Here is a 72,089-nt window from a genome sequence, read left to right as displayed (position 1 = left end):
AAGCACATGAAAATCTGCTTAACATCACTAATTATTAGAGAAATGCAAATCAAAACTACAATGAGGTATCACCTCACACCAGTTAAAATGGGCATCATCAGAAAATCTACAAAGAACAAATGCTGGAGAGGGTGTGGAGAAAAGGGAACCCTCTTGCACTGTTGGTGGGAATGTAAATTGATACAGCCACTATGGAGAACAGTATGGAGGTTCCTTAAAAAACTAAACATAGAACTACCATATGACCCAGCAATCTCACTACTGGGCATGTACCCAGAGAAAACCGTAATTCAAAAAGACACATGCACCACAATGTTCATTGCAGCACTATTTACAATAGCCAGGTCATGGAAGCAACCTAAGTGTCCACCGAGAGATGAATGGATAAAGAATATGTGGCACATATATACAATGGAATATTACTCAGCCATAAAAATGAATGAAATTGGGTCCTTTGTAGAGACGTGGATGGACATAGAGACTATCATACAGAGTGAAGTAAGTCAGGAAGAGAAGAACAAATACCATATATTAATGCATATATGTGGAAGCTAGAAAAATGGTACAGATGAACCGGTTTGCAGGGCAGAAAGTGAGACACAGATGTAGAGAACAAACATATGGGCACCAAGGGGGGAAAGTGGTGGGGGGTGGTGGTGGTGGGATGAACTGGGAGGTTGGGATTGACCTGTGTACACTAATATGTATAAAATGGATAACTAATAAGAACCTGCTGTATAAAAAAATTAAATTAAATTAAAAAAAAAAAACAACAACACAAAAACAACCTTAGGGGAAAGGCATTGTTTGGGAGCCTCAGAAATTTGTATTGTTGAGGGCTTCCTAATTCTCTGTACTTAGTGTCTGTCCCTTGTCCAGAGTCCCTGCCTTCTTCCAAATTACTGGTCCCCAGAATCACTCAATCTCTTCATTATTCCACCAGGTATAATACTCATTAACGTCAGTAGAATTTATTTAAATGTGAGACTGTTGCTAGACTGGAGAAGGAAGTAGGAGGTACACCAAATTAATAAGGTCATCCAGATCAACTTTTTTCTAGGTAAATTAATATCATGAAGTGAAAAGGCAGTGTAACTCTTTACAACTGGTCTTTGCTCGTTGGACCCCTCTGATCTTTAGGCTTCTTTCTCCAGTTTAGCTACTTTGAAATTATTCATTTATAAATCCCTACACTTTCCTCCATGGGATCTCATCCTTTTTTAACTTTCAACTTCTTTTTTGCCTTTACTTATATCACTTACTTACTTTATAAAGATTTTTATTATTATAAAATTAATAGAATTTATTAACTATAATTTATGGTCTTGTCATTGAACTAGGGTCTAGGGATATGCAAATATGAATAAAACTTAATCTCCACTCTAAGGGAATTTGTACACTAATGGATAAGATACCGAAAGTGTTCAGAATGAGCTCCCCTAAATGTGCCACATTTGCACATTGATTATTTTGAGGTTAAGGCAATTGAGATCCTGCAATCTCAAGATAAACTTCTGCCCCTCCCTTAACTACCTAGAAGGATTTAAACTGGGGGTCTTTCCCAGAATGAGAATTATTACCAGAGAAAAATTTTATCTGAATAAGCCAGTTGCATGGCGGAGCAAACTAATTACCCAATATTTGATTTCCCTCTTATTGTCCATGTGAATTATCCTCTTGTACTTGGAAGCCACTAAGCCATTCCTTAGCTCAGGATGGCATATATACCTCATTTTACCTTTCTGTTTTTGAACTTCTTATGTATGTGGTGTTTCTGTATGTATGAAATTAAATTCGATTTTCTCCTGTTTAAAAAAAAAAAAAAGGAATGTATTGAGGACTTTCGTTTTTACCATCTTCATTCACCCTGCTCCAACTCCATTCCACCTCTTATAGGGAACTGGATTAATTTGCTTTTGCTTTATCTTCCCAGTGCCTCCAGGAGCCCATACAAATGAATGTGTTTATAGTCCTCCTTTCTTAGACAAAAGGCGGTATGTTGTTTGTTCTAGCCCTTGCTTTTTTCACTTAACAATATATCCAGGAGACTTTCCCCGTAGCTCTACACATGGCTTGTTTTTTTACTTTAACAGCTTCATAGTATTTCATTATATGGATGTAACATGATTTATTTAACAAAGCCCCTAAAGAGGGACCCTTGGGTCGTTTCCAATGCCTGTTCTCTTGAGAGGAGAGCCTTGAAAACCTTAACCAATTAAGGTTTCCTAATACCTGAGAAATGTAAGGGCCTGGAGGGAAGGCAGGAGGGTAGGCAGAAAGGATCCACAGGTAGCAGGAAATGTGGTCTCTGGCCTTGGGGATGTTTCAAACTAGTGGGGGAGCTGTAGCCATTCTTCTCTGTGGAGTCTTCTTCATGAAAAAGACCCTACAGAAGCTCACACTGGATGCATTTCTTTGATACTTTGCTGATTCAAGATCTCTTAGATTAGTGATGTCCCTGAGAAAGGGGCTAAGATTAGAAGTAAACCTTATAGGTCAAATTTTTTTTTCCTCTCTGTATTAGTTATCTATTGCTGTGTAACCAAATACCATAAATTTAGCAGTTTTAAACAACACACATTTATTTGCTCACAGTTCTGTAGGTCAGAAGTCTGGGCAGAAAGAAAGGCATGAAGCTGGAATAGGGTAATGGGGTAGGGGGTGGAATTACTAGCCCAGTGGGTCTAAAGCCCAGGATATAGGGAGAGCATCCTGGAAGTCTGTAGAGCTGTGGTATGGAGACTGTGAAGGGGTTCTCTGCTCTGTTCCTTGTAGTTGTGGGACTGAGGCCCTCATCTCCTAGAAGCCAACCCTCTCTATAGGTGCTCACACTATGAATGTTTGCTTTTTTAAGGCCAGCAGAAGACTGTTTCTGTTGCTTTGAGTCTCTTCCTTCAGTGAGGGCCCAGCTCCTCTATTAAGGGTTTTCATCTGATTAAGCAGGCTCACTCAGGATAATCTCCCTTTTAATTAACTCAAAATCAACTGATTGGGGACCTTAATTACATCTGCAAAATCCCTGCACCAAGTTTGTGCCTGACCTGCCCTCATCACTGCCAAATAGACTCCTACCTGGTACCAGCCAAGTTTCTTCTCCAGGCACCCTTCCGGCACACAGGGCAGGCGCCCAGGTCCCATCTCTTCCCTCCTTGGAATAAATGTCTCAGAATACCATCACCTTGTCAGACCTACATTTTTTGGTTGTGTTGGGTCTTTGTTGCTGTGCAAGGGCTTTCTCTAGTTGCAGTGAGCGGGGTCTACTCTTCGTTGCGGTGCACGTGCTTCTCACTGCGGTGGCTTCTCTTCTTGCGGTGCGCTCGGGCTCTAGGGCATGCAGGCTTAAGTAGTTGTGGCTCACGGGCTCTAGAGCACAGTCTCAGTAGTTGTGGCACAGGGGCTTAGTTGCTCCGCGGCATGTGGGATCTTCCCGGACCAGGGATCAAACCCGTGTCCCCTGCATTGGCAGGCGGATTCTTAACCACTGTGCCACCAAGGAAGTCCCCAGACACATACTATACTATTTCCTATGGGGTCAGGTCCAGCATTTACAGCCTCCGTGACCAGCACTACTGAGCCTCCCAGTCCTATTTCCTAGTCATCCCTTCCAGCAGAGGCTCTGGACTCACTTGCCTGCTTATTACTCTTCCACCCCACCACCATCAACTTATTCCAGCTTCCATGCCTTCATTTGTCCTGACTACACTGCCTGGAATGCCTTTTTCATTTCTCTCCACTGATTCTGCTCTCTTCCATTGCTTATATTTTCATTTAGCAATTATTCTTTGAGAGACCTCTGGGTGTTCTGGGGATGCAGAGGTGCAAGGCACTTTCCAGGTCCTCAAGATCTTTGCAGACTGGAGGAACAGATGAGCAAGCAATAACAAAGCACTGTGTTAAGTGCTGAGCTAGAGGTAGACGTTGGCAAAGGGCACAGTGGGATAACAGAGGGGAGTACAAAACCCAACGTGGGGGTCAGGGAAGGCTTCCTGGAGGAGGTGGCTCTTGAGCCATGTCTTGAAGATTGACTAGATGTGAGATGGGTGAATAGAGGAGTTGGGTGGGCTTTATCTGGAGAGAAGAGCATGTTCAGACCTAGGTCTATGAGCAAGAGGAATCTTGAGAAAGGCAGAATGCAAGGTGTGAGGACGGCCTTGGCAGGAGCTGAGATTGGAGAAGATTTCCCAGCACCACAGAAGTCATTTGAGGTGTTTGGATTTTATCTTGAAGGCAAAGGGGAGTTAAAAGCTAGAATCAGGGGACTGATCTGTGTTGTAGTAAGGATATTAAACAGCAGACTTGTGGCTAGAGAGCTCACTGGCTGCAGCGGGCAGAGGTCAGGCTGTAGATAGGAATGGTTAGGATGAGATGGCAACAGCCCAGGCTCCAAGTTCTACCTCCCCCAGGAAGCCTTCCTGGGGAACTCACACTGGCCTCTCCCTTCCCAGAATAATGATTGTGTCTAGTAGCAGCAGCAGTTGTACTAGAAGCAATAGCAATTTAAATAATGACAAGCTCATTCTTGTAAATGATAGCCCTGTGAAGTAGGCAGGAGAGTTACTAGTATTTCTATTTTACAGATGAGGAAAACAAGGAAACTTACCCATAGCACAGAAGCAGCAGTGATGGCCCATGAACCCAGATTATCAGAATCCCAATGACATGTTATTGCCACTATAGCAAACTGCCTCTTGGCTTGCTTTGCATTTAAAGCCTTTTCTTAGTATTCAGTCTGTTTAATAAATATATACATTATGTCTGCTGACTTGCACACAGTGCCTGGCTCAGTGGCTGCCCTCAATCAAATGTGAGTTAATGAAGAATATGGTGGTTCTTGAGGGATCCTATGATATAGTTTCTCCAATTCTAATGAATGAAATGATGGCACATTCATTCTGTCTTCATACCCTCTCCCAGCACCTAGTTCAGTGCAGGGTGAAAAACAGACATTAGTAAATTTGTGTGGAATTTAAATGGCTGATGAGGAACATCAACCATTTAAAAGAGAAGTCAGGACTGTATGTAGCAATTCTAGAAGGGAGGAGGGGTTGGGACGCAGGCTGGGCCTATGGGGATTGGCTAGTGGGACAGAGAGCCACCCACCAAAGGTCCCCCAGCCTGAGCAGCCTTGGCAGCCAAGTTGAGTCTAAGTAGCACTTTTCTGTTAAGTGCTCTGTGAGGAGGTGCATTGTGTCTCTATTTAAAATTAATTTTTCAGAATTGGAAGCTCTCTTCTGAAAGGCAGTGCTCCCTGGGTAGCTTCTGGCAGGATTGGAAAGCCATAACTTTGTAGAGAAACACAATAAACCAGAAATTTCCTCCCAGGTGAGCAAGAAGCTGCCTCTTTCCTTTGGAAGAGAGCATTTTCCAGAACTTTACTCGTCAAGTAGCTAGTTTGCAAGTCATTGCTTCTATTTGTAAGTGAACTACATTCCAGTCTGTCTGTTCTCCTCTCTGATAGATGGAATAGAGGCATAGGCAATCCACACAAATAGGAGAACAAAAAAGTCATTTCTCTTTGGCTTGGGGCTATGTTTCTGTATTTACATGTGAATGGAGTGACATCTGATGCTTTGAAAATGTGCAGTGCTTGCTGCCAATGGAGAAACACCACTGTCACTGTATAGTGGATTTTGGAGGACTTGTTCAGGTCCTCAAATGCTTGTCTAGAGGCTAGGGTTACAAAGGTTCATTCATTCATTCATCCAATATTTATTGAGTGCCTACTATGTGCTAAGTATTGCACTAGGCATTGGAGAAACAGCAGAAATTAAAGCAAACCAACCAACCAAATAAAAACTTCTGCCTTTATGGAGGGGAAATAGACAATATTATAAATAAGTTTATAATTATAAACTTATAAGTTTATATAATATAAGACAATACTATAAATAAGATAGATAGATAATTAGATATAACTAAGGAGATAAATAAAGCAAAAAGAGGGAATAGAAAATGTTAGGAGAGGGTTGCCAGGGAAAGGTTCATCGAAAAGGTGACATATAATGAAGAACTGTAGGAGGTGAGGGAGTTAGACACGCAGAAATCTGGGGAGAGAATTCCAGAGAGGGCACAGCAAATGCAAAGGTCATAAGGTGGGAGCACATCTAATGTGTCTGAGAAACAGCAAAGAGAGGAGAGTGTAACTTGAGCACAGAGGGTGAGGAGAACAATAAAGGGACAGAAAGGGAGAGGTCAGAAAGGCCTTAGAGATCATTGCAAAGACTCTGACTTCTAATATCGGTATGATGTGCTGTGCTGCCAGTGGAAGGTTTAGAGCAGAGGAATGATAATGATACAGCCTGACATGTTTTCACAGGAACGTTTTGGCAGCCACGGGAAACAGGCAGAAGCAGACAGGCTGGGTTGGGGGTGAGGGGGTGGGGAGGCCTGGCTCAACAATCACATAAGAGTGACTTGGACCAGGGTGAGAGCTGCGAGAGGGGTGAGAAGGGGATGGAGTCTGGTTTTGCTTTGAAGGTGGAATGGATGTGATTCATTGACAGATTAGACGTGAGGTGTGAGAGAAACGGCAGAGTCAGGAATGATTCTCAGGATCTGAGCGGCTGCAAGGAGGAGCCACGGTCATTTCCTGAGACAGGGAAGAACGCAGAAGGTGTAGGTCTTGGTGGGAGAGGGTGGAGGGCACAAGGGAAGATCAGGAGCTTGGTGTTAAATATGCTAAGTTTGAGGTGTGCATCAGACACCCAAGTGGAGCTAGCCAGTGAATAGTTAGGTAATGGAATCTAGAATTCAGAAGAGAATATTCTGAGCAGGAGATATAAATTTGGGAGTTGTTAGCATATAGATGGTATTTAAAGCCACGAGACAGGATGAGATCACCTAAGATGTGAGTGTAGATAAGAAAAGAGAAGAGATCCAAGGATAGAACTTGGGGACACTCCAACGTTTAGAGGTCAGGGAGATGAGAGGGAACCAGCAAAGGAGACTTGGAAGGAAAGTGAAGAGAAACACAGGGAAGTGTGTGTGGTGTCCTGGAAGCAAGGGAAGAGGGAATTTCTAGCAGGAACGAGTGGTCAGCTGTGTCAAAGGCTGCTGGTAGGTCAAGATAACAATGAAAATAAGGAAGTCCTGGGTGACCTTGACATAAACCTTCTTGGTGGAGTGATGAGGGCTGAGGCCTGGCTGAAGTGGGTTCCAGAAAGAATGTGAGGAGAGACGTTGGAAACAGTGAGTACAGACAACTGTTTGAGAAGTTATGTTGTAAAGAGAAGTGAAAATACGGTGGTATCTGGAGGGGGGAGTAGGGTCGAGCTTTTTCCTTCAGTTTGGAGAAATAAAGGTGAATATGGTAGAGTCTGTCCTCAAGTTCCTTTCATTCTAAAAGGAAAGAGACACATCAGCAGAAGTCATCACATAGAGATACTCACCTGGTTCCAAAGCAATACACTCTAGAAAAATCTAAAAACTCTAGCCTAATTTAGGGGAGAAAAGATACTTTGAAAAGAAGTCCCACACCAGGACGTAAAAGATAAGTGATCTTTATCCAGGGGAAGAAAGAAGGAAATGATATTTTAGATAAAAGGAAGAATGTAAGTCAAATCATGGAAGCCTGAAGCAGCTTGTTGGGTGTGGGGATCGCAAAGAGGTCAGCATTTCTGTTCTAGAAGTCGACTGCGTGGGTGTGACTCCCAGACTCCACAAGATATGTGACCTTGGGCAAATTACTAACCCACTCTGTGAATCTGTTTCCTTACCCGTAAAGTGGGGATACAGTAGTATCTGCCTCATAGGGTTGTCATGAGGATGAAATAAACAATACATGTGAAATGCTTATAACAGTGTCTGGTGCATAGTAGATGCTCCATAAATACTAGCTCTTCCAATTACTGGGTGCAGACAATGATACAGGGATTGATAGGATGTAAGATTGAAGACATCGCTAGCCATAGCAACTCCCATAGAGGGACTTGTATGTCATACTAAGGGTTTTGACTTCATTCGGGGGATGGGAGCCGTTGAAGGGTTTTAGGCTGAGGAACAACACAATCTGATGAGTGTTTTAAGAGGTTCACTGTGGTCACCTATGGAGGATGGTTGTAAGGGGAATCGCAAAATCCTGGAGGCAGGATTCCAAAGACCTGATTGTGTGTCCTGGCTCATCACACTCATCAGTGTGTGAGCCAGTTCTTTCCTTGAGCCTCGTTTTGTTGGGAAGCAGGGTTTACAAAACGCAAGCAAAGGACTGCTGTGAGGAGTAAATTAAATCATAGAATGAAAGTGTCTAACCCAGTTCATGAAACGTAGTAGATATGCAACAAATATTTGTTTTTTTAATCAGTTAATTAACTAATTAATTTTTGGTTGCGTTGGGTCTTTGCTGCTGCACGTGGGCTTCTCCCTAGTTGCGGCGAGCGGAGGCTACTCTTCGTTGCGGTGCACGGGCTTCTCATTGTGGAGGCTTCTCTTGTTGCGGAGCACGGGCTCTAGGTGCGCAGGCTTCAGTAGTTGTGGTGTGCGGGCTCAGTAGTTGTGGCTCGCGGGCTCTAGAGCACAGGCTCAGTAGTTGTGGTGCCTGGGTTTAGTTGCTCCGCGGCATGTGGGATCTTCCCGGACTAGGGCTCGAACCCGTGTCCCCTGCATTGGCAGGCGGATTCTTAACCACTGTGCCACCAGGGAAGTCCTAAATATTTGTTTTGATTTTATTATGAGAAGCATTACATGTGAGGAGCAAAAATTTGTCAGTTTCCGCATCTTTTTTGGCCGCACCACGCAGCATGTGGGATCTTAATTCCCTGACCAGGGATCGAACCCTCGTCCCCTCCATTGGAAGCGCGGAGTCTTATCTTAACCACCGGACTGCCAGAGAAGTCCCAGTTTCCCCATCTTTATGCCCCATCCCACCAGGCCCAGATCTCCCTGGCTTCTGGAAACGAGAGGGGGCCCCCGACCTACGCAGCATCATTCTCGCTCTCTCCTGTCCCGCTTTTCTCACCTCTGTAGCTGTCTGGTTCCCTCCGCTCAGTGGTCAGACCCTGATAGTCCTAATGTGCCTGCCTTCTCCAAGGCCAGGACCATGTCCACAGGGCTGGAAAGTGAGCAAGGAAAGCTTCTGAGGTCACAGCCTTTCCTTTACCAGCTGCTTGTTATCAGAGGGCTCTTGTTCTTCCACTGACCCTTGACACCTGTAACACCTTTTGCTTTAAGTCATTTCCCAACCCCCACGTGTCATTCTCCCCAGTAGCCGGCACATGTCCAGGAGGTCCAGACAGCACCGTAGAGATGTCTGAGGCCCCACCTCTCCCAGCACAGCACCTCGCTTAGGGTAGGGACTTGGTGTGGAATGAACTGAATAAAGAGTTGACTGATGTTCCAGCAGCATCGATAGCCTGCCAGGCTGTGAGTAAGTGTGAATTGGTTGGATTATGAAAGATGGGAAATCACGTCTTCAGTTTTAGAGTGGAAATAAAACCTCGCGGCCGCCCCAGGCTTACTTAGACAGAGTGGGCAGGGCTATGACCTGTGGGCCCAGAATGGTATCTTTGATAAGCTAAACAACAGGCAGCTCATTAAGCCTTGTGGTCCCCATGAAAGCTGAAGAAGGCATGGAGCCTTGATGGTCAACGACAGTTCAGGGCCCTCCTCCCAGCAGTGGGTTTGGGTCTCTACCAGTCAGCTTGAAACACTCAGAGCTAAACAAGCTGATTTACAAGATCTTTTCCTCCTGTTCCGTGGCACACATTTTAGGCTGCTGTGAGAGCCATGGGAACAGATGTGTCTCTGGCCTCTGGGAAGGCAGAGGAAGCCCATGCCACATCTGATGCTCCTCGTCTTCTTCCCAGGCCACTGGGAACTTAGGCCTGAGTCATGCAGGACCAGTGCAGGGAGGTGGGCCAGCGAGTGGCAAGGCTTGAGGGTGATGACAGTTAGAAGGGAGAATCAAAGGCCTGGGAATGGAAGGGGAATTCAAGAGATCATCTGGTCCAGCTCTCAGGTCTTTAGATGATATTGTTGCTCTGGATTTGCAGTGAAGTAGGTACCTGAGGCCTGGCGTACGAGGCAAATGCTTAGCGTGTGTGCAAAGAGGATGGAAGATGGTGGCTCAGCTGCTCAGGCCTGCTGCCCTGCCGTCACTGCCATCTGCTTCTGATTGGAGATGGTGTTGGTGGTGATGGAGAGCAGATGCTGGGAGGATGGTTCCCCCAAGAATAAGTTCACCAATGAAAGTCAGTGTGCATATATGTGTTTGTGCATGTGTGTTTGTGGGTGTGACCCATTCACTCTTCAATATTCAGCTTCTGCTAGGACACTACTACTACTACTACTACTACTACTACTACTGATAATGGGAACTGTAATAACAATAGCCAACCAAGCTACTGAGCACTTACCATGTGCCAGGCACAGTGCTAAGTGTATAACATGGGTGATCTCACTTAATGCTCTAAAAAATAGTACTTATTATTATTACCCCTATTTCACAGCTGAAGAAATGAAAAGATAGAGAAGTTCAGGAACTTGCTGACAGCTGTATAGCTAATACATTCATAGAGTCAGAATTTGCACTTGGGGTAAGCCTTAGGGCTGTTCACAACTATTTCTCCCTCTCAATCTGTCTCTGTCCCTGTCCCTGTCTCTTTCTCTCTCTCTTTCTCCAGGTTGTCTCCATTGAACTGGAGCCCAACTATATGACTTCTCTGGCCAGTGAAATGGGAGTAGAAGTGACCCTTCTGGACAGCAGCTCTAGGATCTGGGGTGTGCTTTGCCACATCCTCTTTTTCCTCGGCTACAACGACTGGCAGTGTCCCAGGTGGTGCGGTACCATCAGCCTGGGTCCTGGCGGGAGGATGGTGGCGGGGTGGAGTAGAGCCCTCAGCTGAGCTGCAGTAAGTCTTTGTGGTTGTACAACACTGAGGTTGTAGGGCTGTTTGTTATCACAGCGACACAGTGCAGACCATCTCGATTGAGTTGGAACCAGACCTCTCTAGACAGTGAACACTCTTAAATCCCACACACAGATGTCTTCCCCGATTTCTCCAGCTGAGTTAGCTATTTCTCCAATGGGCTCGAGTAGCACTCTAGCATGGCTTTGATCACATTGTATGTCCATTCTTGTCTCCATCATTAGACTGAACTTGCAGGGCACACTTCTGTGTTTTTGTTCACTGGCACTGAGCCTGGAACACGGGAGGTGTTAAAAGCATGTTCACTGGGTGAATGTCTGTAGGAAAAGAACCCTGGGCACTGCAGTTACCCTGCAGGATGAACCTCCAGGTGGCCAAGAAGGCCAGTCTACCTCTGACCCCACATTCTTGTGAGGTGACACAGGAAGATGTCCTCATCCCTGGGGACTCTGCCAGGTGGCCTGACACCTGGGAATCTACCCAGCTGGCTAGCAGAATTTGTCCCGTCTTGTCCAGACTGCAGCGGTAAATCAGCAGGTGTGAGGAATTTACCCCAGAGAGTGATCCAGCAATGGCACGAATGAGTAATTTACAAAGCCCATTAAGGCAGCACAGAATTACTTATTTATGAGAACTTTTTGACAGATCTGTGGCTTAATCATTTATCCCTCCGAACATTTAGCCAGGGTCACTAGTAAATAATTCACTTATACACACTCTGGAGTGGTTTATGGTACTGTGACTTATGATCTCACACAAGTACACAGCCAGGGGAACTGGAATGGGAAGGCCAGGGAAGGGAAGGGGAGCTGAGGGTCCACCCCCCAGATCTATGCTGGGCCTTCTGGATCCAGAGGGAAGGCGTGCAGTCCCCAACAATTTGCTCTAAGTCAAATTGATGTTACGGGAAGAAGGATGTGAGTCCCTAGTCTAATCTTTGGGGAGACAGTGAAGGGAGAAAATAAATGTGTAGAGACTGGTCTAAAAATGTTAGGTCTTACCTCTAGGTGGAGGCAAGAGAAACCCCAGCTTCAGGAGCTCTCCAGGGCCTCATGTGGAAATCTAAATGCCCACCTGACATTCAAGACCCTCCAAGAACTGTCCCCAGTTTGTTCCCAGTCTTATCGTTCCTCCTCTTATCCCTGCACTAGCCATTGGAGTCCCCAAACAAGGTGTGTCTTGTCCTTTCTCTATGCATTTGCTTGCAGCATCACTCCTGCTTTCATTGCCCTTCTATTCTCTTGTCTAACTGCTACCTTTTTGTTCAGTTTTCAGCTCAAAGCCACCTCCTGCATGAAGTCTTCCCAGGCTACCTGAACTAGGCTTACTGCCTCCATGAAGTTCTTGAAAACCTACAAAGTGCCAGGCATACATTAAATACATTACACATGCCATTGATTGGCTTGTCTCCCCGGCTATACTAGGTGTCTCCTTAAACTAGGTGACTCAGCATTAGCTGAACATGACCCCTGCTCTAGCTAGCCCAGAGCCTGCCCCCCAGGGAGTTAAAAAATGTAGGTTGTTGTTGATGATGATAATAAAAACAATTGTGATGTTGACTTCCTCAGCCTCCCATCTCTGCTTCCCTTCTCTCTCTCATATCTTCCCCAGTCCCCAAAGACAGTGGAAGAACATGGCCAGTCTTTAAGGTTCTTTGAGTTTCTAACTGGCACCATAAGTGGAGAGAGGAACCCTTGTTGGGATGGAGAGGTGTGCTTGGGTGGAGTCACTGGAAAGGAAGCAAGTGGACGGAGACCCAAGCACAAGTGTCATGCTCTACACTTTTATCAAAGATCCTTTCCAAGCCACACCTATCCCACCCATAACCTTCCAGCAAGACCCTACAGATTCCAAATGTGTTTCCCAGTGTCCTGACCTTGAGGGGGGTTTAGCTGTTTCCCGAGGTTGAGGCCACTTGAATGAGGTCTCTTCCCTTTGTATCAATACCATCTTGCCTGGATAGACAACAAAAACTTCAGCAAGACAGTTTTCCCTATTTATAGATCTCCAGTGGGAAGAGAAAGGAGATAATTTGCCCTCTCCCACCTTCTGCCTAATGCCTCTTGCCCACCAGCAAGTCCTTTCTGAAGTCTAGTCCTAGGCAGTCAAGAAGAAAGTGTAGGATATTAAACATCTCATCTTTCAGGGAGGGAAAGCCTGGACCTGCCTGAGATGAGGTAGGAGAAAAGAAAGGACACCATCCTTCTCCTTCCTTCCTTAGGGAATTTTAAACAGGTCTCTAGTCACTGCCTAGAGTGGACAGAATCATACGGTTTGTTATCTATTTATTTTGATGGATTCCCATAACATCCATGTCAAATAGGTATTCTTGTTAGCTTCTGTTACGGACCGAACTGTGTTCTCCCCAGATCTGTATGTTGGAACCCTAACTGCCCAACGTGACTGTATTTGGAGATAGGGCCTATAAGGAGGTAAGTAAGGTTAAATGAGTTCGTAAGGATGAGGTCCTAATCTGATAAGACTGGTGTCCTTGTAAGTGCAAGAGACATGAGAGAGATTTTCCTCTTTTTCTCCAGCGAGTCCCCCCACACCCCATCCCAGAGGACACGTGAGGACAAAGCAAAAAGCCAGGAAAAGAGGTCTCATCAGAAACTAACTCTGAGGGCACCTCAGTCTTGGATTTCCAGCCTTCGGGACAGTGAGAGAATAAATGTCTGCTGTTTCAGCCACCCGGTTTGTGGTATATGGTTATGGCTGTCTGAGGGGACTATGACAGCTTCCTTTTACAGGTTGAGAGAAGTGAAACGGCTTGCCTAAAGTCATCCAAAGGGTAGATGACAGAGTGAGGTCTTGAAATTAGGACTGGGTCCCATTGGATGTACCAGATCCTGCTGACTCCATCCTGGGAGTGAAACTCCGGAGCTGAGGCTCAGCATCTAGCAGTCTCCCTACTGACCCTCCTGCTGTGGGTTCTGGTCACAGCTTCTGCCTCTTCTCTCTGCTCCCTACTCCAAACCCATCCCACACTTCCTGTTGTTCCTGCCGTCTTCTTGTTCGGGACACTTTTGGTGTCCCTTTAGCAGGGTCACATCAGATTCTGTGGTGCAGTGCTGCCATCTGCTGGCCGGAGCCACCAGCCAATCCAGCTGCCAGGGCAGTAGTTTTTCTGTTCATTTTTCTTGTGGCAAGAACACTTAACATGAGGTCTACCGTCTTTCAAAAATTTCAAGTGCGCAATACAGTATTGTTAGCTGTAGGTACTATGTTGTACAGCAGAGCTCTAGAACTTGTCTTGTGTAACTGACACTTTCTTTACCACTCTCTGTTTCTCTTACCCCAAGATCCCACCCACCTCTCCCTCTTAATTCCAATCCGTCTAATCTTCTCCTGCAGGCAGGTAACTAACATGACAGGTCCCTGTTCAAAAAAGAGAAAAAGAAAAGAAGGCAGACACAGAAAACCGTCCTCTTGGGTCTGAGGGGAAAACTGACTGCAAAAGGGAAAACGCAGTTAATTCCCAAGGGTGAGGTCCCCACACTGTCAAGCAAGCCCCTCCAAGTCCAGGCCAAGGAGCTGGCGGAGGCCCGAGGCTGTGGCTGTGGTGCCCCTTGACAGGAGCACTGAAGGCCTCCCTGTGTGTCCTGAGGAGGTAAAGGGGGCAGGTGCTTCTGGAAAGGCTGTAGGAAGAGGCTATCAGGAATCCAACACCACCCCTTTCTTCCAGGAAAGGAGTTGTGTCTTGTTGACTGGTTTCTCTTCGGCACCTTTCCATAGTGATCTGTATGGTGAGTAATCCCATACTCATTTAACAGACGAGGAAACTGAGGCTCAGAGAGTTTATAACCCAGAGATTAGTGCAGATGAACGATATCAAACTGTATATCATAGTGTGAGTGTTGGGCCTGGGTTGTAGTTCAGGGTATCTGAAAGCTCTGACCCCTCCGTCCATGCATGTGAAATGTTGACATCCGTGCTTACGGGGATCCCATGGTCTCTGCTCCACAAAAACCCTAGCCTGAGCATCTCTCTGTGAGGTCACCCAGCATCTATACGGATAAGAGGGGCATGCTACAGCTGGTTGCTTCTCTCCTGTGTCCCTGAGGCTCAAGAGGGGCAAGTGTGAGCCTGGAGAAGAGTGCAGAGAGGAGGAATGGCCAGGGAGAGCCACAGAAGAGAGGGGAGGGAGGCAGGAGGGGGCACAGAAGGAAAACAACACTGAGGCAAGATAGAAAGATCAGTGGACTTTTGAGTCTTCAGTTACCAAGCTGGGTCTTCAGGGAAATGTTTTCATCTATGAAGTGGAGATAATACAATTGTACCTATTTCACAGTACTATTCTGAAAGTTAAGTGAAATAACAGGGTGAAAACCAGTAGCCCCTGTGTTCAACTCATAGTGAGCCCCCAGTAAGTGTTTGTCGAATGTGAAACCATGAAGAGTAGAGGACTGATTCAGTGCCGCTTATGTCCTGTGACTATTAACTTACATTAATATTGAGCCACTCATTCACCAAAAGCGCAACATCTGATGACTAGAGGCTTTGCGCCTGCCCCAGCCCATTCCAGGAGCCAGGAGGCGGTCTTGCTCCCTCCAACTTTGCTCTAGTGATCTCTGAAGATGCAGGCTTTGCCTCATTCCCCTAAATTCATCAGCATTCACAGAAGCTATGTCTTATACACTAGACTGAAGCAGGTCCTAATCAGGACCCCCAGGGAATCACATGCTTTCCACTGGGAGGAGGTGATTTTGGTCATTTTGATTCTTGGGAAGGACAGCACATCTCTGTGGATTTGCAACGTGACTGAAGAGCTCTCAGTGTAGTCAGGAATCTGGATTATGGTCCAGGCTTGGCCACGTCCTGGGTTATCCTGGACATACCTCTTTCTTCCTTGGGGCTTAGTATTTTCTTCTGTGAACTGAGAGGGTACGTCTACTAGGATATTCAGCCATTCTTGTTTACCTGACATCGAAGGAGTTCCAGGGTGCGGAAGTTCCAGTGCCCAAACCAGGAAAGTCCTGGGCAAACCAGGGCAAGTTGGTCACCCTATCTCTAAGCCCCGTCTTCTCTAATAGTCATGTTTCAATTGCTGGTTTACTTGATTTTTACCTGTTGGAGGTGCTTTTGTTCATGAGAAATAGAATACTCAGCTCACACTGGCTTTTGATATGAGAGCATTTATGGTTTACAAACAAGCGTTCTGGGCATAGGCAGTCTCTGTGCTGATGTGTCCCCTCAGTAGTATCATTGAGGACCTAGGCACCGTCTTTAGCATCTTGGCTTTTCATTCTCATGACTGTCACCCTGAGGTCACAGGACAGCTACTGCAACTCTAGGTATCACACAGCTACTCAAGGCAGGAAGGAAGGAGGAAAGCCAGTGGCATCAACTGCTCCTGTCACTTTTATGAGGAAGCAAAAGATTTTTCTGGAAAACTCCTAGTGGATGTCTCCTTAGATTTCACCTGCCACCTCTAGCTGTAGGAGAAGCTCTCTAACCTCCATAAGTGGGAGGCGGAAAGGAAGGAGCCACAGAGTATGCCGCCCTGATGAACATACGCTCCCCAGTGTTGCTTTTCTGAGAGCGGGGATGAGGTACCAGCGAATAACTTGATACAGAGGGAGAAAGAGCTCTGAAAAGCCGTAGGTCTTCCCCTTGGTGTTAGACAGGGGTGACTGTAATATGAATATTGTGAAGTTCAGGGCTCTGGGGTCAAGGGTGCAGAACAGAGGTGTGGGAAGGCCCTGAAAACAGCAATATGTTTTGCCTGGATTTGCTATAATCAAAGCTTGGAGGTATATCTAGGGGAGATTCCCCAGCTGTCCATATCTGGACCATCAGGGGCTTTTAATGTGTGTCTATCTCTGTGGAGCTCAAGGAAACTAGGCAAGGGTATCCTCTTCTTTCCTCATCCTCCCCAGAGGCTCTGGAACCTCCAGGCGCCCAAACCTATGTAGCACATAGATGTCGCTGAGTCCTGATACGTGACCACTGTGTCTCCTCTCAGGAGCTCAACTACTTCCTGACTCCATCGAAATAGCCATGTGAGTTCTGCCCATTCCTGAACAACTGTGCCTGTGGGATCCCAATAAAGTAGGCTGTTTCTTCACCAAAAACACAGCTAACATTTATTGAGGGTCCACTCATGCCTGAGACTGCACTGAGCTCTCTACATAGGCTATCTCAATTTTATCCTGGGAAGGGAATTTGGCACTATCCCTGACTTAAAGACCAGGAAACAGAGGTTTGGAGATGGGTTGCCCAGGGCCACACGATTCCACAGGTCAGTCTGACTCCAGCGGCCCTCCGTTTCTTGTTGTAACAATCTGACTTCTGAGTGGGTTCCCCAGATCTTGTGAAATATCAGGCACTCTGTAGGCACTCAGTACATCTATGTGTGGAATTGCTAATTTCCTCGACCAATTCGTCTCCCTTTTCTGATTTCTGAAGACCTCAGCTTTTTGTTAGAAAGGAGTGTATCCTCAATGTCTTTCAGAACCATGCCTGATGCATACTGATACGTATTTGTGGAACGACTGTTACATAAAGTAGACACTCATTTCCCCAGGCTTCCTGGTATTTGCACTGATAGAGAAATGGGTGTGTCAACAAGGGTCTGTCATTCTTAGAGATTATTTGATTCAATTCTCTACTTTTATAAGTGACAGACGGAGACTAGGAGAGATGAAATGACTTGCCCAAAGCTCACATAGCAACGTTAGAAAGCGCCTGGACTCTATCCCCAAGCAGCAGCTGTGCCCAGATCCAGCACTCCTGTCCTGAGGGAGACAGGGAGGTGGCAGTTAGATCTGGACATTTCCAGGTCAGATTTCCACATCTGCTACTGGATCCTGGTTTACTGTGGGGGACACTGCTTCACTCTGACATGAGGCTTTATGTACCTGTGCAGAAATCCAGCTTTGCTTTGGAATAAAACGTTGGTTTGAATCTCAGTTTTACCAGTAACGAACTTGAGGGTCTTGGACAAGTTGCTTAACCTAAGTCTCAGTTTCCTGTCCTGTAAGGTGGAAATGATAACAGCTCTTATCTTGTATGATTGCTGTGAGGAGTAAATGAGGGGCTCCATATACTGCATTTTAGCACATAGTAAACACATAACACAGAGTGAGCTTTCAATAAATTGTCGTTGTTCTAAGTGCCATCAACAGAAGAATGGATAAAGATGTGGTATATATATATATATATATATATATATATACATATATATATATATATATATATACACACAATGGAATATTACTCAGCCATAAAAAGAATGAAGTAATGCCATTTACAGCAATGTGGCTGGACGTTGAGATTATCATACTAGGACCTTGAAGTTATCATACTAGGTGAGATTATCATACTAGAAGCAGACTCACAGTCATAGAAACAAATTTATGGTTACCAAAGGGGATAAGGCAGGGAGAGGGATAAATTAGGAGTATGGGATTAACAGATACACACTACTATGTATAAAATAGATAACCAACAAGGACCTACTGTATAGCACAGGGAATTATATTCAATATCTTGCAAGACCCTGTAATGGAAAAGAATCTGTAAAAGACTCTCTCTCTCTCTCTCTCTCTCTCTCTCTATATATATATATATATATATAATATAAATTGCTGTTGTTATGGTCACATTACTATCATTATTAGACAGTGGCAGGTTGAAGTAGAATATTCAGCTTTGTGACTTCCCAACATTCTTCTCACCCTTGCTCCGGAGGAGCTCTATGGCTGCAAAGGGTCACTTATGACTGAGATTTTGCACCACTCCTCTGTCTCTTCTGACACACCATTCTCCCTGTTAATGCCCTCCCAGCTCTCCTAGAATCTTCCAAGTGGCTCAAATGAGCAGCTTGTTGGAGTCTAGCCGGCCTGCTGGAATGCCCTGACATTCTCTGGTGACCCTTCATCACTCTTGGTCAGAGGCTGGCCTGTCAGTCAGCTGGTAGTTAACAGAGCCTGGAGACGAACTGCCAGGGTCCAGGAAAAGGACACCAGCCGCTGCCTCCTACGCGGTGCTCTTCTGCTACTCTGCAGCTGGATTAAGCCAACTGTTAAATAGCCAGGGATTTGGGGAGCTAGTGGTTAAACTGTTGGTAATTTGAAATCAACTGTGGTTGCAGTGTTTACACCATGGAACTCGGTAAATAATACAAACCCAGGAATGGTTTTCTCCTCCAGCCACTGGTGTATCATTGCATCACCGAACAAACCCTTCTCCTCCTAAAACTCACTAGCTGAGCAGGAGACTACAAGATTCTGGACTAGGCACTTTGGTTAGCATACCCACAGTTTTCGAAAATTAATTATTTAAATTATAGCGGTAATACAAGGTTGTTATGGAGCATCCAAATAACACAGGACAAGTACAAACTGAAAAGTCAAGGTCTCACTCCATTTATCCCCTCTGGTTGCAGAGATATCCACTTTCATTTCCTTTTGTGTTTCTCCAGAATTCTTTTGTGGATACAGAAGAATAGCTATATATATAGTTTTATTGAATGGGTTGAACTTGAAACAAGAAACAGCTTCATTTTTCTCTTAGCTCTGCTATTGCTATCTATCACATTATATAGAAGCTCTCTGACTTGCCCCTGAAGACTGGCTTGAGCAGACACAATAGCTTTCTGACCACTTGCAGGCATTGAAAAAATAGTCTAGCTTAGTTCAATTTAAAACTTAAGTGTCACATCCAGTTCAAAGCTTCTCTTTTCCCCTAATCATCAGCCTGACCTGTGGCTCAGAAACCTGCAGTGGGAAAGGGGCCATTCATTCTCCTTCTGTCTGCTTCTCCTAGGACCAGAGGAAGAGAGATAAAGTTCTTTTTATTTCGTGGCCGCTCTTTGTAGTTCTTTCTTGGCTGATGTAGTTACTACACATCTTCTAGTATGGCAGCAAGTTCTTGGGAGGTCTGTCATAGGGGACCTCCTCGCCGTCCAGTTTCCTGCTGGCTGACCTATTGTGAGCCCTACTCGGGGCCGGCCCCTACAGGTACAATCAATAGCTTCTTACTGGTGGACTCCCTTTGCCCCAGAGAGCAGCCTTATTGGGTGGGATCTCATCAAAGCAGTTCTAGTATGGCTACTTTTATTTTTTTAGTTGGGATATAGTTGCTTTACAAAGTTGTGTTAGTTTCTGCTGTACAACGAAGTGACTCAGCTATATGTATACATATATCCCCATATCCCCTCCTTCTTGGACCTCCCTCCCACCACCCCCCCCATCCCACTCGTCTAGGTCACCACAGAGCATCGAGCTGAGCTCCCTGTGCTATACAGCAGGTTAATTCAAAAAGACACATTCACCCCAATGTTCACTGCAGTACTATTTACGATAACCAGGACATGGAAGCATCCTGGATGTCCATCGACAGATGAATGGATAAAGAAGATGTGGTACATATTTACAATGGAAGGTTAGCCATAAAAAGGAATGGTATGGTTACTCTTCATAACATCCACTAGGGCTCATAGGAAACTCATGGGAAATTCATTGGAAACAGTCTCGACCCACTGAATGGTGGAAGTGCAGCTTGCCCAACCACTGACCTTTCTCCTCTTGTCCTCCGTCACGTCTAGCTCCAGCCAGTGGTAAGTAGGCAGCAGTCATTTGCTCAGAACTCTCACCTTGTTACACCGAGGTACACCCAGGTAAGCCTATGAGATGCTATAGCTCAGCAAGTGTTAAGCTAGGCAGTAAGAAGCCAGTCTCCCTTTCCTGTAGGTACCTCATGTCTTGTGAATTATTCCCTTGGGATTTTCATCTATTGGCTAGTTTTGAGGGGAAAAAGAAAAGCATTACAAGACTCTACTCATATGAGTAACCTAAGCTTCCCTTTGACTTTCTAGTCTTCTCTCTAGGGTGGGAGTCAGCAACTGAGTGAGGGCCTCAGGACAAGTTTTGCCATCTTTTCACAAGTTCAGCAAGTTGTGTTTGGCACTTCCCTTTAGAATGTAGGGGTCTTTAACACCTACTGTTTTCAGCTTGGGGGCTTGAAATGAAACTTAAAGACAGTCCATATAATTTAATTCAGCAGATGGGATTATTCTACACATATTATTCTACCATCTGCTTTTCTTGCTAAGCAAAATACTATATCTTGGGCATATTTTCTGTCATTATATGTAGATCTACTTCTTTTTTCTTTTAGTTGCATTTTATTTTTCCTCACACATTTCTCTTCTATTCTTCTCTCATGTGCGTGACCATTTCATAAACCAGTATTTTTAGAACTGCCTAGTATAGCAAGCAGTATTTTTTTCTTCTTTTTTAAGATTTTGCATTTTTTTTTAAATTTTTTTTATTTTTGGCTGTGTTGGGTCTTCGTTTCTGTGTGAGGGCTTTCTCCAGTTGCAGCGAGCGGGGGCCACTCTTCATTGCGGTGCGCGGGCCTCTCACTGTCGCGGCCTCTCCCGTTGTGGAGCACAGGCTCCAGACGCGCAGGCTCAGTAGTTGTGGCTCACGGGCTTAGTTGCTCCGCGGCATGTGGGATCTTCCCAGACCAGGGCTCGAACCCGTGTCCCCTGCATTGGCAGGCGGATTCTTAACCACTGCGCCACCAGGGAAGCCCAAGATTGTGCATTTTTTAATTGTTGTGGAGTGTCTTAAGAAAGGTTGGGGAATTTGAATATGCCTGTGTTCACCAGGGATGCACCGCTTTACCCTAAGTAGCATAGATCTTTAGAAACAGTTTAATATGTCATTGTATTGATATATGGTGATATATTTAATCAGTTCCCTGTTGGTGGACATTTAACTGTTTCCAGTTTTTCCCTATTATAGACCATGTTACACTGAACATCCATGTGTCTTATATTCTCATGCACTCACTCATTGGCTTTAAGTAAGGGAGACATCATAATATCAGATCCTTTCCCACAGAACACTTTTTCAGAAACCGCTTTGTAGCTAGAAGGCAGAGAGAAAGACTAGACTCAGGACACATGGGTTCCTGGAAAGGATACTTGAATGACGTTGATCCTGTTAACTTTCCTTTTCAGTAAGAACTCTGCAAGAGTGGCACCTGGTGGGCTCTGAATCCAGGTCATGGACCATTGGTCTGAGGCCATCAAGCATCCAGTGCCTGTCATTCAGCAGGAGCTCAATACATGTTTGTTTACCCTGAAGCAAGTGAACCATCCCTGTATAATGGCAGGCAGCTCAGGAACAGCTGCGCACGTAACTACAACTCAGACGGATTGACTTAATTGTACCTTGTAAATCAGGCTTAGTTTCAGCATCACACTGGTCCCTGAGTTAGATCTTCACAGCTCAGCACCCCCAGTAGGGTCATGGGACCCCATGAAAGATGCTTGGCCCAGAGTGTGAATACTTAGAGCACAAAAGAGGAGGTGCCCACACAAAATGTGATCAGGCTATTACTTTTTGAACCTGGACTAAGTCACATTTAAAGAAATAGCGTCTGGTAGAAAAATGCAACTGAATGTATTTCAAGTGTTTCACCAGGAAGCATATGTTCATACAGTGCAGTCCTCTTTAGACACCCCTCTTAGCTTCAGTCTGTCTCCTTCGCCAGGCAGTGGGTCTAGGACCAACTCTTTCCTCTCTTTTCTCTCTCTCCTTTCCACAAACTCCCCTTATCCCTGAGTCCACTGAGCTCTCCTGTGCACTTCTCTGCCCTTCTAGGCATCTCCCTACTGTGGTGTTCTCCCTTGTTGATCACACACACACACCCCTCCAGATCTGTGAACTTTTTTTGCTGCACTGTATTCCCTGGGAAGTATAATTCACCCTACTCACACACATGACTGCAGCTTTTCTCACAACCATCAGAAACTTTGGGAATTCCAGGGAATACAATTTTCCACTGCTTTACACAATAAAGTGTACATGGTGAAAGCATCTTCCCCTGGCTGTCACACATCCTTATCTCACGTCTTCCTCCGTCTGTGTGGCAGACACTCTTATTGGACCCTTCCTCCAAATCCTGTTGTACAAGAATCAGAGACATATCCAAGGCAATGTTTCTGAAGTCTGACACTGATGCCATGATTTCTGGATGCTTGGGAACGCACATTAGTGTCTTCCTCCCAGGATCTACAGCACTCCTGCTGTGCTCAGTGGCTGGAGCCATCTGGGGAGAGGTTAGCATTGGTTCAAATGCTGCAGTGGATCCTGAAAGTTCATTCTTGGGGGCAGGTTCTCTCTTAGAGGGAGATCTGAGCAGTGTACCTTCCAGGCTGTCACAGGGCTCCTTCTAACGCTCTCCAGGAGGGCCAGGAATACTGCCCATCCTAGAAGCACATGATATGCAAAAGAGCTTAGTTCCCGTGGCTGGATGCAAACTGAGCAGGTCCATTCATAGGAGACCCTGGCAGCTTCTCTTTAGCAGAACTGAGCGGGCAACTCTGAGCAGGTCCTCTCCAGGAAAAATGATGTTCAACTTCAGGTGATCTGACATGTGTGCTTAGGTGGGCTCCCAAAGCAGCCCAGAGCCCAGAGAATGGGCAACTTATTTTTAAGCAAATGTTTCATCTCTTCTACCATCAGTTATTGAATAGCAATGATGCAACTCTTGTACTAGTTATGGGTGATGGAACAGAAAACAAGAAGAAGCTCCTGCTCTCAATTTGCTTACAGTTTAATGAAGGAAAAAGAACTAAAAGTAGTTAATTATTTATCACTTGGAGTAATAACTACAACTAAGAATCCTGATAAGCACAACTAGCATTTGCAAACAGTATAGGGGTCATGTATTAAAAGGAAGTGGAAAGAAGAGAGATGGTTTCTCATACAAGCTTCATCTGTTCGCTCCTTGGAAATGAAGTCAGGAAAGTGGGAGTTTTGGAGTCTCAGAGGTCTCCAGAGGAGGGACATCTAGGACCCAGACTCTGGTCCAGCCCACTGATACCCATAAATGTGGAAGTTGGGAAGGGAGCATCGTGATGGGCATAAGAAGTAGAGGTGTCAGAGGCATCTGGGTCTTTTTTCACTCTACCCTGGATGGGGATTCAGTAGAAGGGAATGAAATCAACTGAGAGATTTACGGAACACGTTATCTATCATCCACCCAAATTTTCTGTATCATGAAGTCACTGAAGTACTTTCCCACAGTCTTACAACATGGATGGTCAGAGCTGGACCATTCAGAGGCCATGTAGCCAATGCTTTTTCAGGGAGTCTGCCCCTCTGGTGTCCAAAAGTCTCCCTCACCTGCTCTTGTCCTGTATGGCCAATGGTTTGCCATGCTATATCTGGACCATGGCTATTGGGTAGATGCTTGTCTATGTTTGTCAGTCTCTCTCTCTCTCTTTCTCGCAGTGCCCCTTGGATTCATTTTTATACCATTTTTAAGAATTTATGAAGGGGAAGTTAAAAAATGAATGACAATAATATCACTTGTCATTTTTCTTTTCCTTAGAACCTCAGCAGGGGCTGGAGTGGTTAGGAGACCCCCTCCAATCCTCACCCAGTGGTGACTTCACCACATCTCTCCTCCTCCTTGGGTTCAGTTCTGGAATTTAAGCCCAGAAGAAATCATCATCATTGCCACACACTGAATGCAGCCCCACTGGAGCAGGGGAATTGGAATGGGGGGGGGCCCTGGGAGCCATCTCAGGCTGCATGTGGGCCCCTGTGGCAGCAAGGAAAACATAGTATTCACTGAGACAGTAAGTGAAAATAGGAGAGGAGCTGGTAAGAAAATAGGGCTCAGGGAGAAAATCTCAGAAAATCAGCAGTCAGGAAAACCAAAAGCCCTCTACTGATAACAAAGTGATGCAATTTGTGTGGGATTTTTCAATGTGGACCCCGTAGTGGGGGAGGAGCAGGAAGAGGCAGAAGATGGCCAAGGGGTGCCTCAGCAGGAGGAGTGGACAGGCAACAAGACTCAGGGCCAAAGCGTGCTCATTATTCAGTAACCTCAATTCTCCATCTGGCTTGGTCTTAAAATGAATCTGGATGTAGCAGCAGGAGGTGATGTGTCCAGAGGGCTCGGGCTGGAGCTGGCTGAATCTTTCTCACAGCTCACACTGCAGTACCAAAGGGCTGCACACAGCAAGAGCTTGTCTGTGTCAGCAGAGGGCACTCTTTCCTAATGGACGGGGCTGACTCTGGAAGACTGGGCTGAGGGAGGAAGGAGGCTCAGCCAGAATAAGAAAAAACCCAACTAGCCATTCTTTTCAGCCAGAGGGGATCAGGGTGCCTCATTCAGAGCTGGGACAGTGGCCACCTATGTGGTGCAACCAGCGGGATTACCTGATGCTGAAAAAGTCATAGACTTGGGCTCTTGTCTGTTGATGTGGCATTTATTCTATAAATATGGATTGGGTGCCGTCTATGTATCAGCTGTGGATACAGAAGAGATGGGTGAGGAGGCGGTATTTTATGGTGAATAAGAGAGTGGGTTCTGATATACAATGCCTGGGTGAGAGACACAGGCCGGCCACTTCCTGTGTGATCTTGGATAATTTACTTAATCTCTCTGGGCTGTGTTGTCTTCTCTAAGATGGCAAAGGTGATAAGAACACTGACTCAGGGTTATTCTGAGGGTTAAATAAACTAACACAGATAAATTCTTTGAACTCTGCCTGGCACACAGAAGCTCTCATTAAATGCTGGCTATTAGTCTTGTTCTCAAGAAGCTCTCACTTTAGTGAGTCTGTCAAAAAATATTTATTGAGTATTCTGTAATATTTCAGGGACTCTGTCAGGGGCTGGGGATGGTGTGGTGAAGACAGATGTGATAGTACCTGTATGGAGCTTACAATCTAGATGGTAAGAAAAAGAACCCTTATACATAAATGAAATAGTTGGAAGTATTCTAAATGCTAGAAAGAAGTATGGGATGTTACAGAGCTAGTGCCAGCTCTGCTCCCACCAAACATGGTGAGCTTGGGCAAGTTACTTCATCTCTCTAGCTCTCAGTTCTCCTCATCTAAAGGGGGAAAAGATCAGCTTGATCATGGGTTTTGCAGACTGGTTGCCATCATGATAGTAGCACTGTCAGATCCACCTGGCAGTTCAAAGGGTCCATCATGGGGTGGTTCCAATGAATCTGAAGCCCCCCCCATACATCTTTTTGTCCCCTCCTTGCACATATTAGCAACCCCTATGGTCTCCCATGATGCTTTTAGGGTGAGCATTGTCCTTCCATCCACAAAGGTGGGGATCCTTGACCAAGCTGATCTCTAAGATTCTTTCTAACTTCAATATTCGGATTCCATGAAAACTTCTTCCCTGTGGGTCTGCTAGCAGGTCTGGAATATTCTTGTTCTTTCACTACCAAGATGCAATTATTACTTGTATGGGGTATTATCTTTTGCTGTAACTTCAGTTGATCAGATGTGAGTTGCCTGTAGCCATAGGTCTGATAGCCACAGGAACTCTCAATAGTGATGCCCTGGAGGTCAGTATCATAATAGAGGACCTCTGCGAAGGGAACGCCACTCGATGCTCTGTGGTAACCTAAATGGGAGGGAAATCTGAAGGGGAGTAGCTAAATGTATGTGTGTGTCTGGTTCCCTTTGCTGTACAGCAGAGACTGACACAGCATTGTGAAGCAACTAAACTCCAATAAAAATTAATAACAAAAATAATAGAGGGTCTCTGGGTCCTGGCTGTTAGAACCCAGCTGAGGGTGAAACTAAACTTCTGCTTCTGAATGACAACTGAATAATTGGCTCACGTAGAAAGCCTTGAATGGGCAATGGCAGATCTGGCTGTGATTTTCAGAGTTTCTGGTTGATCTGCCTCCCATCTGACTTGAAAATCGTACTGTTGTCTGAGCCATCGTCATGAAGCAGCACAAAGCTCTGCAGTGTCATTTGTGTGAACAAACGTCGGGTAGGATGATGGCCTTTTTGGAGTGCTGGCAGTTACAGAAAAGGCACCTGGTAAGTATCTCCCTTTCACTCACGAAGGATGTATATGACCTTCTCGGAGGGGTCAGTTCTCTCCAAGATGTCTCATACATCTGATAGGTCAAATGCTTTGATCAAGTACAGGATGCACAAGTAAAACCTGCTGGGGTTCCTGGTTGTTCTTAGTTATGAAAAGGAGACTATGGTGCCCACTGTTTGCTGACCCATCCCAAAGCTGCCCTGATGTTCAAATTAGATGCCTGAATACCTAGCAAATCAACAAATCTTCTGAGTGTGCATTGTGCTGGTGCCTTCTGCGCATGGTGAAAGATGGGTTAAGGTATAATGACTGTCATCAGGGCTGATGGACTCTGCACTGCTGGCCTGGGCTTGGGAAAAGTGTGTTACCTGTGTTCTCAACCTCCTCATCAGTCTCTCTACTCTTCAGACTCTCCATACACCCACCAACAGGGTATTCGTAAAATAGGATGAACAGTGTTTCATATTCTCTTATCAACCTTCAGAGGTTTCCTGCACCAACCAAGTCAAGAGCTCCTTATTGGAGCATTCAGTGCCCTTTACAGTCAAGTTCCAACTTGCCTGTCTAATGTCTCTGTATCATTTTACTCATTGACCTCTGTATCTGTCAGCCCAGGATGCCATACTGAATACCACACACTGGGTGGCTTAAAAAACAGAAATTAATTTTCTCCCAGTTCTGGAGGCTGGAAGTCCAAGATCAAGGGGCCATCAGGGCTGGTTTCTGGTGAGGCCTCTCCTCCTGGCTTGCAGGTGGCCGCCTTCTCACCGTGTCCTCACAGGGCATTTCCTCTGTGCAAGCACACTCTTGGTGCCAGTTCTTCTTCTTCTAAGGACACCAGTCATATTGGTGTCCTTACGACCTCATTTAACCTCAGTTACCTCCTTAAAGATCCAGTCTCCAAATACAATCACATTGGGGGTTGGGGCTTCAACATATGAATGGTGGGTGAGACACAATTCAGTCCATAACAACCTCTAAATACATTGTGACTTTTCATATTTCTGTGGCTTTTTCGCCTGCCAATCCCAAATGGTACTATCTTGTTCCTTATTTCCTATTTACTGAACTTTTACTTACTCTGCCCAGTTTAAACGTACCTTTGAGAAGGCCATAGAAAGCAGTGGTTACCAGCTGGGTAGACAGACCTTAGTGTGAACCCTAGCCCACCATCTCTAGTCATGAGACTTTGAACAGGTTACCTACTTCTCACTTTATAAAATGGAAAGAACATAATTTTCCTTAGAGGGCTGTTCTGATGGTTAAAAGTCACAATGCTGGTAAAGTTGCTCATTCCAGAGTGGGCACACAGTAAGCCTCTAAGAGAACTATTCTTAGTAATTTTATAGAACCTTAATAAAATTCACCAACTGTAAAGATAGATTCTACTTCTGTCAGAACACTGCATTTATTTATTTATTTATTTATTTATTTATTTTGGCTATGCCACGTAGCTTTCGGGATCATAGTTCCCTAACCAAGGATTGAACCTGGGCCATGGCAGGGAGAGCGCCAAGCCCTAACCACTGAACCACCAGGGAACTCCAGAACACTGGATTTAAAGAGGAATCTTTACATATACTTGTCTGATACTAGATTATGAAACTCCCTAACAGTGAAGAACTATGTCTGACTCATCTTTCTCTCTATATACCTTAGGCCATGCATATTATACAACAGAAGTTTCATAACAACAGCTCCAAAGAGTTTGCAGTTGGTAAGTCAGTTCTGAACATTCCAGCAGACGTTTAGCACCGAAAACATCGCTTTCTCTTTGAGTATCTATTCAGTTCTTTGCTTGCAGAGTCATGAAGACAAGAATCTTTTGAAGAATGCTTTCTGCATTCTCCCTCCTTTTGCATAGGGAGAAGGCAGGTCTGTTCAGGGCAGCTCCAGTATCTAAGAACAGAAGCCACTGGTAGCTATGGTCAGCCTGACACAAAAGGACAGCTTAACTTAATGTGACCTCTGTAAAAACTGAGAAACAATGTGCCCTTTCAGGACAAGTTTTCTCTACTTAGCATCTGGTTGCTTATTTTACCACCCAGGCTTAGGAAAGGGAGAGAAAGAGGTGTTCGAGATTGATTTTTCTTGCCTTGCTCACTGAAACCGACTCTGTGAGAGAGTGGAAGTTCTCAAGAAGACTGAGGGATGTGGGTTAGATATCTGATCACTTGGAAGACAGAGATTCAATCAACTCCCACTTCAACACACACTAGTGCCCTTTTTCTTGCAGAGTGGAAGTGTCCATGTTCAGCTGTGTGAGTCAAGGGTGGAGGTTCATGTCCCCCATAGGGACTATGTCGTGTGAGTTGGAGGGGTTCAGTAGCCCACTCTGCGGTTCCCATGGGGCTCAGAGCTCACAGATTTGAGCTAGTAGGGACCACAGACAGACTCCCTGATCTAAGAGAGAACCTCAGTCTCTGTGCTGATGGGGACACTTTTCTAGGAGTGATAATGATATAGGGAAGAGGGGAGAACTATGATGAAGGGAGATTGACAAGAGTTTAGAATAAAAGGTAGTGACAAATGCTGTCCTTACTGACTTGAGGCAAGGAACAGGAAAGGGTAGGAGTGACTCAGAGATGGCAGCTGGGGACAGTGAGAGAATGTTGAAATCTACAACAGAAATAGGACATGAGGAAGGGAACTAGTTCTGTAGAAGAAGAGGTTTTTGATTCTAGATGCGTTAAGTTGAGATGATTGAAATGCCTGAACAAAACTTCTAGTAGTGGAACAGTCCTTTAAACATGGAGCTCAGGAAAGAAGTTAGGGGATACAGATTTTTGAATTATTTGCATAGAAGCCATAGTTAAAGCTTTGAAAGTGATGGGATTCTTGAGAGTAGAAAGGCTAGAGGGAAGAATCAGGCCCTGAGAAACAATCCATCAAAAGGATGAAGAAGTCCACAAAGGACAGAGCAAATGTGAGGTTGGAGTAAGATTGAGCCCCGAGAGATTTAGGGGAGAAAGGGAGAGATCTGCTAGAGAGATGAGGTTGCAAACTAAAAGTCAATCACTGCAGAGAAGGTAAGAATGGGAAGTCCTATCAGGCTATTGCGGTTAGACATTAGGTGGTCATGAGTAAGCTTTAAATTGACCAACAGGATATAACAGAGGAGACTTGCTATGGGCTGAGTCGTACACTCCAGAAATTCGTGTGTGGAAGTCCTAACCCCTAGGACCTCAGAATGTGACTGTATTTAGAGATAGAACCTTTAAAGAGGCAATTAAGTTAAAATGAGACTATTAGGGTGGGCTGTAATCCCAATATGACTGGTGTCCTTATAACAAGAGGACATTTGGATACAGACACATACAGAGAGAAGCCCATGTGAAGACACAGGAAGACCATGACCATCTGCAAGTCAAGGAGAGAGGCCTCAGAAGAAACCAACCCTGCCAACACCTTGACCTTGGACTTTCAGCCTCCAGAATTGTGAGAAAGTAAATTTCTATTGTTTAAGCCACCCAGACCCTGGTACTTTGTTATGGCAGTCCTGGAAAACGAATACAAGACCAAATATAGTTTACCCATCACTCTCTTTTCTGGATCCAAAGAAAATCAGAATATCAGCAGCATGGAGGATGATCTAGTGAATGAGGACACAATCCCTCTCAGGGCCAGCAATCAATGTAGGGGTCTGTAAGATCTTAAGTAGTTTTCAGTTTGTCTAAATATTAGAATCACCTGGGGAATAAAATGAATTAGAAAATCTTGATTCCCGGGAATCACGTCAGATTCTTAAAGAATTTGGAAGGGAGATCCAGGCATCCATACCTTTTAAAGCCCCTCAGTGATTCCAATATGCAGTCAAGATTGAACCAATGACCTCATGAGATATGCATCCACCACAGGCCAGGGAAACAAACTGCATGTCTGAAAGTCCCCTCAGGCAGTGAAGGCCTAGCCATGCTGGGAAGTCCACAGGGCCTGGGAACTCTAGGAGACACAGACTCAACGATCACTGCATTTGGAAGGCCCATGGCATGGGTAGGACTTTTAGGTGATACAAGACACACTCCTTCTTTGTCCCCCAGAATGTAGCGAATCCTTGAGAAGTTGTCAGGAGGAAAAGGTGACAGGTACGGACTGAGCAATAAAGATATTATTTAATCTTTACTCCAGTAGCCTCTAAGAGAATCAATAATTGGTGGAAAAGAAAGAGAACCAATGCTTAGTAAGGTAGTTTGCGTCTTCACATTCAAGTCCATTTCCCATTTAACAAACTAGGAATTGACATGTCCGTGTTACAGAAGAGGAAGCTGAAAGGCTCTGTAGGATTAGATAATTTTCCTAAAGACACATGTCTGGTAGAGATGGATTTTGAATCCAAGTCTGTCTGACTAAAACAATTCATGATATTGCCATCATATCGTGCTTCCTCCCCAGTTAGGGGGAGTGGGCCAGGATGGGAAGTGTGGTAGACTTGCACTGTGTCAACTTAGCTAAGCAGGAATTAAATTTCCCAGAATTCCCTCCCTTGCATAGTTCCACGTAAGCGTGGACCACACGAGATATTTGTGCAAGGTTCGCAAGGTGGAGGTAAAGTAGTGGCTCTCTATTCTTTTTCTGCTTTGAGAGGCATAGCTGTACCCAAGGCCCTGTGCGGTCCTCTCTCTAGTAGCTCACTTTGCTGGTGTGGGGCAGGAGCCTGTAGCTCAGCTCCTACCAGATCGTCTCCTTCAGCTCTCTGACTCCTGGGCCTCGTTCACGTCTAGCTTAGTGATGAAGGGTGCTGACTTCTCCTGCAGGGCAACCTCATCATCAAAGTGGGTGGCTTGCAATTCTCAGTGACTAATGCAAGTCTCAGCTCATTCTCATAGGTGCCACTCATTTATGCAGGTTCCGGAGTGTCCTTGCTTCTCCTAGATGCCTGCTCTGTGGACTTCAGGCTGCCACACCAGACACAGAAAGCTCTTTAACCAGTCCATCTTCAACCCAACCATAGAAAGTTTGACAGTTCCCAAAATTGTGTAATGCCAAATCCCTACAGTAATATTCTTTAGTCTATATATTGCCTAGTGGTTCTGTTTCTTTAACTGAGACCCGATGACACAGGAAGCGTGGTGCCCAAAGCTTTTTGAGTGCGCAAGGTAGAATCACTATACTGAGAAATCTTGTTCTTAGATATCTCTCACTTGGGCAACTTGTCAGAGGTACTGCCACATGCTCTCAAATCAGACAGTAGTTTTGGGCCACAAGGGTAGAAATTATGTGTCAGATCAGTGGTTTGTGGCTCATGGCCCAGGGATAGCCAACCAGTGACAAAAAGTGTCTCTGCTTCACTGCACTGGGTCCTGGGGCCTTTGTCAGCCTCACAGGCGTAGTTCCCAGATGCTCTGGGTCAGAGAGAGGTCGAAGGATGGTCCTTCTCCAAAAGGGGCTGAAATGCTCCCCGGGGTGACATCCTCATGATAAAACTGAATACAAGATTGAGGGAGAGACTCTCTCTTTAGGCCTGGCAGTGAAGCTCCACCATGTCCCCCATGTCATTCTGAATCCCAGGAGCCCTGATGGTTATGGCAGAGTGAGAATCTGGAGATGACAGAGATAAAGGAGCTGTTAGAAAAGGCCTCACTGCTTCCACAAATATCCCGTCCCATCTCTCCATCTACTCAAGGGGGCTAGAGTAGGCAAATAGTCCATTCCTAATATACAGCATCCCCACAGTCCTGACCTTACATTCAGAGGAATCACCCCTAGAGCTCTTATGAGGAATTTTGGACAGCATTTTTCTGTGCAACCCTCCTGATCTTGGATTTCCATAAATTCCACATGGCGATCTTCCCAGGGCCCTTCAGTACCTTTTTTTTTTACCATCACCACAAATAATAGCAGTAGCACCAAGGAGGTAGCAAGGTATCTCATAGGCTCTGCCATGTAAAGTAGCTAAATGTGGACTTCGCTGGTGGTCCAGTGGTTGACTCCGCACTCCCAATACAGGGGCCTTGGGTTCGATCCCTGGTTGAGGAACTAAGATACCGCATGCTGCACAGCGTGGCCTGAAAAAAGAAAAAAGTAGCTAAATGTGTTCTATAGGACTGGTCTCTGGGTCATCCTTGAAAAGTTCTCATGATCTCTCTGGGGACAATGACCCTAGTTTGGGAATTGCTGGTTGAGATGAGTGAATGCAAATGTACTTCTCATAGTGACATTTACCCATGCCCTAAAAATATGGTCATGGCTATTCCCAGCTGCACAGAATCACTCTCCCTCACAACAGTTCACTCTCTGGAAGTACCGAGTGCTCCTCCCCGGAAATTCTCTCTGCCTGCTGTGCACCAGGAGAATGTGGTTCTCTTTTTCACTACGAAGACAAGAACAAGCTTCTCTCAATAACTTACCCCTGCTCTGGGGAAGGGGCTGGGCTGGGACTCAATGATCACTCTAGATTCAGAGCTCACTGGGTGAGCACAAGATGTCACAGGTTGGGTTTGCAGAGAAGCAGACCTTGACATGGAAATTAGCATGTAGGAAATTTATCAGGGAGTGATCTCAGTGTCAAAAATTGCCAGAGGAAGCAAGCTTATATAGAGGGAGAAGCTGAAGCTGAGCTTTGAAGCGGTCTCCACAAAGGTCTCAGCCAGCCCCCATAGATAGCGTGGGCTGGGATGTTCTCTCAAAGTGGTCCTGAGTTGGAGTGAAGGGGTTCTGCTTCTATACCACAGTGACTGATGATCAACCATTGGATGCATTACTGTGGGAAAGGAAAGTGATCTTGAATAAAGTGACCAAGGCACTTTCCCAAGAGGGCCGATGACTGCAGGCTATCTGCCAGTGGAAATCCCAGCACCTGGGGGAATAAGTCCTCCATTCCTGACAGGATCTGGGTGGTGTATCACAGCATCCATTACACAAAATCAGAGGCAATTTAAAACATATATCTGTGGAGATGGGCGGAATTCTTACCTCCTTGCTTAGGAACATATGGCCTCCTGAAACAAGAACTCATTTCAGGAATTCTGATTTCCCTAGGAGGGTCAGGGTGAGCAGCTACAGTGACATCATTGGGCATGTGCCTGGGGGCTTATCGGGTAGATCTGGGGGAGGACACTGGATGACATTAACCCTCATTTGAAGGACACCCCAAAGACCATAAATCCCTCTTTCTTCTCATGTTTCCACACTTAGCTCAAGCCCAAGTGTTTCAAGTGTGGCCATGACCCCGTCTTCTCTCTGTTCCAGTCTATACTGTCTCTCTCTCTTCTGTAATGTTCCAGGTTTGTGAGTGGTGGCTCCCAATTGTTTTCCAGCTTAGTGTTGGGAGGGATCACTCCTCATATCCCCACAACCTCTGTGGTCAGCTGATGGGCACCCCATCCCCATAATTACGGTAAATACTTGGTGGTTTGACTGATTGGAAGGATCAAGGTTATAGGGATGCAGAGGAATGATAAATCTTGAGATTACTGTAATATCATGATAACTTCCCCAGTTTTATGCACCGATGGGAAATAGAGGAGACCAGGATGGCTGACAGGACCTATCTGCTTTCAAGCAGAGCCCCATTTCCAAGATCAAAATTGAAAAAGAAGAAACAAATACAGTTCCCCTCTTCTCAGCCCCAGTCTGGCAGACTGGTCCCTCTGACACTGCTTATATGAGCCTGGGATTATTGACTCTCTTCCCATACCCGGTGACCTTTGCATTCTCTCCCAGTCATCCCTATACCAGAGGCTTTTTTCCCTCTATCCCCAGAATGTGAAGCTCCTGGGGTTTGCTTCAGCCTTTTGCCAGAGCTCTGCCCTTTTTGCAGGATCTGGAGTAAAGTTGGGTTACTCATATCTGTAAGAATCTGGTGCTTGAACTCCTCCATAGACTACTAGTATCTGAATATATATATATATATATCTGAATCATTTTGCTGTATACCTGAAACTAACGCAACACTGTAAATTAACTATACTTCAATTAAAAAAAGGTTTAAAAAATGGGCAAGCAGTTATTTCATAGAAGAGGAAACCCAGAAGGCTAACAAGCATGTGATAATTAGAAAAATGGAAACAAAAATGCCAGTGAGATCTCTATCTATGCCCACTGGGTTGGCAAAATTGAATCACTAACTAATGCCAAGGGTTACTTGGGATGTCAGGTTAGGGGATGGTCATGCACTGATAGAGGCTGTAGCAATTTGGGGGACCACTTGGCAGTACTTGTTGCATTAATCCCACTCCTGGATATATATTCAGAGAAATTCTCACACAGGTCCTTGGTGGGACATGAAAAAGGAAGTTTGTCAGTGTTTGCAGTAGTGACAAGTTGGGAATAATCTAGGTGTCCATCACTGGGGGATTAGATAAGGAAAGTGTGGTGGAATAATGTGCAGAAGTTAGTAGCAATGAACTAGATGTACACACAGCAACATGGGTAGATCAAAAAATAGCACCAAGTGGAAAACAGAGCAATACCATAGGTAAATATAAAATTTAGACTCACCGAAAATAATATTCAACACATGTAAGTGAAGGAAACACATCAAACATATTAGAATGATTGGAGGCTAAGGAATGAGAATAACAACTAAAGATACAAGGCTGTAAATAAGGAAAACTAGAGAAAATAGGTATGGCCCCACAGTGGGAGTGAGCATGAGCTGAGAAGTGCAATTAACTAGGCACCAGAGGTGACAAAATAGAGAGGAAGGAAAACAAAACAAACACAAAAATGAAGGAAGTAATAAGAAGAGAAAATATAGAATAAAAAAGCAAACTGTTGGGGCTTCCCTGGTGGTGCAGTGGTTGAGAATCTGCCTGCCAATGCAGGGGCCACGAGTTCAAGCCCTGGTCCGGGAAGATCCCACATGCCGCAGAGCAACTGGGCCAGTGAGCCACAATTACTGAGCCTGCGCGTCTGGAGCCTGTGCTCCGCAACAAGAGAGGCTGCGATAGTGAGAGGCCCGCGCACCGCGATGAAGAGTGGCCCCCGCTCGCCACAACTAGAGAAGGCCCTCGCACAGAAACGAAGACCCAACACAGCCATAAATAAATAAATAAATAAATACTTAAAAATAATAAAAAAAAAAAAAAAAAAAAAAAAAAAGTTTAAAAAAAAAAAAAAAAAAAAAAAAAAAAAAAAAAAGCAAACTGTTAATAAAATAAATGTTTTATTCAGTATAAAACCAAAAAACTATATGTTACATTAACACAACATTGTAAATCAACTATACTTGGACAAAATCAATTAAAAACCAAAACCAAAACCAAAACAAAAAAAACCTATATGCTACATATAAGAGACATATCTAAAGGAAAGTTGCTCAGAAAGTTAGAAGTGAAAGATTGGACAAAGACATATGAAGGCAAAAACACTGAATGAGAGTGGAAAAGGCTAAAATATATGAGAAAGCTCTAAGCCTCATAAATCTTTGGAATTAAATATCATGCCATCAAAATACTTGACACATAGGCTGCAGGAAATGGAAGGAGAAATAAACTTAATCACAACGACAAAAACAAATGATGCCTGTAGACCCACAGCAGATCAAGTAGATAAAAAATAAGGGTGCATATGATTCTAATGATATATGATTAATAAGAAGTTCCTAATGAATATATATTGAACTTCTGACTCTGGTAACAGAGAATTCACTTTCTTTTAAGTACTCATAGATGATCTATCAAAACTGACCATATTTTTTTTTTTTAATTTTATTTATTTATTTTATGGCTGTGCTGGGTCTTCATTTCTGTGCGAGGGTTTTCTCTAGTTGCAGCAAGTGGGGACCACTCTTCATCGCAGTGCGCGGGCCTCTCACTATCGCAGCCTCTCTTGTTGCGGAGCACAGGCTCCAGACGCGCAGGCTCAGTAATTGTGGCTCACGGGCCTAGTTGCTCCGTGGCATGTGGGATCCTCCCAGACCAGGGCTCGAACCCGTGTCCCCTGCATTGGCAGGCAGATTCTCAACCATTGCGCCACCAGGGAAGCCAAGCCCAAAATTGACCATATTTTAGGTCACAAAGAAAACCTTTCAATATTATAAAAGCAATCAAATTATTTTAAAAATCACAAAATTAAGGGAAAAATCCTTTCATCAGGTGATTAAAAAATCCCTCTTTTAAATAATTTTCAAGGTCAAAGAAGAAAATAAAACTGATATTACAGACTTGAAAATAATTATAATCAAAACACTACCTATCAAAACTTATGGGATATGATTAAAACTGGTCTTTAAACAATTGGAAAGAGTACCAACAAGGAAAAATGAAAAGAAATGAACTAAGCATTGAAATTAAGAACAGGAAAATATCAACAAAACTAATTAAGATAAAAGCAAACATTACTGAATAAAACAAACAGAAAAATGCCAACAGAATATATGAATAAGCTCAAAAGCTTTTCTATGAAAAATAGATACACCACTGAATAGACTGATCAAGAAAGAGGGGACAGGGCTTCCCTGGTGGCGCAGTGGTTGAGAGGCTGCCTGCCAGTGCAGGGGACACGGGTTCGAGCCCTGGTCTGGGAAGATCCCACATGCCGCAGAGCAACTAGGCCCGTGAGCCACAACTACTGAGCCTGTGCGTCTGGAGCCTGTGCTCCGCAACGAGAGAGGCCACGATAGTGAGAGGCCCGCGCACCGCGATGAAGAGTGGCCCCCGCTTGCCGCAACTAGAGGAAGCCCTCGCACAGAAACGAAGACTCAACACAGCCATAAATAAAATAAATTAAAAAAAAAAAAAAAAGAAAGAGGGGACAATGAGTAAATACACAACTTTTGAAAACCTACATTAAATGACTTTCTAAAAAATATAAATTACTTTTTTTTTTTTTTTTTTTTTCAAGCAGAGGCAGTTAAATAAACAGAACAATAATCATGAAAAACAATGAGAACATTGTTAGGAGCCACATGTACAAACATATCAAGCCAGATGGTTTCACACACTAATATTAATTAGTCTTCAAGGAAAAGACAAATTTAGTAGTATTTAAAAATTTTTTGTTGAGCAATCACAGAGAAAGAAAACTTCCAAAATAATAAGAAACCCTAATATGTATAAAATGGAAAACTAATAAGAACCTGCTGTATAAAAAACCAAATAAAATTAAATTCAAAAAGAAAAAATAAGAAACCAACACAGCATTGATCAAAGCTTTTCAAAGAAAGCATAAAAAGCTACAGAGAAATCCTCATTACGAATATCTATGCTAAAGTTTTACATAAGATATCAATACTATCAAATTGGATTCAGTAGGATATTAATATATGTCACAGCCAGGTAAGGTTGTGATAATTATTCATTATTAGGAAAACTGTTAATGAAGGAATATATATTTTCAGTTTTCTTCTTCCCATATCCACTAAGATTCAAAACTTAGTTACAAATTTCTGAAAGAAAACACCCACTCAAATATTTTTTGAGACTTAGACACTACTGAAGTTTTGGGGGCTCACAGGATGGGTTACATCATGGAGCACGTGGCTTTTTCCTTTTCTTCAGTTTGCACACCCAAAGCCAATCAAGATACTCAGCAGAATAAAAGACCTTATGAATCAACATTCTCCTGAGGGGAGCGATCAAGATGGTTGAGTAGTAGGACATGAAGCTCACCTCCTCCCACAAACACATCAAAAATACATCTACTGATACATGTGGAATGATTCTCACAGAATATCTACTGAATGCTGGCAGAAGATCTCAGACTTCCAAAAGGGCAAGAAAATTTCCACCTAACCAGGTAGGACAAGATTCTCCTGAGAGGTTAGTTTTTGTGAAAACACACACACACACACACACACACACACACACATATATGTATAAAATATAAAAACACATATACTCATTCATATATATTTATATATTCATAGAACATTTTAGAATTATCAGAATATTAACAGCAGGTACTTCTGAGTATTAAAATTTTGGCTAATTTTCATTTTCTTTTTTGTATACTATTCTTTTTATAATATGCTTTATATTTGTAATTTAAGAAAATATTTTAAAAAGAAATTATTTAGGACCTAGTTTCTTCCCAAGTCACTTGGGAACAAAATTAAATACTGTACTCACATTTTCTTTTCTTTTCTTTCTTTCTTTATTTTTAAAAATTTATTTATTTATTTTTATTTATTTTTAATTTTTGGCTACATTGGGTCTTTGTTGCTGCGCATGGGCTTTCTCTAGTTGCGGCAAGCGGTGTCTACTCTTTGTTGCAGTGCATGGGCTTCTCATTGTGGTGGCTTCTCTTGTCGTGGAGCACAGGCTCTAGGCACACAGGCTTCAGCAGTTGCGGTGCACGGGCTTCAGTAGTTGTGGCTCGCGGGCTCAGTAGCTGTGGCTTGCAGACTCTAGAGCGCAGGCTCAGTAGTTGTGGCGCACGGGCTGAGTTGCTCCGCGACATGTGGGATCTTCCCGGACCAGGGCTCGAACCAGTGTCCCCTGCATTGGCAGGCAGATTCTTAACCACTGCGCCACCAGGGAAGTCCCCACATTTTCTTTTGTTTTGTCTGTTTTATATGCCCACATGTCTACCATCAGATGTAGGGCCCATCTCAATTAATTCCTTGCTTATTTCACCTCAGGAGCTGCTACATCTGCCCAAGGAAGTAGTATTGGGATCCCCAGGCAATTCTGGAAGAGACTGGAAAAGCCAGGGCTGGGACCAAGGTGTCAGTATGGAGGGAGAATTTCTTCAAGCTTGGCTTCTTTGGGAGCTGGATTTTGCTCCAGATGCAGGCACAGTTGAAACTTTGGCTCAGAAGAGCAATTTAGAGTCCTGTTGAGGGGAGCTGCAATGGAGCTGCAGGTAAAGCATTAAGGTCTGTCCAGAACTGTTGGACCAACCAGGCCTGGGAGGCCAAAAAGGAGAGAATCTGAGGCCTCTTCAGTCTCCAGTCTCTAGTCTCCATATCTTCAAAAAGAACTAGGCCAGAATGTTGTAGAGAAAATGGAAAATGGTGGTAAGAAGAGGGAGATCTGAAAAGAGATTTTCTGGACAAACTCACAGGGTCTCCCTGGAGAGGTGAGGCCCAGTATAAGGAAGAAGGCCAAACCTGAGCCCCAGACCTGTCCCTCTCATGGAGACCATCCCAAATCAGTAAGCTGGAGCAGGCCCTGGTGCTTCTTCCTGGACTTTGCTCTTTCCAAAAGGTCTTTATGAGTGATGAGTGTTCAATCTTGTCCCAGCTCTGTAAGGAAGCTGGGCCAGGTATTATCCCACTTTTCTGACAGAGATAATGAGCTTCAGAGAAGTTTGCTGCTTCTGTGGCTGGTAAGTGGGTGAGGCAGACAGGTCTCAAGCTCTGCATAGCTGACTATAAATCCTGAATCCTTTCTGGTTTCCAAAGCTGATTCATTTCCCTGAATGAGCCACAGGCCTTTAGATGCTCCTAAAACTGGGCGTGGGCTCAATAGTTCTAAAGACCCTTCTTTTCATCACCTCTCAAGGGCTGCTTCTGCACTCCTGGCCCAGGAGACTGGGGTGATCCGCCAGAGATAGGGTCTGCGGCTGGGCCTGAGGGAGCAGTCCCACTGGCTTCTGCTCTAGTCACAAGTGTTATAGAGGCTTTGGGATCTGCAGTGGGCTTGCTTTATTTCACTTCCACCCTCAGTTTGTGGCCTGGTTTCCTTGACGGACCCAGAGTCTTTCCAATGTCCTTCCCATCCCCCACCCCTTGTCCCATCAGGATCTGGAGAGAGAAGGAGCACCTGGATCTTCCCCACCCAGTGCTCCTTCTATTCTGGGATTCATTTTGATGAGTAGAGTTGTTTAGGGGAGAGAATGCAGAAGAGCTGCTGGGATTATAGAACAATATAAGCAGTGTGACCCGGATTAAAATCACTCAAACTGTGTAATTCTATGGTTTCATAATTATTTTCCTGGTATTATGGCCAAACTCATGGCTGTGAAAATGCCAACATCTTATCTTTTGAGGTGGCAGATACAGGCTAATAATAGCATGCATAAGCGAGTCCTTTATAATTCTGGACTACCTAATGTGAACTAACGGTGTTGTCCTGACCACATGCTAGTGTAGAATGGGTGAGTGGTTCTAAAGGCGGCAGGGGCGATGGTGAGTATCAAGGTGGATTGGAGGCAGCATAGAGAAGGGCCTCGGAGGCGGGTAAGCCAGTTCCCATGCCCCAGGCCCTGCCGTCACCCACCTTCACACACTGCGCCTGTATCCTCATCGTGCCCACAGTCAAAGGTCTCAACCTGTTCACATCCAGCCAGTGCCTCTTCTGTCCCATTGCACAGGGCTACCTGAATAAATACAGATTGGTCCTCTTCTGCCACTGGCAGATACAACATGCCTACAGGTGTGTGCTTGCCTGCTCCACGGCCCAGCCCCCGGCGCACCACGGCCGCATCCTTCATGTCCCAGCCGTCATCACACACAGTGCCCCAGCGACCTTCCTTTTCCACCTCCACCCGCCCATTGCAGTGGTGGGCACCATTCACCAAGCGGATTTTAGGTGGATGTTCTGTAAAAGAAGGGGTCAGAGCGCATTCAGAAATGTCCTCTTGGGCTTCCCTGGTGGCGCAGTGGTTAAGAATCTGCCTGCCAATGCAGGGGACACGGGTTCGAGCCCTGGTCCGGGAAGATCCCACATGCCGCGGAGCAACTAAGCCTGTGCGCCACAACTACTGAGCCCGCGCTCTAGAGCCCGTGAGCCACAACTACTGAGCCCGTGTGCCACAACTACTGAAGCCTGCGTGGCTAGAGCCCATGCTCCACAACAAGAGAAGCCACCGCAATGAGAAGCCTGCGCACTGCAACTAGAGAAAGCCCTCACGAAGCAATGAAGACCCAATGCAGCCAAAAAAATAAATTAATTAATTAATTAAAAAAAAAAAAAGAAATGTCCTCTTAGGGCAGTTCCCAGTGTTAAGAGAGGTTGTTTGATAGTGGTGGTGATATGTGGTGTGGGGGTAGGGGGCTTGCTGAGTTGGGAACCATGGAGCTTTGCTCTATCCCATGCTATAACCATCTCCTAAGAGCATCCCACCGCACCTAAGGCCCTCACTCAAAGACACCTAGGAAAAGTTTTTGCCTTCTGAAAACAAAGGAATATGGGCACATAGAGACTTATGGTTTGATTCATATGAGCTCAGAAAGATCTTAGAAAAAGAGAAGGTTAGAACTAGATCTTTCCCAGAAATGGACACCGAGGCTTAGAATAGGGAAAGGTCTAGAATAGGTCAATTGAGTTACTCAGTTTTCTTTTGCTCCACGCTGTTACTGACTTCACCAATCACAGGCTCATGTTCTCTGCAGAAGGAAAGGGGTGAACACATCACACAGACCGGTCAATCCCTAATCTCTGCCTATTTATTTGGCTTTTGTTTTTTAAACTGGAGTAATGTGTAAAGAGACTCTTTTCTCTGGGATATCTAGCAGAAAGGAGGGATATAAGCCTGGAGATGTCAGTGACCAGCTTTGCCTGTCTGAAAATTAAGCTAATGGAGAAATGCAGAGGAAAGAGGGGAGGCAAAGACAGAATGCTTGGCCAGTCGCACTTTAGGCCATGTTCATACCTGACCCCTCTCACCAACTTCATTTCTTTTTTTGTTTTTGGACCAAGCCCTTTTGTATGGGATTTCTGTCATTAACAACCAAAATGTCACACCTTACACAGTCAGTTACCAAGTTCTTGGCAAAGCCTCTGTAAAAAGCTAAATTTAAAAGAATTATAGGTAATAATGTGAATATGATTCTCAAAAACTAATAGATTAAAAAGAGCAAACATATGTAAGACTCTATAGAAACTGAATAAATCAAGCAGCTAGCTTAATTTAATAAAAAAATAAATACTGAACTGTGTATATCCTAAACAGAAAATTCACGTTCTTTTCAAATTCCATTTATAGTATTTAGAAAACTGTTGACTGTGTGTTAGGTCATAAAGAAATTCTCAGTAAATCCCCAATGTAAAAATTATGCAGACCATATTCTTTGATAAAATTTAATACAAGGATAATAAAAAAAAATCTATAATGAAAAGTTTTTTAAAAAGAAATCTATAAGAAATTAATAAAAGAGAGGATAAAACTGTATTCATAAGAAATTGTTGTCTCAAGTTATAAAATAAATATGTGAAACATATTTCACATGCTTTGGAAATTAAACAAATAAAAATATTATACATCAAAAGTTGTAGGATGAGGGCTTCCCTGGTGGCGCAGTGATTGAGAATCTGCCTGCCAATGCAGGGGACACGGGTTCGAGCCCTGGTCTGGGAAGATCCCACATGCCGTGGAGCAACTGGGCCCGTGAGCCACAATTACCGAGCCTGCGCGTCTGGAGCCTGTGCTCTGCAACAAGAGAGGCAGCGATAATGAGAGGCCCGCGCACCGCGATGAAGAGTGGCCCCCGCTTGCCGCAACTAGAGAAAGCCCTCGCACAGAAACGAAGACCCAGCACAGCCATAAATAAATAAATAAATAAATAAATAAGCCCAAAGTTTAAAAAAAAAAGAAAAACTTGTAGGATGAGATAAAATGGTACTGAGAAGAAACCACGCAGTTTTAAATGCATTTATTAGGAAACAAATAAGATGAAAAATGAATAAGACATTAAAGAACGACATAAAATAAACTTAAAAAGGAAGAAAGATATACTGAAGATAAAGGAGAAATAAATGAATTAGAAAACCAAACACCAAATAGATTTGAATAAAAAAAACAAACCTGGCTCTTTAAAAAGAGGAATAAAGACAAACCTCTGGCAAATATGATTAAGAAAGGGGTCACACAAACCAGAAATGAGAAGAGAGCATAATGACATCTATAAAGGCTGTCTGAAAATTCGATGAGAATACTATGTATTAAATTTGGGTAAAATCATCCAAATTGTTTTAACAAAGGACAGAAAATTTGGAGACTAATAAAAAAGATTTGACAATGGAGGTAAAGATCTAACAGGCTCAGAATGTTGTTTGGGCTAGTTCCAAAGACTTATCAAATAGCACATAATTCCAATATGGTTTTAAGCTGCAGGGCACAGAAAATATGGAAAACCTCTGAAAACATTCTTATGAGGCTAACCTATCCCTGAAACCAAAACTAGTTCAAAAAATAAAACTCACTTTTAAATAAAGATGCAAACATTTGAAATAAATATTAGTAAGTTGTATGTAGCTGCTACCTATGATGATATAACAACTAAGAAGGGTTTATAGCAGGAATTCAATAATTGTTCCGTATTAGGAAATCTATTAATGCACTTCTCCACAATAATAAATTAAAGGGAAAAAAATTATATAACCATCATATTAAAATAGTGGCAGGGAGCAAAGTTTTTCAATTCTGTAACCCTAGCCTAAAGTTCTATCTTTGCACCTATTAGCTGTGTGACGGTGGGCAAGTTACTTATTCTAAATTTTGTTTCCTCATTAGTAAAATGAGAGTTGTTAATGGAGATTAAATGAGATAATCCTAGTAAAGTTTTGAATCCGAGAATCTGGTTTGTTCATGGGGTTTCTACTTTTTCCTTAAGTCTTTACAAGGTTTGGTTGTAACTCCTTGCTCGCTGACAGCTCTGAGTGTACACTTACCCCACTTCCAGTACTGCCTTGATCCTAGTACAGTACCTATTTCACACCTATCTGATGAGGTTAAGTGACAGGGAAACAGGAAGGCCAGTGATGCTGTTGTTTAGACCAATGAGAAGGAGAGGCTGGGAGAGCTGACAGCCTCTCTAGGCTAGCTTTGATTCCCTGAGGGAGAGGAAAATCCATGGAAAGGACGCACAAGCCATGGTTTGGCATAATGGCAGCTAGTACTGTGGAAGGAGATGTTGGACATGTCCTTCCTGTGACGTTGGGCCCCCAGGCCGTTGTCGGCTTCGCAGGCGTAGTTACCAGAATGCCCTGTGGTCAGAGAGAGGTTGAAGGATGCCCTTCCTCCGAAAGGCGCCGAGGTGCTCCCCAGGGTGACATTTTCATGATAAAACTGGTATAGGATGGGGGGAGATGCTCTCTTGTCCTCACAGCAAAGCTCCACCACGTCCCCAGTGAAGACCTGGGCCCCAGAAGTACTGAAAGTGAGGACAGGATGTGACACTGGAACTGATAATGGGAGGACGGTCCATCAAAGAGGGTCTCTCGTGCTGGCACAGACTTATAACCCACTCCATCCTCACCCAAGTGTCCACACAGTATCCCTCGAGCCCCAGGGATTCTTTCCCGCTGTCGCACCTCCTGATCTAACACTGCAGAGACAGTTCCCGTAGAGCTTTGATAAGTTCTGGAGCGCGTGCCTCTGGCCGTGCCACGTAGCCTGCCTCCTGTCTCCCCTTGCCATCCTCCTTTAGCTCTTCTGCCACTGTAGCCACTGCCACCGCCACCACCACCATGGCGGTAACAATCCTAGCATGTTCAGATGGCTTCTTTTTTTTTTTTTTTTTAATTTATTATTTATTTATTATTTTTATTTTTGGCTGTGTTGGGTCTTCGTTTCTGTGTGAGGGCTTTCTCCAGTTGCGGCAAGCGGGGGCCACTCTTCATCGCGGTGCGCTGGCCTCTCACTATCGCGGCCTCTCTTGTTGCGGAGCACGGGCTCCAGACGCGCAGGCTCAGTAGTTGTGGCTCACGGGCCTAGTTGCTCCGCGGCATGTGGGATCTTCCCAGACCAGGGCTCGAACCCGTGTCCCCTGCATTGGCAGGCAGATTCTCAACCACTGCGCCACCAGGGAAGCCCCAGATGGCCTCTTAACCTCTTCACGGCCCTGTTCCGTATCATCCTTGGACCATCCTCACTGCCACAGAAGGAAACTGACCCCAGTTGGGACTCTCTGGCTAATTAGGAGAGTGCTACTTACTTCTCACAGAGACGTTCACCGCCTCGCTCTGGATGACGCCGTAGCCGTTGTCAGCTGTGCAGTAGTAGCCCCCTTCGTGGCTCTCCCTGATAACAGGGATCTCCAGCTCTGCTCTCTGGGAACGCTGACTTTTCTGCCCCAGACTCTCACTCGTGTCCTCTCTGTGCCAGGAGAACGTGGTGTCCCCTGTGCCTTCAGCCACAGAGCAGACAAGGACCGGCATCTTCCCTTCGACCGCCTGGTCCCCCTGGGGCTGGGTCTCCAGGAACACTCCAGACACGGGGATTCCTGTGTAAACATAAGAGGGCAGGTGAGGGCCTGATGTGGAGGCTGTTACCACCTGCTGAGTGTTATGGCAGGTGGAGCTGGTAGAAGGTTTAGGCAGAAGCGTATTTTTTATCGGGGAGGTGTATGCTGAGGGCCTTCAGGAAGGATCACCCTGCTACTGAACACGCCAAAAATTCAAACTTGCTCTTTCTCCACACTCATCAGCCTTCACTAATGCCCACAGCCTACAGTGATCTTGCTCCTTCCTGATCTCCAGATAAACTTGGGGCAGTGGGTATGGTGGGAGGGGGACAGACTGGGGAGTCCCCACCCACCTCTGCCACTTATTCACTGCATGATCTTGGTAGATAAATTAGTCTCTCTGATCATCAGTTTTCTCAAAGATAAAGTGTGGTTAATCATACCAATTTCATAGAGTTCTCATGAAGATGAAACAAGATATAAGAAAGGTGATACAAGATACAAGATGTATAAAGAACCCATTACACGAGAGATGTCCAGCAAATGGTAGCTATTACTGGTACCACCCTCCATGGGCCTGGTTGAGGTAGGAAATATAGCAAGGTGGTTAAAAGGGCAAACACTGGTACCAGAGTGCCTGGGTTTAAATTCCAGCTGTGCCATTTATTTGCTGGGTTCCCTTGGGCAGGCCATTTAACAGCTCTGTGCTTTCAGTTCCTCATGTGTAAAATGGGGATGACAGTAGTATCCATTTTACAGATACTTTCACCTTACTTCACAGGGTTGCTGTGAGGACTAAACATAAAACTGCTCTGAGCAGTGCCTTCCTAGTACTTGGTAAACTTTGTACAAGTCTTCCCCTCTGCAAATATTTCTGAGCATCAGACGGGTTCTGAATTGAGTACAACAGCTTGGGTTCAGGCTTAGCATTTAGTAAACTTTTTATAAATGCTGGGGATCGTTACTGTTGCTTCTATCATCATCATCATCTTCATCATCATCATCTCATCATCATTATCACTGTCATCACTTTGTTCCTTCATGGCTCTACCTGGGTTAAATGTTCCTCCTAGTTAGGGGTCATTCTCTGCAGACAGAGACCATGATTTATTGATCTCTTGGTTCACTGAGCATACTTCAGTGCTAGGCATACATAAATGCTCCAGGGAGGGATTATTTTCTGAGAGGGAGAGCAAAGCTATTGGGAAATGATGCCATGGTAGCAGGTAATAAAGCAGAACCCAGATGGGTCATTGTAACCCCACACCCACGGGGATGGGGGAAGCACAGTTGAAAAGACAAACACAGGTCTGAGTGGGAGCTACTGTTTTTCTCTGCCCCACCCAGCCCGGCAGTCCAGCGCTGATGTTCAATCTGCACTTGTATATAGGATCGGTGACTCTGCTTTGAGACACTGTGAGATGCTGTCGTCACTTCACACCAGTAACATCCTGAGTCTTCCTTCCGTATTGATGAGATCCAAAACTCTGGTGAGGGCCAGTCTGACCTCAGGGTGTGGCCATCCTTGAAGAAGAAATAGCCAGCCACCACACTGCTCTGTGACCCAGCCCTACAGCCTTGGGCTTTTTGGGGGGAAATTTTTCAGTTGGCAATGGAGCTAGAAATTATTAAAAATCAATTTGGAATTGTAGCACATTGGGATGAACTGCAGAGAAAATGTTTGTTGTTCTGATAAAAATCTTAATCCCAGGCCTGAACTTTGGATCATTCCCCTTCAGTGTAAAACAGAGGTGGTGTCAGACATGAAGGAATGGAATGGAGAAAGAGACTGGACTTGAGAGGGTTTGCTTAGGCTGTCTGCCCAGCTCACCCCTCCAGCCACAAATTTATGGTGGAGGGAAGGAGTGCCAGCTCTCAGGGTCTTCTCTCATTGTGTCAAGATCCAGTCTTCAAAGTGGGATCTGTGAAAACTCTAATTCAAAAAGATACATGCACCCCGAAGTTCATAGCAGCACTATTTACAATAGCCAAGACACAGAAGCAACCTAAATGTCCATCGACAGATGAATGGATAAAGAAGATGTCGTATATACAATACAATATATACAATGGAATACTACTACTCAGCCATAAAAAAGAGTGAAATAATGTCATTTGCAGCAACATGGATGGACCCAGAGATTATCAGAGTAAGTGAAGTAAGTCAGAGAGACAAATATAATATGATATCACTTATATCAGGAATCTAAAATATGATACAAATGGACCTATTTACAAAATAGAAACAGACCCACAGACATAGAAAACAAATTTATCGTTACCAAAGGGGAAAGGGGGAGAAGGATAAATTAGGAGTTTGGGATTAGCAGATACAAACTATTATATATAAAATAGATAAACAGCAAGGTCCTACTATATAGCATAGGGAACTATATTCAATATATTGTAACAACCTATAATGAAAAAGAATATGAAAAAGAATATATATGTTACATATATTCAGTTATATATGTATAACTGAATCACTCTGCTGAAAACCAGAATCTAACAGAGAATAGGAAATCAACTATACTTCAATTTTAAAAACATGCAAAGTGGGATCCATAAGGAGGTGGAGAAAAAGCACTTAGAGCTTTCGTATTATATTAAACATTGTCTCATCTTTCCTCATTAAAACATTTTCTGTGTTTTTTAAAAATTTTTAAATTTATTTACTTTTTTGGGCTGCATTGGGTCTTTGTTGCTGCGTGTGGCTGTCTCTAGTTGCTGTGAGCAGGGACTACTCTTCGTTACGGCGTGTGGGCTTCTCATTGCGGTGGCTTCTCTTGTTGTGGAGCTCGGACTCTAGGCGCGTGAGCTTCAGTAGTTGTGGCACATGAGCTCAGTAGTTGTGGCTTGGGGTTTCTAGAGCACAGGCTCAGTAGTTGTGGCACACGGGCTTAGTTGCTCCATGGCATGTGGAATCTTCCCGGACCAGGGCTCAAACCCGTGTCCCCTGCACTGGCAGGCGGATTCTTAACAACTGCACCACCAGGAAAGCCCCAAAATGTTCTGTTTTTGTGTATGTTTTACAACATTCACCATCAATATAGGGATCTATATCTATGTAATACATTTAAAGTGCATGCTGAAAATTTTATTCTTGATAGAGCAAAGTGATCAAATAAGTTCAGAGACAACTACTATATACTTTTTAGCCACTTTGAAAGTTCCACCATTAGACTAGGAGGTTGGGGTGGAGGGCAAGGGGGCATAAATATTGATAAAGAAAAAGAAGTCTTAAGCCCTCCTGGAGGCCAAAAGTTTTCTTCCTCCACATTGAGACTGGGCAAGTTTTCCAGTAAAGATTATAGAGATGAAATCTATTTGATTAAAGAAATACTTCAGAAATAAGATTTATGTGACCAACTTGGTAATAATGACAGGGCAAGAGAGAATAAGAAATGATGACTCCAGGTTACACTGAGCCTGGAACAAGGATTGGACCATAAGTGGCCTTTAACCTTGACATATTACTTACAGACCCTTTCCCTAGAGGAAGGTACAATTGTACATATGCACACATTTTACCATGATTTCAGGGAGTTCACTGGATCCTATAGGGCTGATTCAGAGACCCTCTAATGTGTTAAGAACACTCCTGCTTAAAATTATGTTAGATATAATGGAATTTATATCATCAGACATAAAAGTACTAGATTTATAAGTATCACTTCCCCTCCCTATAATAGAATGAATACTCTCTCAAAGGAATGATTCAGGAAGAAAATGTAACTTTCCAGTCTAATATAAAACAAAGCTTTCCTCTTTATTTCATTACATTAGAATTCTAATTTAAAAAAAAGGAAAGGAAGGAAAACAAGTTAGGCACAGGTAGTTTGCAATCCAAATAAAAGACTGAGGGAAGTTCTTGTTTGATGCAGAGCATCTCCCTAGCCCACTGGTTTTCTCTCTGTTATAAATATTTTTCCATTACTGCCTCCAGTGCTTCTGGTGGAGGCCGTTGAGCTCCTGTGGCCAGAATCAGGAGAACATTTTCCCAACAGTACATTGCATTGTTTGCTTTTCCTTCACAGTTAACTTCTTTCCTGTCCCAGGGCTTAATAGTAAAGGGAAAAGAATTCATTGCCTTGGAGGGTCAGGGTAGGGTCTTTCTCCCATCAAGCAGGCAGGTAACAAAGATGAATGTGACACTGGAGTATTCCTGCCCTGGCTGGGACTAGGGTGAGACACTGGCCTCCTGCTCTCTTTACCCCAGTCCAGGCCCTGATCCCTGGGAGGCTGGGAGAGGCAGTACCTTCCTTGCATGGAAGAATAAGTATGATTCCCAGAGACTGAAAAGAACGAAAAAGCAAGTAACTCACCTGACTGCACCCTGAGAGGAGCTGTGAGAGAAGAGTCAGAGAGTTACCACAGGACCAGGATAAAGATCTTTTTTAAAAAAGTTATAACCCTCTAAGAACCTTTCCAACAACTCTCTTCTCCCCTTTCTTTCTATCCCTTCTTCCCTCTACCCCCAGCCTCCCTTCTCTTCTATCCTCCCTCCCTCAGTTCCTCTCTTTATTTTCCCTCCTATTTTTCCCCTCCATCTTTCCTTCTTCCCTGACTCGCAAGCAACACTCTCGTAGAATCAAACACTTGTTTTGTAAGACCCACAGTTTATAAATACAGTCCATCTCACTTACCAGAAGTTGGTTATTTTGTAGGTAAAATCTCAGAAGTTTTGTGATTTATTTTCTCCTCTTCCACCTTCCCTTTTTAAGACTTTTTTTTTTTTTTTTGAGATATTTTGCCTGCCTGGTGACAACACACAAGCCAGGAAGGGCCAGGAAGGAAATGGAGGTGTCCTCTCACATCTAGTTGACACTGTTTCTCCCTTTTTCCCTGTTTACATCTAGTACTGTGTTTGCATCCATATACAAGAGTCATATTTTTCAGCAAAAACCACAATCTCATCTCATTATCTTTGAAGCCTCTCCAAAATTTAAGTCTAGGAAAGTTAGAGCTTAGCCAAAAATGTAGTAGCTTGAAGTGGAAGTGGGGTTGGGGGCAGAGTAGGATTTAAATGGGCTAGAAATAGAATTTACCCGAACAGAGAATTCCTTTGATGTCCTTTTAAGAAGTTTTCCAATTTTCCTAGAGATCAAAGTAGAAATGGTTATTAAACAAAGGGAGAAGACATCAGTATTTGGAAAAGAAACTCACAGTACTTTGTTTTTCCTGGGAACCCTGCTCTGCTCAGTACCCATCTGCATTTTACCTATCGGTCCTGAGTTAGAAGCTGAAGCCCATCCCTACTCATCCCAGCAGAAGAAGAAGAGGTTCTGGAATGCCCAGGCACAGGTGGTTCTGCCCTGTCTGCCCCCAAATCCTGCTCCAGCATCCTATCCACCAAGGACCAGAAGCAATGGCCACAGCAACATGAGGTTGGAGGCAAGAAGTTCTCCCAGTGACAGGTGCAGCTCAGGTCCTAGAGCAGAATCCACAAACTATCCCCATGGACTGGGAAGCCGGGATTGGGCACTGTGGTTCAGCAGGGATTTTATAGAAACAGAAAAAACAGAAGTAGGAAAGCTCCCTGTTTGACAATCAGCATTGTCCCCACCCCCAGCCCCACATATGCTGAGAAAATAAATGTTCTTCTTTACAGAGTTTCTCACATATGTGTGTATTGATTAGAAATTCTCCTTAAAATGTAAGATGTCTTCACCTTATAGCTAAAGTCCCTCTAGGGAAGCTTTCCAACTTGTTTTGACTTTGCTGATTTAGTTCTGTACCTGCTAAAATTCAAATTACCTGCATGGTCTCTTTCAAAGGGAAAGCCCCCTTACTACTCAGAATGCATGGTCTGTTATGCAATTCCTAATATTGTGACACTACGCTAACACTTCATGGATGCCACTCTTTGGAGATCTGCCCAGACCACATGAAGAAATAAATAAGCATTTGTTAAAAATAATGGTGGATTAGGATGATATTAGTTGGCATTATGTAGTCCGAGGACTCAGGAAGATACAAATTCTGCCCAACCCAAGTCATCCCTGCCCATGAGATGTTCCCGTCTGGAACAGAATGGAAGAAGTAATACACTCTATGGTATTAACCTTGAGGCATTAGCCCCAAATTACTTTACAGTGGTCTGAAGAGTTTTAACACACACAGGACAGGTCACATCTGTCTCCTCACACTCCAAAGTTCAAGAATAAATTTTGAGAGAGAGCTCTTATATCAGGCTGGAAATAGAATCAGCCTAGTGCTTAAAAGAAGGGACTTTAGTGAAAGGACTGACTCACAGAGATGGGGACAGGGTTGAAACAACAAACTAAACATGATGGGTCACCCCGAGGCCAGTTACAGTGGGACACTGTTTCAGCTGAAGAAGCAGCGTGAAGAAGCAAGGGGAGGAAGGAGAGTTACAAGAGCCCAGTGAGAACTGGAGTCACCAAGGAGGGGCCGCCAGGTGGAGCTGTGACTGTGGAAGGATGAAACTACTGCTGGAGATGAGACACTGAAACTGAGAGGGAGGGGGAGAATGCCCTGGCCTCACCTTGCTGCCTGGTCTCCCCTTAGCACCTCCTACTGATGGAGTCCAACTGTACACCAGAGAGGCTGGCTGATGCAGTCTGCAGGGGTCAGCATCCCAGGGCACAGAGCAGTAGAGAAGGGCAGAGCATGGGTCTGGGGTGGGGTGAGAGTGGCTCAAATCGAGAGTAACTAGTGTAGACCTAAATGGGGGGAAAAAAGCTTATACCAGCATTAGAAGCTCCTTCCCAGCAAAAACCTTTCTTTTTCCATGTTCCCCACCTGATACTGTCAATGTGTGGGTTGTTGAGATGAGACCAAGAAGATATTTGGGTGAGGCAAAACTGAGCACCTTGATCATCCTCAGTCAGCCACATTAGGGAGGAATATTGACAATGGAATAAACAAGGCAAATGAACTCTTCTTCACTAGCAATTTCTTGGCTCACAAATGGCCCCTGTACATGGAGGGCAAGGAGAGACCAAAGAAAGAGGCAGACCACTCCACACGGGTATGTGACAGGTTTAATAAGCAAGGCAACTTACGAGGCTTGTCTTGGGTGGCCACAAGTGAGTGATTTTTGCCCTTACCCACCATATCTTGAGTTTATTTAGATATCTTTATTTATTTATTTATTTATTTATTTATTTATGGCTGTGTTGGGTCTTCGTTTCTGTGCGAGGGCTTTCTCCAGTTGTGGCAAGCGGGGGCCACTCTTCATCGCGGTGCGCGGGCCTCTCACTATCGCGGCCTCTCTTGTTGCGGAGCACAGGCTCCAGACGCGCAGGCTCAGTAGTTGTGGCTCACGGGCCTAGTTGCTCCGCGGCATGTGGGATCATTTAGAGACCTTAACTGGGTGTAGGCACATATACTGTCAAGAGAGTCTCAAGAACACATTGCTCTCTCAAAGGCTGTGTCCTTGAAAATGGCTCCCACTGTGGGAACCCAGGGAGGATGTGGGGCGCCTACGATTGTCCGGGTCCGGTTCTTGGGTCAAGTGGCAGTCATGTGCTCTGGTTATTTCCTCCAACATTTTACCTCTCGTGATCGACTCTTACAACTTCACACAGCCCCCTCTCCCACGATGTGCCCTGAGTGGTCAGCAAGGGGTCTCACCAGGTGGAGGTGGCTCGTTTAGCGGTTATCTGGCTGCACCAGAGTCAGATACCACAGCAGTAATACGGGCACCTGTAAGAGAAAACACAGATCAAGATAATGATTCCTAAAATAAGTAACATTTCTTCCACTAAGAGCCCCATGATTCAAACCACTGATTTACTAAGCCCCTAGGCTGGGGGTCCGATCACTCAGGATGTTTGTTTACTTGTGTTTTTATATGATTTAAAGATGATAACATTAGCAGATTCAGCTCTGAACATACAACACTTTTTGGATCATGGCACCAGGTTTCTCCTTGCGAGGCAATAATAATGTTCAAGGCTATTTTATTTTAGAGAGCAACTTTTCTCCTCCGTTGAGAGCATTTCAGTGTTCGTTAAGGACAGGCTTTGCTGGCTGTCATTTAAACCTTGCTGGGTGAACTTTGTAAGAACTTCTGTATATGCTGTAATGTCCTCCAGGCCAATGGAGGGAACAAAGACAGCAGCCAAACTGACCGTACTAATGGAAAACAGAACATGCCCACCCGACCTTGAGGAGAATGAGGTTGGCAGCTTTAGGAACTTGACTTGGCTGTGCCCTGGGTGAGGCCGCACTGCCAGGCATGAGGAGATGGTCTGGGGGTAGGATATGCCAGACCAGAACCCTTACCTTTTCTCCTCTTTTAATGGTGTGTATCGCATTCCAGCTACAGTGTGTTTCAACAAGTCCAGTTTGTAGCAGGACAATTGGACCCCAATGGAGATCTAGTAGTTCTCCCTCACCCAGGGGTGTAAAGTATCTCACCCATTCTGGTGGGACTGAGACAGGAAGACAAGAATGCAGCCATTTTGGAAAAGGACCAGGGAACGGCCTTGGGCAAAACAGGCCTTGCCAGCTAAGGAACAAAGGCCCTGGGGGCCAGAGTTCCAGAGACAAAAAACTAGGCTCCCAGGAATAAAAAGTTAACTTTATCTCTGTTACACTAATGAGTATACCTGGTTGCCACAAGACAAGAAACTCAACTATAAATTTTAAACTTACCTCTTCCTGTGCTTTCTTGCAGAAAAGTCTCATGCATTTCTTTCCCCTCACAGAAGCACTCCCTATTCCTGATAGCCACCCTTTGATCACCTGCTGCAGATCAAAGAAGTCTGATGATTTCTGGAAATGAGACAAAACCTCACTTCTGTTATAAAAGCGACTTGCCCCTTCTACTGGGGGAGCTGGCACTTTTTTTCTGCCTTCGCCCTTCTGCACAAGTTATCTCTTTTAATAAAAAGCTTTGCTTGCCTAAGAATCTTGTGGAGGCCATATTCAATTCTATGATATTGCTGTCTAAGAATCTGGAAAGGGCCCGATGACAGGATGTCCCACTGAAAATTTCAGTGGACAATTCCTTACCTAGGCGTGATGGGGCTTGATGTTCTCAGCAGCATAGCTCATTGATCCAATGGCTGTTTCTCGTGATTCCCATACCTTTACGATATTTAGTGCCTCAGCAGGGGTCCCCTGTCTGGCATATAGGGCAACAGGCCCTGCTGGTTAATCATTCAAACGTATGAAAGCCTGGGACGTGACTTTGGTCCACCCAGCCAAGGCGGGTTTACCTGTTAGTAATTTAATCTGCTGTTTTAATATTCTATTTTTCTTTTTTATTAACCTGCTGCTTGCAGGTTATAGGGGAGATGGAACCTCCATTTAAGGTCTTGTTCTTCTTCCCATGTCATGACTTTTGAAATATGACCCTTAAATAATGTCTATTTGATGAGGGTACATTTACGTGGTTCTCAGCTTCTTTAATCCGCTAATGGTGGTAGCCTGATTTGCTTGGCAACAAGAAAGATCTTGAGTTAAACCAGACACAGTATACACACAAACCAAGGCATATTTAGAAGCCTCACTCAGAGGGAGGGGGGGCAATATAATCAATCTGTCAATCCCTCACCAATTGGGAACTCTGCTGGATGGTTCCAGACTACTTTGGCAGTTGCCTTGGATGTTGTTTAGAGTACACGAAACATGCTGTTACGGTATTAACCAAGTCACTATATTTTAAAGGCAACCTGGCATCCTTGGCACTATGCCATCCTACCCAGGTGTTGCGGTGGCCACTCTTTTTATGCACTCAATCTGCTGTATCTACTGAAGGGACAGTTGCTAGGGCTTGTACCTAAGCTAGGACAACAGCTTCCTGATTGCCAAGAGATGTCAGTGTCTGATGAGCTGGAACATGGAAGACAGTGAGGATGGCCTCAGGCTCTTGCAGGTGAACCCAAATGTCTTTCCACATACCCTGACCCCCAAGGGCTTATTTATGATCGTCCACCCCTTGGCTCCCCATTGTTCAAGCCATAGGGTTAATCTCATTAGAAAAGCCCAGCTGTCAGTACAAGGGATTAATGGCCCGAGTTCATGAATGATCACCAGCCAAACTGCTTGAGGCTAGCCCACTGGCTGCTGTGTTTGCAGACATCTGAATACCAGACATAGAGGGAATTTTATACATTCACTTTTTATAGGCTGCAGGGGGCTACCACAGGAACAGAGGGGTGGTATTTGGAGAAACTACATACACTACAAGGCCTAGTAGTGCCCGCGTTTTTAGAGACAGTGGGCTGGCAGATAGGGTGCTCCTTTGCTGTAAATAGGCTGCAGCTTAGTTAGAGTGGGGGTTTGAGCCATGGCAGAGGTGGGTTGATGGAACATATTTTTAATCCACGCCCTGATAGGAAGGGAAGTTCTTACCGTGATGTGCTTTTCCTTTGTGAGATGCCGTACCTTGAGGAGTGCTGTGTACACTGCTAGGGGCTGTTGCTCTGTGGGAGTCTGTCAGGTTTCTGCCTCCTTCCAGAATCCTAAGTATACTCTCTCCTTCTTTTGTCTCTGCCACAGTGCCTAACTCACACCTTCCAGAATCACCGATACATCTAAGTCAAATGGTAGCCCCGCTTGGGAGATGCCCAGAGCTTTAATTTGTTTCATTAGTATTTTTGCCTTCTCAAAGTTGGCTTGCTGCTCTGATCCCCAGCCCCCCATATGCCTTCTTTTTACTAGGCAGTATAAGGGACAGAGGCACTGTGCCAGGGGGAATAAAATTCTTCCCAAACCCCCAAATCCCTGCAAAGGTTTTCATCTCTTTTACATTCTTAGGAGTTCGATAGGCTTGCATCTTATCAATTACAGCTTCTGGGACAGCGCACATCTTACCTGACCAAACAACTTCCAAAACTTCATGGTAGTGCCTAGGCATTGAATTTTTGCAGGTTCACTACTTATCCTCTGTCTTGCAGATGTTTCAGCAAAGCCTACAGAGTGCCCTGCAGCAGAGGCAAGTCTTCACATTAACATTATGTTATTAATGTAATGGGCCCATTTTACTGATGTGAGGAAGAAAAGGAAAGACAGATCTTGAATTACCATCCCGTGACATATTGTGGAACTGTGCAGGTAACCTTGGGGAAGTTCTTGAAAGGTCCACGTGAAGGCAAAACGATCTTAGTTATCATAAACCTTATTTCTAAGAGTCTTTCCCATGAGTCTCTTGAAGATGAAGCACTTTTGTAAGAACATTTATGTTAATAACATATATTTATATAAAATAAACCTAAAGAAAGTTTAGCATCAATTTTTATTTGACCAATAATATAAGAAAACTTTGTCCTTTTAGTAGATGAAATAAAATGAAGTTTCAGTTTTAGACACACATACACAAGATTTCTCCTAGGTGTTTTGGGCTATATTTCTCTATTATTGGAAGTCTAGATTAATTGTTATTTAAAATTTTCCTTTGTATGAGGGCTCAGATGGCATGAGGAGCTCCATCTGTTTTATGGTCAATCATCATAATATCCTTCCCCTTGTTCTGTTCACTTTCCCAGGGATTTTACCTCTTAGCATCTTAATCAGGCTTTGTCACAAGCAGTTGGACCTTAACCTGTGGCAGCTTGTGCCCTCCTAGCTTTGTAAAACAGCGCGTCAAGGTCTCCAACTGATTATTCTGCTCTTCCACCTTTCTGCCAGCCCTGAGCTAGCACAACAGTGGACAACAGCACATCCTTCTCTAACTTCACCTCTTGTTCCAACTTTCTAATTCAGGCTTCAGCCTCCAGTTGGGTATTGGTGGCCAGCCTAACTGCCCAAGTAGAGGCCAGCCCACTGAAGCAGCCACAGTGCATTCACTATGTGTAGTTTCTCAAACAAATGTATTAAAGCAGGTGGCATTTTCAGGGCATCCCTGTACTCACTTGGCAGTCCACACACATCTAACACAGAAGCCACCCCTCCACATGTAGAGGTCGATGGCCAACTCAGGATTTCCCCCATAGATGTCAGTTTCCCAAGGCCCGTTACGTTGGTCTCCTGGCTGGCTCACCAATTGTTGGTTCACAAACTGGCCCCCATACACGGAAGGCAAGGAGAGACGGAAGAAAGAGGCAAAGCACTCCAGACTGGTAGGTGGCAGGTTTAACAAGCAAGGAAATTTACTTATGAGGCTTGTCTTGGATGGCTACAAGATGAGTAGATTTCTGCACCCTCTTGCCAAATCTTATAAGTTTATATAGAGGCCTTAACTGGGTTCAGTCATGTATACTCTCCAGATGCTCTCAACAACACATTGTTCTGTCAAGGCTGCATCCTTGAAAACAGCTCCCACTGTGAGGACAGTGGGCAGGATGTACACTTCAAATACAGTGGAGGGCATGAAGAGCTTCTGATTGCCCAGATTCAGGTCTCAGGTCAACTGGAGGTCATGTTCTCTTGGTTACCTCCTCCAACACAGTTTCAGATCCAGATTCCAAAGGTAGCTCTTTTTAGCCTAGGCTATAGACCTTTATGACTTTACAATGCCTTTTCCCTGAGTCAGTCTACCCCTGGAATACAGATGTGTGCATAAGCATTGAAACAAGCTAGAGCTTGTCTAAGCTACTAGGTGCATGTCTTTCTCTGTTGATTTGTTTATATTTGGCATCTGTGGGGATCAGGAGGCTGGAGGAGGCAGCATCTGAGGGCACAGACTCCAGGCCTGCCTTGTTGAATATATGGAAGAAGAGAGGGTAACAAAGAAATTCCATCCATATAGATACATATACATTCTGTTTTATAACGCCTTTGACATTTCACCCTCTAGAAGAGTGACAAGTAAATGTTCTGGTAAGCTTTTATTCAGAGGGAGATATATAAAGGTGATTTAAGTCAAAGCAATGTTTGAGAAAGAACAAGATTATATGACAAAAATGGGAATGAATGACAGAACCAGGGACAGAGAAGAAATGGTGCCACTGGAACATTCCAACCATGAATCAAGGATTTAATAGTAAGACATGACAGTTAAGGAGCAGATGAATGGCAAACTTGATGGATATTCATTATTACATGTTTCTCTGAGATCTTGCTATAATATATGGACACTTTATCTTCTCAAATATACAAAGACACAAAGGTAGAAATTTTTCAGATAACTTGGGAGGCTCAAAACTTTCATAAATGATCCAGGGACATCAGAATAAGAGCCACTATCCTACTGCTGTGCAGCACAAAGGCTAGACAAGATAGAGATGGACTATTATACAAAGGACAAATTCCTGAAAAATACAACTTTCTTAGTGGATGGTAAAAACTGGCTCTTCTCTTTGTTAATTAGAACTTTAAGACATGAAAAGAAACCTGGTTTGCTTTTGCCAGTTTATTATCCAAATAAGAGAATGTAGGACTCCTAAGCTTTCAGAGCTCTCATGGCTTCTATTCTCCAGAACATCCTCCATTCCTCTTGGTAAGGACTCCCAGCTAGGGAAAATAGAGATCTTGGAGCATCTTTTAGCCCCACATCCTCCAGCTCCACACACAACATCTTCTCTATAGATGTCGTGACCCTCCCAGGTTGGGTGAGGAAAACCTCACTTAAAACCAAGAGAATGGGCAAATGTCAGAGGTAGGGACTAGTATGTCCTCAGAGCAATCATAACCTGGAGAGCAGGAGAGCTTATTCCTGTAAACTTTGGCAAAAGGGACTGGACAGTCAATTGCCACTGAAAGAGGCATCTGATAGATTTCTGTCTTATGGTGCCATAGTACCCAGAGGTTCAAAAGAATGAAGAGGAGGGGAACTCATGAAACTATTTATACACTAGGGGGTGAAGGTTCTGCAATTTGCATAGGAAGGACTTTTCAAACTTTAAATCTTGCAATGCTCTGAGAAATTTTGTGAATGTTTACCTGTCTTGCCTCCATGTCTCCAGAATGGAGGAGATTGCCAGGAGAATGGGAAGAGTCATGAAGGCAATGAGTCAATTCTCTTGACAGCAGACCTTGTTTGGCAGGTCTATCATAACCACTGGAGAAGAGAGACTGTGGAGCTTCAGGGAAAAGATCCAATTAAATGTGAAATAACCCCCTCTCAGGTTCTAGGGAAATTTGAGAGAGAAGTAATCTTTCCCAGGATCTCTAGGAATACTGCAGGTGGCAGACTTTATAAGTGATATGTCCAGTCTCTATCGGTGCTTTCCCTACAATGGTCTCCTGTCCTCCACCTAACCCAGGTCACTGATGTTGTCATAGAAATATTTTCAAAATCTTCCTTTTTCCTTTGGAGTGGTATCTCAAGGTCTAGTACAGAATGTGAAGGGCCAGCCTGGAATCTGTTGTACATTTGGCCAGTAGGTGATGTATTCTAGGTTGTATTCTAGATCTGGCCATTAGCCTAAAGGAAACATGGGGAGACCCATGGTGAATTCAGTGACTACAGCAAGGTCATATTTATAGTAATATCCTAAATCCTCAAAGTTCTGATGCCTCCTTGCACTAGTAGGAATTCCTGTCTTTCTCCAGGACTGAGGATGATCAGGAAAGGGTATAAGTACAAGCACAAAGGCTCTGAGTCAGGCTTCAGAAGCAGGTGTCATATATGTATTGTCCAAGATGAGGTCATGTTGGAATATGGGGATATCAAAGTCCCACTTCCAAGAGTAGAGATACCAAAATAAAATTTAAACTGATGTTCAGGCCACAACTAGAAATATACAAATTATGAAAGGAAAAATCTCATTGGTAAAGGTAAAATATACAGTAAAAGTAGTAAATTAATCACTTATAAAGCTAGTAGGAAGGTAAAAAAGTCATAAAATCATCTATATCCATAATAAATAGTTAAGAGATACACAAAATAAAAAGATGTAAAATATGATGTCAAAAACAGTAAACACATGTGTGGCAGGTTGTAAAAATGGAGGGTTGTTAAAATGCATTTAAACTCAAGAGATTAGCAACTTAAAATAATCATATATATATATAAAATATCGCTATATATAAACCTCATGGTAACCACAAACCAACGATCTGTAATAGATACTCACACAAACAAGAAAAAGGAAGCCAAACATAACAATAAAGATAGTCATCAAACCACAGGGAAGAAAGCAAAAGAAGAAGAAGAAAGAAACAACAACAAAGAACCCTGCAAAAACAATCCCAGAACAATTAACAAATTGTACTTATTAACAAACAAATTAGTAAGTATATAGCATGTGTTAAATTTATATTTCTACCTGTTTGCTGTCAGTATACAGAAATGCAGTTGATTTTTGCACATTGATCTTGTATCCATTGACTGTACAGAACTCATTTATTAGATCTAGGAGGTTTTTTTTGTTTGTTTGTGTGTTTGTTTTTGTTTTGGGGGTTTTCTTTTTGTATATTCTTGGGGATTTTCTATGTAGACAATCATGTCATCTGCAAACAGAGGCAGTTTTATTTCTTTCCTTTTCAGTTTGTATGCCGTTTTCCCCCTTGTCTTATTGCAGTGGTTAGGACTTTCAGCATTATTATTATTATTATTATTATTATTATTATTATTATTTTAATTAATTAATTTATTTATTTGGCTGCGCTGGGTCTTAGTTGCGGCAGGCGGGATCTTTGTTGCTGCATGCAGGCTCTTTTTTTTTTTAGTTGTGGCATGTGGGATCTTTTTTTTTTTTTTTTTATAGCTACTTTATTTATTTATTTATTTATTATTTTTGGCTGTGTTGGGTCTTCGGTTCGTGCGAGGGCTTTCTCTAGTTGCGGCAAGCGGGGGCCACTCTTCATCGCGGTGCGGGGACTGCTCTTCATCGCGGTGCACGGGCCTTTCACTATCGCGGCCCCTCCCATTGCGGGGCACAGGCTCCAGACGCGCAGGCTCAGTAGTTGTGGCTCACGGGCCCAGCTGCTCCGCGGCATGTGGGATCCTCCCAGACCAGGGCTCAAACCCGTGTCCCCTGCATTAGCAGGCAGACTCTCAACCACTGTGCCACCAGGGAAGCCCCTATTATTTTTTTAAAATTTATTTATTTATTTATTTTTGGCTGCGTTGGGTCTTTGTTGCTATGTGCAGGCTTTCTCTAGTTGTGGCAAGCAGGGGCTACTCTTCGTTGCAGTGCATGGGCTTCTCATTGCAGTGGCTTCTCTTGTTGTGGAGCACGGGCCCTAGGCACGCGGGCTTCAGTAGTTGTGGCATGCAGGAAAGCCTACACTCAAGCAGCTGAACAGGGATTGAGAAAGATTATGTTCATTTTCTCTTAAAATGCACCCAGTGATTTTCCATCTCACATTAGAGAAAGAGTACAAAGGTTTTCACACTATTCTATTAGACTCTACCAATGTCATCTAGCTATCCAGATATACTTTTCTGACCTCATCTCCTAATGCTTTCCCCTAATGCTTTCAACTTCAGCCACAGGAGCCTTCATGTTATTCTGTGAAAATGCTCAACACACTCTTGTCTCAGGGCCTTTGCACTGACTGTTCCATCTGCTTAGACTATTTCCCCCCTAGATAACCGTGTGGTCTATCCCTTCATTTTCTCACATGTCTGTTCATAGGGAACATTATCAGTGAGGCCTTGCCTGACTAACTCATATGGAATAGCAACTTTCTCCTCCATCTCCTTTACATTCTTTAAAAATAGCATTTATCAATATATGAAATGCTATATATTTTGTTTACATTTTCTCTTCCCACTAGAATATAAGCTCCACAAGGGCAAAGACTTTCTCCTTTGTTTCCTGTTATATCATCCAGGTCTAATAGTGCCTCCTACATGCAAATGTTCAACATCAGTGGAAAGAATGAATAATATCAGTGTTTGAGAGTTTAGTCTTATTGTACCCTCAATTCACTGACTTGGAAAGGGATTACACTTCAGCTTATGTCAAACTCCATATGTTACTTCAGATGGCCCTATTCAGGGTGTCTCTGTTTTTTCCTTTCTACCTGGGAGGTGTTCTGTGCCTAGAAAGGAGAAGATAGGACAGTACATATGAACTGCTGACAGAGACTAGTGTAGCACAGGCAGAGTAGATTGGACTAGAGGCACAGATGTCAGGAGGTATTGCTGAAACCACTTCCTTTTCTCTACCCCCCAGGAAGCAAATATCTGGGTACAGAACCAGTGCACAACTTCTGTGTTTCTGAATAAAGCTGCTATAGTTTCCCAGAAGGAACAAGGACATTTCTGATTTGTGAGAGGCTGCGTGTGAAGGAGGAAGCTCAGGGATCCTGCAGCCCCTCTACTTCTTCCCTCTTCACTCTAACAAAATGTCATGATGATCTTGGAGCCAGGGTTTTTGTTGCGTCAGGACTGATAAATTTCCAAAACTGTCATCTAGAGACAGAAACCATGGGTTAGGAGAGGCATTAGTAACTGGGTAGACGGGATTTCCAGGGATGAGTTGTATCTTTTCCTAGGGAGATACTTCTCACTAGGCAATTATCATTGCTTTCCCTTCATGGAAAAATACTGATTAAAAACTTGATGCTAGGGGCTTCCCTGGTGGCGCAGTGGTTGGGAATCTGCCTGCCAATGCAGGGGTCACGGGTTCGAGCCCTGGTCTGGGAGGATCCCACGTGCTGCGGAGCAGCTGGGCCCGTGAGCCACAACTACCGAGCCTGCGCGTCTGGAGCCTGTGCTCCGCAACAAGAGAGGCCGCGATAGTGAGAGGCCCGCGCACCGCAATGAAGAGTGGCCCCCGCTTGCCGCAACTAGAGAAAGCCCTCGCACAGAAACAAAGACCCAACACAGCCAAAAATAAATAAATAAATAAATAAATAAAATAAAAATAAAGGAATTCCTTTAAAAAAAAAAAAACTTGATGCTAAATACAGTGTCTTTATGTTTGTAAATTCCTAACTTAAAAAATCTAAAGTACTATATGTCCTGCATTTAATCCCAAAATATATCAAGCTAAGGTGGTTGCAAAAGAACTTCATTATTGGGGTATTAATTATACTAAAAATAATGAAACCGTCTAATTTTAGGGAATTGGTTAGATTAATTATTGTACATTCAAAAAATGAAATGTGTTGTTATGTATGAAGGAAAAATCCTTTTTTTTTTGATGTAGAGCTATACATGTTTGTTTTGTAACTAAGCAAACAAAAGCAGGTTATAAAGCAGCATTATAGTCTGATCCTATTACATGTGTTTGAAGAAATTACTAGTTAATTTCAACTTAATGTCAATATCAACTTATATCAATTAGTCTAGAGATTGGAAACAAAATTTATCTTAGGAAGATAACAGCCCTTTTATTAGAGAAAAATACTTTACTGTGCTCCTTGATTATGTTAAGAAATTTAACACCTTCCCCACTTCCACCCTAATGCCACGTCCAGGTAGTAGAAGGTAGACAAAGAACAGTTAAAATTCTTCTGAATGTTACAATAAAAAGTTAAGCAATGTAGAAAATCATTTTCAAAAATATTATACAGTTGCTTTTCTCATTGCTGGGTTAGAAAGTCAGAGATCATTCTTTCAGGCTGGAACTTCCTTATGTGGTGGTTGTCCTTTGTAGTCATACTCATGACAAACACAACATGTATGCAGCGCTTCACAGGTACAAAGAGCATTCACATCATTTGAAGTATTGGGTCTTCAAAACTGCCTATAAGATTGGCAGAGGAAAACACTCATTATCATTTGCTGAATGAAAAGATCATATCCAAGAGTTTCAATGACATACCCCAAATCTCAGAGCTGGTAACTACTAAAACATGTTTGTGTATGTTTTATATTTAGTAACTCAAATTTATTAGTATCAGAGCTAAACACATACAGCTTGATTAATTCTCATTGGCCAGACTCACAGAAGACACATTTACAAATCCAAATATCATTTTTTAAAAGTTTTGTGTATTGAATATATCATTCAAGGTTTAGAACACTTGTTTGAACTATTATAGCTTAGTCCCAAGGTAATTGAAAGATATAATTAATTAATTAATTCAGTTATTCATTAAAAAATTTGAATATTTACTGATTGCCTACTTTATGCTGAATTCTGTGGTAGATGCTGACTTTTTAGTAATATACAAAAAATATATGGTCCTTATTCCCATGATGCTTAGAGTCTAATGCAGGAAGACAGACATTAAAAATTGTGATAAAGTGATCAAAGGAATATTATAGGGTGCTAGGAACAAATCCAGTGGTGTAAACATTTGTACTGAGCTTAAAGCTGTCAGGCTTCTTGATCGCAAGTGAGAAAAATACAACTCAGCTTAGGTAAAAAGAGAGAAAACAGGAGAGAAAGTGTAATGGCTGTTTTAGCCCGAGGTTTCTAGACATTGGAGCCTGAGGCAAGGATTAAATTGTTGACCCTTTTTTTGGGCAGCATTAACTCAAGTGGACAAGGGCTTGGGAGAAGGGCATGAGACCAGCGGAGATGTGAGACCATGAAGTGGTGCATTGTCATGCTGGTCTTGATCATAAAAAGGCATGAGGAAAGGCAGTAAAGTCACAAAACAGGTACTGCCACTTGGTTGGCAAAACTTCTCTGGAGAGGCTGCAGTGAAACATCTTGCTACTGAGTGGTCCATGAGAACAACGAGGGATGGAGGATTTAGCTGCTCCTCCCACACCCTGTGTTGGGGTGTTTCATCCAGCCATTGGAATGTTTAAAAGACATAGAATCAGAGTAAAGGGCTTATGATAGATAAGTCACTTGGACTGTGGTAGATCTTGATCCCCTCTCCTCTAAACAGACTTTCCCAACTTTTGTTATACTGTGACCCAATGCTCCAGGTGAGATATTGATCCCCTAAGCCCTTAGTTGATTGGGGTGGTGCCTGAAGTTGCTGGAGCCCCTGGATCACTCATTTCCTGCTGCAGTAGCCTCACCTGGGCCTTCAGATCCCCTCCAGTTTATACCAAATTATCCCCAAAATGTCATGACATGGAATACTTTCGGAAGCATTGACTGAAAGTACAAGTTTTTTCTAACTTTGTCTTGTATCAGTTGAGAAGGATGTTTCTTCTCTACAGATTGTGCTGGAGACGCATATACACATACTTAAACTTTGACCCTAGTGTAGGGCAGTGATTCTCCAAGGCTACGTAGGGTGATGGTGAAGTGACCTGGGGGTATGTATCAATATCAGAATCTTGGAAGAAAGTGGATTTTTCTGACTACACAGGTCTTAGAAGCTCAAGGAGACTAATTTGCTCTCTTCTTCTCTTTTTACCTTCCACCTACTACCCATCTTTGCACATCCTTGCCACATCCAACTAATTGAGAAAAACTTTTCTAGTTCTAGTGAGCTTCTCTGCCTGATTGGAGCATATGATATCCATTAAAAGTATTATGGAGGAAAAATGACTGAGAACTATTGATAGTCAATCCAGATATTTTACTTGCTATTTGATATTATGGTTTCCAACATTATAGCTCACTGATTGCCACTTGTTACGCTTTAGGTGCCCTCTTGGGAACTGGGAACTACCAAACTTTATCAAAACAAATCTACATATGACTCTTCCGGACTCCTGTTGGGAAGAACTAGACCATGGCATATTCCTTCTATTATATGTTGAATCTTGTGTGCTTACATTTCACAGCATGGGAGTACTTTATTTTTATTCAGATTCTGGGGCTGCATCCTATATAGACAGCTCCTATTATTATTTTGACTGTGAATCAGGTATCGTATTTATGACACCCTCTGTCACCTCACTTCACAGTGCACGGCTTCAGACATCATTATACATTTTGACATTTACTTTCCTCTTGGGGGCATATTTCTGAAATGGAATTACTGAATCAGAAAGAATTTGAACAGATCCTTTCACATATTGTAAAATTATTTTTCTGAAAAACTACTATTTTCCAATGCCACTAGTGATATAATTGTTTCTGAACAATCTGCTATCACTGCAATGTATTCTTTATGTTGATTTTTGTTAACTTAACTGCATTGTGCCTAGGAAGATATTGAAATATAACTATACATGCCCTTCCTCTAGTTCCTCTTTCTAAGTAAAATTCATTGCTTGCTTTGCTCAGTGTCCAGGCCTGATTGAGGTCACAGGAACCAGAAGAAGCTGAGAGGGGAGTGATTGATTTCCAGAGAAAGAACACAGTAGAAAAAAAAAATTCTGAACGAAAGAGACTGGGAGTTTAGAGATAGGAGAAGAGGTGATGAAAGAGAAGAGTTAGGGAAAACAGTGTTGGAAGAGATATTTGAAAAGTTTTGGAAGGAATAGCTATTATGCTGAGTGCAATTTTGAGGGAGAAAGATATAGAAAAAAGATACTGAGGAAAGGCTGACTTGGTGTTGTTCAATGAAATTTTTTTAAATGTAGTTAGGAAAGCGATAACCTTCCCCATGACTCCCACACTCTTCGGCTTCTAGTATAAATAAGTAGAAATATATCCCCATTAAGTTACAATGGTCTTCAAAATACACCCTCAAATTTAAAAGGATATTGTAGAGAAAATTATGATATCTTAATAATGCTCATTGAGGAAATAATTGCAGTTTAAATCTGGTTATATGAGATGGAGAACCAGAATTACAGTGTTCAGTGAGTTCGTTCATATGAAGTCTAAGTAACTCTCCCTACAGGAATTTGTTTTTTAACTCACTTCCATGGAAATACAATTTCCTAATAGAGTCTTTCTTAGAAGGAGAAAGGTTTTGGGTAGCTCTTTGCCCTTCTGCACCATGTAAGACAAGCCTTCTGGGGACTGAATGGCTGTTGTGTGCACCATTAAACAAATACTGGAACCACAAGTAGAGACCATGTGTTACCATAAACAAGAGAAACTCATGGGGGGAGATGGTAGAGGAAGACACGGAGTAGTGGTAAAACCACCCCCCTGAAGCTTACAGGTTGGCCAACCTTGGAGGTAAAGAAATATTGCAGATTAAGTGAGAATCTGCAAGGCCCTGTTGATGCCTGCAATGCCCCCCATGACTGGCACAGAGTTGGTTACAAATCCTGGACGTCCCAGGATTTGGGAAGCTAAGGGTACCTGCATTAGCACTGACCTTAGTTTTGGAGAAGAGCGACACTTGGTGGCACCCATGAAGAAAAAAGTGAACACATCCTCTTCCTCACTCACCAAGAGGCCTGATATTGTCAGATATTCATACAATAGGAGCCAGATATATCTGGTAATGTAATTGTTTTTTGAATTTTATTTAATTTATTTTTTATACAGCAGGTTCTTATTAGTTATCCACTTTATACATATTAGTGTATATATGTCAATCCCAATCTCCGAATTCATCACCCCCCCCCCCACCACTTTCCCCCCTTGGTGCCCATACATTTGTTCTCTACATCTGTGTATCAATTTCTGCCCTACAAACTGGTTCATCTGTACCATTTTTCTAGGTTCCACATATATGCATTAATATACGGTATTTGTTTTTATCTTTCTGACTTACTTCACTCTGTATGACAGTCACTAGATACATCCATGTCTCTACAAATGACCCAATTTCATCCCTTTTTATAGCTGAGTAATATTCCATTGTATATATGTAACACATCTTCTTTATCCATTATTCTGTCGATCGGCATTTAGGTTGCTTCCATAACCTGACTATTGTAAATAGTGCTGCAATGAATATTAGGGTGCATGTGTCTTTTTGAATTGTGGTTTTCTCTGGGTATATGCCCAGTAGTGGGATTGCTGGATCATATGGTAATTCTATTTTTAGTTTTTTCAGGAACCTCCATAGTGTTCTCCATAGTGGCTGTATCAATTTACATTCCCACCAACAGTCCAAGAGGGTTCCCTTTTCTCCACACCCTCTCCAGCATTTGTTGTTTGTAGATTTTCTGATGATGCCCATTCTAACTGGTGTGAGGTGATACCTCATTGTAATTTTGATTTGAATTCCTCTAATAATTGGTGATGTTGAGCAGCTTTTCATGTGCTTCTTGGCCATCTGTATATCTTCTTTGGAGAAATGTGTATTTAAGTCTTCTGCCCATTTTTTGATTGGTTTTTTTTTTTTATTATTGAGCTGCATGAGCTGTTTATATATTTTGGAGATTAATTCTTTGTCCGTTGATTCGTTTGCAAATATTTTCTCCAATTCTGAGGGTTGTCTTTTCATCTTGTTTGTAGTTTCCTTTGCTCTGCAAAAGCTTTTAAGTTTCATTAGGTACCATTTGTTTACTTTTGTTTTTATTTCCATTACTTTAGGAGGTGGATCAAAAAAGATCTTCCTGTGATTTATGTCAAAGAGTGTTCTTCCTATATTTTCCTCTAAGAGTTTTATAGTGTCTGGCCTTATATTTAGGTCTCTAATCCATTTTGAGTTTATTTTTGTGTATGGTGTTAAGGAGTGTTCTAATTTCATTCTTTTACATGTAGCTGTCCAGTTTTCCCAGCACCACTTATTGAAGAGACTGTCTTTTCTCCATTGTATATCCTTGCCTCCTTTGTCATAGATTAGTTGACCATAGGTGCATGGGTTTATCTTTGGACTTTCTATCCTGCTCCATTGGTCTATATTTCTGTTTTTGTGCCAGTACCATATTTTCTTGATTATTGTAGCTTTGTAATATAGTCTGAAGTCAGGGAGTCTGATTCCTCCAGCTCCGTTTTTTCCCCTCAAGACTGCTTTGGCTATTCAGGGTCCTTTGTGTCTCCCTACAAATTTTAAGATGTTTTGTTCTAGTTCTGTAAAAAATGCCATTGGTAATTTGATAGGGATTGCATTGACTCTGTAGATTGCTTTAGGTAGTATAGTCATTTTCACAATATTGATTCTTGCAATACAAGAACATGGTATATCTCTCCATCTGTTTGTATCATCTTTAATTTCTTTCATCAGTGTCTTATAGTTTTCTGCATACAGGTCTTTTGTCTCCCTAGGTAAGTTTATTCCTAGGTATTTTATTCTTTTTGTTGCAATGGTAAATGGGAGTGTTTCCTTAATTTCTCTTTCAGATTTTTCATCATCTGTGTATAGGAATGCAAGAGATTTCTGTGCATTAATTTTGTATCCTGTTACTTTACCAAATTCATTGATTAACTCTAGTAGTTTTCTGGTAGCATCTTTAGGATTCTCTATGTATAGTATCATGTCATCTGCAAACAGTGACAGTTTTACTTCTTCTTTTCCAGTTTGTATTCCTTTTATTTCTTTTTCTTCTCTGATTGCCGTGGCTAGGACTTCAAAAACTATGTTGAATAATAGTGGTGAGAGTGGACATCCTTGTGTTGTTCCTGATCTTAGAGGAAATGCTTTCAGTTTTTCACCATTGAGAATGATGTTTGTTGTGGGTTTGTCATATATGTCCTTTATTATGTTGAGGTAGGTTCCCTCTATGCTCACTTTCTGGAGAGTTTTTATCATAAATGGGTGTTGAATTTTGTCAAAAGCTTTTTCTGCATCTATTGAGATGATCACATGGTTTTTCTTCTTCATTTTGTTAATATGGTGTATCACATTGATTGATTTGCATATGTTGAAGAATCCTTGCATCCCTGGGATAAATCCCACTTGATCATGGTGTATGATCCTTTTAATGTGTTGTTGGATTCTGTTTGCTAGTATTTTGTTGAGGATTTTTGCATCTATATTCATGAGTGATATTGGTCTATAAATTTCTTTTTTTGTAGTATCTTTGTCTGGTTTTGGTGTCAGGGTGATGGTGGCCCCATAGAATGAGTTGGGAGTGTTCCTTCCTCTCCAATGTTTTGGAGGAGTTTGAGAAGTATGGGTGTTAGCTCTTCTCTAAATGTTTGATAGAATTCACCTGTGAAGCCATCTGGTCCTGGACTTTTGTTTGTTGGAAGATTTTTAATCACAGTTTCAATTTCATTACTTGTGATTGGTCTGTTCATATTTCCTATTTCTTCCTGGTTCAGTCTTGGAAGGTTATACCTTTCTAAGAATTTGTCCATTTCTTCCAGGTTGTCGATTTTATTGGCATAGAGTTGTTTGTAGTAGTCTCTTAGGATGCTTTGTATTTCTGCGGTGTCTGTTGTAACTTCTCCTTTTTCATTTCTAATTTTACTCATTTGAGTCCTCTCCCTCTTTTTCTTGATGAGTCTGGCTAATGGTTTATCAATTTTGTTTATCTTCTCAAAGAACAAGCTTTTAGTTTTATTGATCTTGGCTCTTGTTTTCTTTGTTTCTATTTCATTTATTCCTGCTCTGATCTTTATGATTTCTTTCTTTCTACTAACTTTGGGGTTTTTTTCTTCTTCTTTCTCTAGTCCCTTTAGCTGTAAGGTTAGATTGTTTATTTGAGATTTTTCTTGTTTTTTGAGGTAGGCTTGTATTGCTATAAACTTCTCTCTTAGAAATGCTTTTGCTGCATCCCATAGGTTTTGGATCATCATGTTTTCGTTGTCATTTGTCTGTAGGTATTTTTCGATTTCCTCTTTGATTTCTTCAGTGATCTCTTGGTTATTTAGTAACGTATTGTTTAACCTCCATGTGTTTGTGTTTTTTACGTTTTTTTCCTCTGTAATGATATCTAATCTCATAGCGTTGTAGTCAGAAAACAGGCTTGATATGATTTCAACTTTCTTAAATTTACTGAGGCTTGATTTGTGACCCAACATGTGATCTATCCTGGAGAATGTTCCGTGTGCACTTGAGAAGAAAGTGTAATCTCCTGTTTGGGGATGGAATGTCCTAAAATTATCAATTAAATCTATCTGGTCTATTGTGTCATTTAAAGCTCGTGTTTCCTTATTAACTTTCTGTCTGGATGATCTGTCCATTGGTATAATTGAGGTGTTAAAGTCCTCCACTATTATTGTGTTACTGTTGATTTCCTCTTTTATAGCGATTAGCAGTTGCCTTATTATTGAGGTTTTCCTATGTTGGATGCATATATATATATATATATATATATATATATATATTATATTATTATTTTAACAGAAGTAAAGTAAACAAATTTTAATTTGTGTGGACTATGTCTCAGAGAAATGGGACCTAAGAAGTAAGAAGTGGCCAAAGCAAGCAGCTTTTACACTTTTTAGACAAAGAAACAATACATTTGAAAGGAATGGAAAGTACAAAGAAATTTACGTTTTGGATACACAATTCATGAAGAATTTAAACAGAGTTTGAGCTTGAGATAGTAAATTAAAGTAACCAAGTTTTATATAGGCTTCTCATCTAAATTCCCTATCTCTGTCAGTAAGGATGTCCTCTACCTACAGATACAGAGAGTGAACTTTTAACATGGGAGATACATTTCCTGCTTTCAGGAAGACAGAAAGGAGGGTCTTGCACTGGTTGTTTCTTAAGTAACTTTAATACAAAATAATCAATATACCATTGTGACATATTTGGGGGCAGCCCACCTTGAGCCCCAATACTGTAATAAGAAATGTAAAAGTTTTGATAAATATATTTCAGTCTTTTAATTTTAAGGGGATGTGTCATTCCTAAGTCAGAGATAATTTATTTGTAGTCAAGGAATAAATAATTTTTTCTCATACCACCATCAACTCAATTTCACTTGACCCCCCACTGTTTCCATAAAACCTTGTGTTTACCTCT

The 72,089-nt window shown here is 43.2% G+C and overlaps 1 protein-coding gene across 1 annotated transcript; it reads right to left on the bottom strand.

The window, feature by feature from the left end:
• Positions 1–40,792: 40,792 nt before the first annotated feature.
• Positions 40,793–51,470, bottom strand: LOC118903529 (Fc receptor-like protein 2). Its single transcript, XM_036868711.1, has 6 exons — positions 51,465–51,470; positions 50,033–50,053; positions 47,069–47,264; positions 45,459–45,746; positions 44,458–44,706; positions 40,793–41,166 (listed from the first exon to the last, which is right to left on the bottom strand). The coding sequence occupies exons 1-6, from the start codon at positions 51,468–51,470 to the stop codon at positions 40,793–40,795; spliced, it is 1,134 nt and encodes a 377-aa protein (XP_036724606.1).
• Between the last annotated feature and the right edge of the window lie 20,619 nt (positions 51,471–72,089).

Source organism: Balaenoptera musculus, chromosome 1, assembly GCF_009873245.2.
Source record: "Balaenoptera musculus isolate JJ_BM4_2016_0621 chromosome 1, mBalMus1.pri.v3, whole genome shotgun sequence".
In the NCBI taxonomy this organism is placed as follows: Eukaryota; Metazoa; Chordata; class Mammalia; order Artiodactyla; family Balaenopteridae; genus Balaenoptera; species Balaenoptera musculus.
The sequence above is the reverse complement of the archived record's forward strand: the minus strand, read 5'-3'. Positions and strand labels throughout refer to the sequence as shown.

What these genes read in the sequence shown, in the direction of transcription:
- LOC118903529 (XM_036868711.1), bottom strand. An exon ending in TCCTCTCAGGGTGCAGTCAG is followed by an intron (nt 47,265 to 50,032) that starts GTGAGTTACTTG and finishes GCTGGGTCACAG; the next exon opens with AGCAGTGTGGTGGCTGGCTA. An exon ending in AGTGCAGATTGAACATCAGC is followed by an intron (nt 45,747 to 47,068) that starts GCTGGACTGCCG and finishes ATGTTTACACAG; the next exon opens with GAATCCCCGTGTCTGGAGTG.